The sequence below is a fragment of the Achroia grisella genome, unplaced genomic scaffold, assembly GCF_030625045.1.
Source record: "Achroia grisella isolate CSIRO2021 unplaced genomic scaffold, CSIRO_AGI_Agris_v1 utg241, whole genome shotgun sequence".
NCBI lineage: Eukaryota > Metazoa > Arthropoda > Insecta > Lepidoptera > Pyralidae > Achroia > Achroia grisella.
The window spans coordinates 1,650,752-1,722,840 of record NW_026712734.1 but is presented as its reverse complement, the minus strand read 5'-3'; the positions used below and the strand labels follow the sequence as shown (position 1 = coordinate 1,722,840).

Genomic DNA, 72,089 nt, shown 5'->3' with positions numbered 1-72,089 from the left:
TGTTCATAGAATATATTTATTCGACATGTGTACGTATCACAGTTTATGCGTTATTTATTACATTAACATTAGTTTTTAAATAAAATTGTACATAGTGGATGGAGGATGGATGGATTATACGTAGCAAACAGTAATAAAAGGTTCTTTGAACTCTGAACTGAATGAAAGTAGAATAGGAGGTTAAATTAATAATAGAATGGGAATAAACTGCATAGAAATCAGGATTAATTTTGAGGAATGGAGCACAAATCATACTGCTTTGTCCTAAATGAATGAAATATCAAGATGATGCAGCATTATGGCAATCTGGGTTACCTCTATTGTACAAAGTAATTTGATATATTTAGTTGCGATTACCTTGAATCCCGAAGGCTTTCAAGCCATTGTAACTGACGTGTTTTTAGGCTGCTTGTTAGTAAACTTAGAAGTTTGGGTCCTTTAATAGTAGAGGTCTACACGATCATCACTTAAGGACTTGTAGAAATTCATAACAATGCCTTCTTTCTAAATAAATAAATATTATGTTATTACAAAATAAGAGCTCACATGTACAACAGGCTAAATTATTAGAATTACCATTGGGTGAAATTAATTATACCTCTAAGTTGCACGTTATCCTGTTTAACTATTCATATTTCCAGGAGCCCTACGGGAAGGCTTATTATTTATATACTCATTTTATAAATGAAAAAAATTAATTAATATACATAAACTAACCTACTGCATAACCTATTATAGTCGTACCAATCTAGCAAGTTTAATTCATTATTTTAGTCATAAAATTATATTCTGCGATTTATTCCTTATACAAAAATACGAGTATTTCACTACGTGCCCACTGGCATGTTAATTTAATAGACAAAATGGTGTATTAGATTTAAGTCCTTATAACAATAGCCACAGAATTGAAATTCTCATGAAGTGTATTTATTGTAGGTAACCATACGTGGATCATTTCCCTAGATATTTTATTACTTAAACGTTGTCCTTGTCCCTTCGGATCCACTCTGTGTGCTAATGGAAAAGATGTAATCACAAACTTTCACGATTTTACAAAAGTTACCGTCCGACATTTCAACAATATTAAAGCAACAAAAATATTCCTTATCACATTTCAAGCTACAAGTGAAACAAGTTTTCTTGTTTAATATTTAATTATATCGCGTTGACAAAAATATGCTGTTGAAATATTATGATTTGAAATTGAAATTTTACATACAATAACCATTAATTTTCACTATTACGGGTATACCCCATAACTGACGAAGTTTCTCAAGACATACTCTATATATATAAATATAAGGTCTATTTTTGAATTGATATACCTATTATATATAGACCTGTATAGTACGCTAATATAATGATGAATATAATGAAATTATAATTAAGAATTAATCACAAAATTCATAACCATGAGACATACTCGTATTTACCTAAATAATATTTATTATTATTTAGCTTTAGTTTCACGCAAAAGACTAAAAACAACGGCAATATTTGACCAATGTTGGATGTAGGTAACATATAGGTGGATACACTATATAAAATTGGCTCCAATTTTTTCACACACAAGACAATTTAAGAAGCAATCCGGAGCGCTTTCTTCGTTTCCCCGATATTACTTCTAATTGAGTATTGTTGTATAGGTAACTTTAACCAAATTCAAATTGGATGAGAAATCACCATTACATGATCATAATAATACTAGCACAGTAGAGTTACCTATGCAAAGGTTTATATATATATGTTCTCCCTCTGGCTACTTTTATAATAGCTTATTCTTATAGGAAAGTATAACTTAAATACACGACGAGGCTCCGGGTAAAGAATAGTTATGATAAACTTTTAAAAAAAAACCTCTTAAAGATGCCAGAATTCACAAACTTTATTTCCTGAACAAACATTTTTAAAATTTGCGACTTCTCCGTAACTTCTTGTTCTCAATTTTCAAGGACGAGCGTGACGTACTTACTACACGCATATATATTTACTGACACTTCTAAAATAACTAAGTATTTATGTATACGACTTAGTATTATGTTTTAGGAGTGCATGTCATTATATTTCGGTATTGTATGTATATGCATACTGTAATGATGGAATGTGGTCTATTTCCAGCTAATATAATATATATAACCACATTCTGGCAATATATAAATGGAAATTGTCGCCTCTTGATGTTTCAGTATAATACATAGGGAATATGGAAAATTTCTGTCCCAGTAAATAATGTCAATGCAAAGCAATAATAGTATGGTATCTAAACCAAATTATTTATAAATAAAAGGATGAACATAATTTCTACCTTCGTGGTAGAAATTATAAATATACGGCACAAAGAATAAATACGTAATACTATATTAGTGTAGACTAACAGTATTAATATATTATTAGACAGGTTGAAAATTTCGTTAGTTTGTACACATACTACCTACCTAATAAAAATAATTTTATATTTCTAAGGAATATTATTCTATATGTCTCTAGAATAACAACCATTATAATAAAATTCAGAACATAATGCTATAAAATTTTGCTTTAAACCAATAGCACTTACCTAAGCCAAGATAATATTTACGTCAACATAAAAGACTTGTAGTTCATATAAATGTTATATCGTCTTGGCCTTTTGTTCGGGTGGTCATTTCACTGTAGCTGCGCTCGTGCATCACGGAGAAAATGTAATTTAGAATGTTGCCGGCACAGCTGAAAACCAGTCGTTAATAAACGCAACCCTGACAGGTATTAAACGTCTAGTCTAATTAAAAAAAGGCTAGAGGTTTCGTAGCCGAATTCAGTCTGAGATATACTATTGTATTGGTAATAATGTTCAAGAAATAGTTTCACAGATACATAAAGGCTTTGTTGTAAGTATAAGTGCTGTATGTAATCGTAAGCTAGTACTAGCTATCGTTAGCTAGTAAAGCTAATCGTAGCTAGTTAGAAAAGTTATAAAACTGATATACTTTCACCAAGAAACAAAGTGAACATCCGAAAAAATAATTTTAGCTTTTCGTATTGAGTTACTCACATGATCGCTCTTTGTATGAAGGTTGTAAAAATTATTTTCAATTATTTATTCTCTTTGTTTCTTTCTTTTCTTCATTTTCTCTTCATTCTTCCAATGTTGGTTAGTTTCATGAATAATACTGACTTTCAACTAAATATATCCTTCTAAACTAAATCTGTATACAATTAGACAACAAAACTTGAGCATAGAGTTGATAGAGTTTTAGCTATCAAAATAATATTGATTTATAATTTTCAATTAATTTTCCAAGAATTCTATATCAGGCAATATTTGCGAGAGCGAATAAATATTTCATACCCTAAAACGTCTAACAAATACGTTTATAATGCCATAAAGATGAGAGAAACTAGTAAAAACTTCATTAAATTAATATAGATACTATAGTAGTCTCATGAAAACTGTTAACTGTAAATAGTCAATATTAGTTTAGGAAACATGGACTAAGTTTTCAATATTTCACAAGGATGGGTACTCATTAATTATATGTCTTGGTTCTTAGTAATAAAAGAATACAAATTTTTGAAGTCATTCATGTGTACTACATAGATGAAGAAATAGACCACTTGACTTGACTTGAAACGAAGCAAATTTAGTTCTTTAAGTTTTCCTGCAAATGTTAGAAGATCGATGAGAAAATTTAACATTGAACAGAAAGTTGTAAATATATATTTAATTTGGTATTATCATTTATTTGGCCTTTTGACGGCCTCCATGCTCTGGCTATTTAGCATACCATTATACTTTCAATGGTCACGGTTTCGATTCCTCGCACGCTATAAACATTTGTATGTAGATGAAGAGTATGATTATTTGAGTCGGTCGGGGAGTCTCATATGTATATTATGTACGTATTTAAAAAAAAATGTATTTAAGTATTAATATTATTATGGGTAACTGACCCTCAGCACAATCGCACAATCTTAACTTGGGACTAGATTAATAAAGTAGTATATGTGTCTCTGTATAGCTCAAATTATTCAATGACAATATATGAATAATTTTCAAAACAGAGCATTTTTTAAAAAGCCATTTTAACTTTCAGACAGGCCGTCTCAGTTTAGCACGAATATATCAATCAATTCATAAAAGTAAGGTCTTTTATGAATTGATTGATATATCCAAATTATAAACCTAAACCTTCCTTAGAAATCCCTTTCATATTGGTGTACAAAAACGACATAAAAATCCAATCAGTAATGTTGGAGATTGTCATGAACATTAGATACAGATCAGTATATAGAACAGATTATAGAATAAAGTACCTAAAACATATTTTCAACTTATAAGTAAAATTCTATCATAGTTTTGTCTCACAACGAATAAAGTACCTATCTTCTCGTTGAAATGTTAACAGCTATTTTCCAACATTTATCATGTAAAGCGGATTAACTACTCAAAAACGTCGTCAGCTTTAGGGTTGTCATCTAATTTTTTATGCAGATTGACTTCAGGAAGTTTTCATAACGTAGCTCAGATTTAACTAACTTTACAGTTGCAAGGCATATTTAAATTGCTCCTTCAATTTTATGATTTGAGTTCTCCTTAGACTTCGACGTCTTATAATATTAGAAAGGATTAATTCCGTCATATATATCTTTTACACAAGTAAGGATATATTTACCAGATGGCTTTAAGGTATAACTTGAGCTAGGATATTTTGTTAACGTTGAATTAAAGGGAGCGAAGTAATGAGATGTAGATACAGTAGACTACGGGTAGTAGTAGGTAGATATTACAGGTACATATAATGTCATAAAATCATTACCAAATACATTTTTATTTTACCATATAACTACAATAGCATTTGCTAGGAATAATTAGGCTTAGTACAAAGTCGTCTGGGCGGGACATTTCAGCAACAAGCTTATTTTGTAAATGTGTTTTACACTGACCTTAATCTTCTGGAATGTTAAAGCATTTGAAAATATCGAGCATCATATGATTCCGTGGTACTGTACATCTATATAGCGACCACTTATCATCTAATGGCTTGTTTGTTTATCTGTTTAGATTAATAAAAACGTGAATGAATGTATATTCTGTTTTTACGTACAATCTATGCCTTAATATTTTTCTATTCTTTATTTTATATTTAGGTAAAAACTATTAAAATAAAATAATATATCAGAATAATTTTTTTTTTTCATGTTAATTAAGAATTTTATTTATTCTATTTTAATAAAAAATGTAGGAACAGCCTCATTGAAAACAATATAACAAAAATCGGCTGTAGTTAATGAACTGCCTTCAGTCTTATTCTTTTAATAATAACAGTGTTATTTGTTATTTAAATATAAAATCCATATTACAAACATATTTCGATCATACTACATTGAATAAATTACTTTGTTTGCAGCAATTTTTTGAGATTCAACTTCGGCTATAAAATCTAAGCGACTTAAATTTAAAAGTTACTTCTTTTATTTTGTCGGATATTAAAACTTTCTCGAATGCCACAGGAGACGCATTGTGAATACCAATCATTCGTGCCACTGCTTTGGATTGATTTATTATATAAAACAATTTTTTAGGTTATAAATACTTATGACATTTCCACACGTTTCTACCATTTGTAATAAAATTTAATGTTATCATCATTTATGATTATACAACATTTTAATTGCTCTAATTGCAAAGTGAGAAAGAATAGGGACTTTACATTCATTCGTTTTTATCATATTACTTATCATTATTTAGTATTATTTTTTAATTATTAACGTAACTGTAACGAAGTAATATTTCCTCAACTTCGAACTGATGTACATGTTTATGATTATTGTATAATCTATTGCACAAATGTAAACATTCAGTAGAATTTATTGAATTAAAACTGTGTATCAATATGAACGAACAAATAAGTAATAAATAATAATATAATATCTAATAAATAATAAAGAAGTAAGTGGGAAAACAGACAATATGACAACAGTGACTTTGCTTTATACTCTTAGAAGTGGATAATATAATATTATCAAGTTACCAGTTCATGATTAAACGTCATTCGTACTGTTTTTGTCAATCAGCTCTGACATTGTGAGGATGCAAATAAATAAAGACAGATATATTAATTTATCTAATAAATCAAACATAATACGACACCTACAAAATGTGTATCAATGATATCGTATCGACAACTCTCATTATCACGAAAATAATTGGGAGCCAATACCGGAAATAAACTCAATCAGTTACAATAATCATCAAGACGTGCACAGAACTTTCAAATATATTGCGTAATATTCAAGCAAATAAAACAATCGAATTCTGAACTGTTTCTTAATTCGATTATTTGAATATTATTCCGCAACAGAATAACTATAACGTAAGATAAATAAATATTCCTTCCATGACGATAATGAGGTAAATCAATAGACAGGATTAATAACGTCTAAATTTCTCAATTAATATTCAATTAAACAATTTTAAAGTTGTTGTAGTAATAAGAAAAAAAGACTAGGTAAACGGAGAAAATATATTAATATAGACTACTGACAATTAGAAATAGAATGGGGAATTGAAGTATCAAAAACAAGAATGTAATATAAATGAACTATAAATTCAAATGCACATTAAGAATATAAAATACATATCTGATTAGCCAGTTACAACAAAAGTATTCAAATACATCATCAACATCATCATCTGCCAACTTCAGTCTACTGCTGGGCTAACGATCACCATCGACATCTTAATAAAAAAAACTATTGTTTAAAGTAACATTTTAAGTCATAAAACAATAAATAATTCAGCGAGACTTAACTTCAATCTTTTTAAGCAAACAATTCATCATACATAAGCTCCTGCTAGAGCCACAAAAGCGGAATCAGGCCACAAAAATAATTTTAGAGTTACTTGCTCTAAGCCACGAGCCGAGGCTATTTTTGTGGATTGTCTGATTGAATCTGAAAATATACATTGGGTTTATTGCGCATCTGGGATTATGGTCCCTTTTTATAATAATAATATAATAAAGTACGAAGTTTGTTTGTTTATGTATCTGAAATTGAAAAGGAAATTGGAAAGAAACTCATGAGTAAAGTATAATTCTTTTATCGGTATATTGAAAAGTTGATGGTTATATATGAAATGAGTGTCAATACATCAAATGGTTTGTTGTTATCACATACACATATACATATAATATAAAGTGTAATTGATTGTTGCTAAATTAAGCACAGCATAACCTAATTGACTAATTTAGGTTAATATTTTATATTACTTAATATAGAAAATGTACAAACATTTTCAGGGTCAAAATTCAAAGTTTAGAATATCCAATGACTCACACCCTCGAAAATCTTAAATGAAACTTTTGCAATATAATTACATATTTACATAATTAGTAGCTTGTCTACCTGTTTTTTTTTTCTGTTTCTTCTTGTTGTTACATAATGGTAGTAAGTAAGTAAGTAGTTGGTCTTAGACCACTGTTAGCATGCATTATAGTACAGAGTATGCATATTTTTTTTGTTGCATTATACCACCGTTGCGGGCGTAGCAGCTACATAAGCGTATTTTGTTATCCGCATAAATACACGTATTCATGAATATGTTTGTTTGTACTGGTCTGGATATTTTACACGTATATTACATATTTATTCATAAAAAAATGTATTTTGGTATTTACATCAGTTCTCTAGTACCCATTACAAGCTCTGCTTAACCTGGGACTAAAAGACGCTCTATGGATTGTCCAGGATTATTATTACTATTATTCTTTATTATTACTATTACCATATTATTAATAATAAAGTAATGATATATCTTGTTTGAGTTGTAGGGATGCTTCATTTATTTTTGTCGTTTGATTATCGTCAAAAGATCTGAAGAATAGAATAGAATAGAATAGAAATAATCTTTATTCAAATAAATTCATTACAAGCACTTTTGAATAGTCATATTTTGATTCTACCACTCATTCGGAATGCAGATTCATCACAAGAAGAATGAGCAAGAAACTTGTGTGTTGCTCTTTTTAATAGATGTTTTTTTTTATATAAATAATTACAGTATAACAAGTAAGAGGCGTGCGTAATCAACATAGAAGTCGCTACGCACTCATTATTAATGTAATCAGATAATATTGTCAGTGCTATAGATTTAAAGTTTTTCTATAAAAACATTATTATCGTTAACGGATTCTTCAATTTTATAGTAAGCTTGAAGCTCCTACACATATATAAATACGCGGGCATTGTCTGTCACAACCTTTAGTTTGATGTTTGTACCAGAAAAGATTGGCTCGTCTCGAAGAATATCCCAACAGAATACTATGTATTACAAAAAGTACACCATACTTTTCTACTATAGTAATATTTTAGTTAAAGTCAATAAAATAACACATCGATGCATGTATTCTTTTAAGAATACAAGATAACTATAAGAATAAACATACATATTGTATAAAATGTACTCAAAAGCAATGTTTATTTAATCGAATCGCTCGCTGTAACCACTCTTTATTTTCAGAAGAAATATTATCTTTGTTATATGTTGCCATATGCAATTCACTGGAAAATCAAATTTAAGGTAATTTAATGTTTTGTTCCACAGAAATAAATTTCAGTATTTGCAATATAATAGAACTTGTTATAGTAAAATTACGTAAATTTAAAATTAATAATTTAAAAGAGCTTTATGTCTTATTTCGTATTTGTACAAGCATTATATAATATTTTATAACTTTATAATACAAATTATTCAAAGAGTAAATAATAGGTATTTTTCCGATTATGTAAAAAGGTCCAAATGTACATTTAGACCATTTTCTCTAGATAAGGAAAACAAAAAATGACATCTATATCAAACAGTAAGGCAATTCCTAATCCAAAGAAATTCATGTCCAGCACGTCCAGTAGTGGGACATAAAATAGCGGTTACAAGAAATAAAATATCTGGTTATAAAAATAAGACATAGATTCGAAATACAAGTGAAATGAAATTAATAGATAGGGTTCAATAATTTATAGCTTTATGTAGGTACAATCTCATAAGTAGGAAAGATTACGCATAGGCACAAATATACAATGAAATAAAATATTATGTAGTATCTTCAAACAGATATTATTAGAATAATATCAATTTAATCCTTATTATGATGTTTACTAAATCTAAAACTATTTATATTACAATACTCTGATTAGTGATCAAGTGATTAGTGATCCTTAGTAATAATAATGTTCCGGACAATTCACATTCACCGGCGCCATCTAGTCCCAAGCTAATCAGAGCTTGTGTTATAGATACTAGACAACTGATACAAATATACAGTTTATAGTAAATACATGTATAATATACTTAGAAAACACCGAGACCAAGATAAACAAACATTAGTATGAACAGAAATATTTGTATCTTGCGAGTATTCGAACTCACGACCATCGGAAATAAAGCGCTCGGCCAAACCGCTACACCACCGAGGCCATACCTTATTCCTAAGAGAGTTATAAATTAATAATCACAAAAAATTAAGAAGTAAATAAATTGCCATTTAAGTTTTTGCGTACACCACAAACAGATTACATACTGTTTGCCTTTTAATCACGACCTATATTATGACCCTTATTATTTTGATGAATTTATATTATATAAAAATATGGATGATTATAAGGACAGAATGGGCTACGAGACTAATGATTTGGCAAGAGTGCATAATAGGAAGACTGCACAAGGACATGAATGGAAGTTAAAAACATTAGGCCTACCCTAAGTGACATGGGATAAGGAAAAGGAAACGATAATAACATTTTACTTTATAAATATTCTGAAGTTTCCCTAAGCAATTAAAAAATAATAAAAAAACATAAAACCAATTTAAGGAAGTGAATCATGGCAACACTGACACCGTGAGATGAAATCTAATTTGCGGGGCAATCGAAACGTCGGCGTTGGCAGCGGAGATGTGATATTTTCATTACAAACGAATGAACAGCTTCTGCGCCTACGTGTTGGTATTTGAACTTATTTGAACATCGTGTAACTTCTTAGAATGTAGGTAGTAATTTTCGTAATGGCAATAGAAAATACTGCTACGTATATTCAAGTACATATTTAAAGATGTGCTCAATATATAAACAAGATATATTTTGTTATCCGGCCAATATTGTAAATATAAAAGTGTCTTTTTATACCACAGTAGTGGTAATTAATAGTTTGTTACTTGACTTAACTTTTAAATTACAGATGAAAACATAGTAGCATCCTAATTAAGAATATAAGGAACCGAACAATTTATATAAGTTATTTTATGAAAATTGTTTTTTCCTTCTTAGTTTTTATTGTCTCTCTCGTAAAGAACTAGGTGAGAATATGATAAAGCAATATCGGGATGTTCTTTATACCTACATTACAAAATTATGAAATATGTTCAAATCATCTGAGGTACGATACAATATACCTACAGTTAATTGTTGAAACTAATTCCTGTTTATCATTTTCTTATGTTTTGTTTTTATTTTAGTACTTACATGATTGTTAATTATACTCTTTATTTTATAGCTTGGTGTATTTACTTTGTCTTTAGTCCAAAGGGATTAATTTTAGGTAGACTCCACTCAATCTGGTAATCGGAGCAGCGCTATGTTACTCAGCACCGGTGGGAACAATTTTTATTAGGAAACACATTTTTTGTAATAATATTAATAAATTATTTATATTATTATGAATAATTACAATTGCGAAATGTTTCGTTTATATTAACAAGTATCTTTTTAAATCTTTATTTTTTTTTTGTAATGTGCAATTATTCAATCTCCAGTTCAGAGTTCAGTCAAGTATTTTATAATCAATCTAAGTTGGTGATTGTATTAATATCAGTGATATATTTTTTAAATACCACCAACGTAGATTTAATTATAAAATACTTGTCAGTCTGAAGTAATATAAATTCTAGGTTTCGATTGACGTGAAAAATTTCAACGCGTTTGTGTACGAGTATTCATCCGTATCTCCATTAGATATTTAGACAATATTATGCAAATATCAATTTAAAAAGTTGAGGCCGTATTCAGTTTGTTGTTGTGTAACATAAGTTTACTTTGGTTTTTACATTGGTTTGAGATTCTGTTCCATTTTATAAGTCAATTAAAAAGTAGAATTAAGAAATGATATTAAATCAAATCAAATTAAGTATGTATTCTTAATATGCATTAGACACAAATAATACAGTCCAAATGTATGTTTCACCTTGTTAAATTTATTTAAAAAAGAAGATTATAAATAGTTATCAAGGAAAAAGTAGCGGATTATCTGCAGAGGAGACTTGTACAAGTTATGAGCTCACATGAGTAGGGAACATGCCCCTAGTTTACGAGTATTATGACAAATAAACTTTGCATTTACGGCTCTGGGTCCAGCATTATTAAAGATATAACTGACGAAAGTCTTTTGCATACAAAATTTCTCTTATACTTGTCTATGTGCACTTTGTATATAAGGGAAGAACATTCAGCTTCAAATAAAAAGGGATAATGTTTTCTTTTGTAAAGTAAATAGCTAAATTAACACCTTCTATATGCCTAATCGAATACCTAGATCCAATTATATCAAGTAAATAAAGGTAAAAAAGTCAGTCGTTAGTGTCGTGTCGTATCAACAATGAAAGATTTTGATAGAAGATTGTTGAAAGTGACAAGGGCTCCACCTACAAGAGCGCGGTCTTAAAATTATTAATATATAATAATAATATCGCAGGACAATTCACATTAAACGTAAAAAAACGTCAAAGTCTCAAGCTAAGCAGAATTTATTTTATGGGTACAATAACTAATTTATTTAAATAGATATATTGATTGTAAATACATACATAATATTAATAGAAAACACCCAAGCCGATACAAACAGTCTTTCTCTTGAATACAAATGTTTTTACGGAGCGAGAAATTGAATCCATGACCATCGGAAGTAAGACAGTATACTAAAACGCTAGACCACTAATGCCTATAAATATGATAAGACAAATGCGATAAATTAAAGTATATTTATTATGTATCAATTATAAAAATATTAAATTAAAATGTACGATTTCAATATTCTCTATAATTAATTTTATAAAGTAAAAATTTATATTTTAAGAGTCTAAATATCATCAAGTGAACGTACTTATATAAATAATATTGAAGAAATTGAACGCTATAAATAAATTAATTCAGTAAATATTTAAAATTGTCTATTTTATGATACATTTTAAAACCTACAGACTATAAAGTGTTTTGATTTGAAATTCTTCACAGAAGTTTCACATATGACGTGGGCATTGACTATGAAAGGTTTTCTCTAAATTCCCATAGGAACGGAAAATAAAGGGTTCAGTAGGGTCGAAACTGCGGTGATTCCTTCTAGTATATTTGTAAGTTATCAAGACTGATTGACTTGGATTTCGCCTTTTATATTTCAGGCAGCCTCGGGTTGAATATTCATAAATATTTCTCCCGAACACTTCATAGGGATATACAAGATCCCTGTGAAGAATATTTGTAAAAGATATATCTACTTGTAGTAACCGATAGATCATGTACAATTCTTCTATACGCTCTTCGATAAACATATATGTTATTTATATAATTAGGAGGTATAATATTACTTGGAACAAAATTAACGCAGTCATTAATGTCTTACATTTACATTTAGTTTAGAATTAAGTATTGATTTGATATGTTATTTGAAATATTTTTAAGGTACTTTAGAGATAATTATTTTTCTTTCCTAAAATTTCATCAGATCGTTGCAAACTAACTCTTACAAGATTTGCATAACAGTATGTGTGGTATATGTATGGTAAATATGTTTTTACTGATCATACACAGAAAAAATAGTTTTCGCCAATAACTGAGACAAAATTGAGAGAATTATTTCGTTACCAAATATCATTATCAATAAAGCAACTTTAGCAAGCATCACACAACTAGGATTTACTCGTAAACAGACTATAAAATATAAAGATAATATAAATGGGTTAAAAATTAGTACTTTAAAAATTTAATTCAAATTATTTACTTCGGTATAACTGAAGTAAATAATTTGAATTAAATTTTAAAAGCAATAAGTATAATAAAAAATATTATTTTAATCAAGTTCACCACGTTTGGCTTGAATATAGTCATTACAACTACCTTGTGTAACATAATTCTGAATTCTTGAGGAACCCTGTGTTGTATACAAAATTATGCAAGTAATATCAACAGTCTTCGAAGCTTCTAATTATGTTGTGTATGTTAATTAACAAGAAATATGTAACTGCCTCTGCAAAAGTACTTTGCTTAATGCATCGTTCAGTCTTTGTAAAGTTCAAGTAGAGTTGTGGCTTCAGTGTTTAATAGGTAGGCAACTTTCCACTTAAGAGGCCAACAGTATAATTTAAACTTAGACTAGTTAGATGACTTTGATTTGTTTTATACATTGTTCCTAAAACGTGTCTCAACTCTATTATAGCGAGAAAATGAAGTATCAAGAAAAATATTAATGTAATACAAAACGTTACGAAATTTATCAAACCAAAAATAATTTCACAAATGGCTTATACGGGAAAACAATCAGAAGTTCATAAAATTAAATATAATTCTAATTGAAAACCTCCTTCTTTTTCTTGAACCTACTGTGGATGTTTTTATTATACAGAAATTGAAATATTAATCGTAAAATGTAATAAAGAGTTTAGAGACGTCTTTAAATTGTGTAATGCTAAAAATAGAAAGCATTTTAAACGTCAAGGCGCGAATAACTTTCATGTCAGATTTCATTTTGTATGCAAACAAAATTAACAGTTCAAAAGGCTCTCATTTACCAGCGGGTCACCACGAACCCTCAGCTCATTTTTTATGTAGATTGCGTCGAAGAAAAGTTTCACAATATCAGTCTGCGACGAGAGGGTCCTACAACACTCCATTGGGACCTTTGCCGTATTAAATTTGGCTCTGTTCTGTCTACAATTCGAATACGGTACAAGATGCTACAATGTCACGAAGTATATATGGTACATGGGCTGTTCATTGCGCATGACCGGACTTTATATGGAGCGTGAAGGATAAATAAACCGCTTGATACGAACTCGCAGAATTTTTAGTAGTTTCACGTTCACGGGATGTAATCAAAAATTTACGGATCAAGACATGTAAATAAGTAACTTATCACATGCTTATTCGTACAACGTACCGTCAATGTTTAACGAGCTTTACGCGTTTTGTGTACTAAATAAGGCAAATAATAATAAATTACATTTATGGTGTAAAAATACGAGTATATTTATGACTACTACGATCTAACTTCGCATAGGTACCTCCTTCTTTATATAAGCACACTACTTATGAACCGTATTAAGATAATAAAAAAATTGAGAAATCTGTGTTAAAATTCTCCATTTTAGTTGATACATTTTAATAATAAGTATACTCAAAAATATGAGTGACTAAAAATTTGATTTATTGGACATCAAAGTCTTGTAAACATGAAAATAACTAGGAATGGTATACGTTGGAATTGCATACATTTTGCATTTGCTATTATGGTCTATAATCATTTTAGAATTTTATTTAATTATTGTTCCCAAGTTTTTATCATTAGGAGCACCTTTTAGTGCTGTGAATGCTCTTTAACAATATTCTCTTCACGAGTATACTGCCTAAGCCATAGAATGATTGTATTTTCGATCTGTTCTACAAGAAAGGACTTTGAAGAACAGGCGACCAATAGCGCTCCTCAGCCAAGTCTGCAGAGTATTCTCTCGAATTCTCACTTCGATAATGACAAGGAAGCTAGATGATTACCAATTCTCAGAGCAGTCGGAATTCAGAAGTCTATAATACGATGGGTCATTTATTCACATAGCGGTAAGTGAAACATAAAATAAGAGAATTATGAGTTTGCGTTAGAGTCTATAGAATATTTGGCTGTGTTCGACACCCTCCAGCAAAATCAAATAGACTATAGAGAAAAGCCGTCAAAGAGAAAGAAATCAGCAACCACGACTATGCGAACAGAAACGATGAAGCCAAGTTCGAATTAAATAGACCCGTGACAACAAGGTGCTTTCGCCTAAACTCTTTATAATGATATAGAAGATATATTCATAATACTGGATTGGACAGGAATGGCCCCTAAAACATCTAAGTTTAAAAAAAAAACTATCAAGACTTAGCGGAAATACTCCGCAGCCAGTAAAATTAATTAGGAAACTAATTTAGGCGATATAAATGAGTAATTAACTACTATATGAATATATTACAATCCTCACTTTAACGAGAGTAGCAATTTATGGGAGATAATACTGTTCAATAATAGATTACAGTTAATGCTTTCAATTATGGTAAATCATCAGCTTATTTGAATTATCTAATAGTCACATAATCACTAACACAAATAAGCGCCCATTTTGCAAGATTCATGACACAAACACTACTATATTATTTACCTAATTTTACCTAGGTTGACAACTCAACAAAAACATACTTAGCCATTAGCAGGGGCGGACAATATGCATTACTCCGCGGCAGGATTTCGCATTTCCATCTTATTGTTGGTGTTCTCGTTTGGATGCAAATATTTTATAGTTCAAGCCCGAGCGAGCCGTCCCGCATTTTAGTTTCTTTCGCTTCCTGTAATTTGCTTTTGGTTTTTTTATTCCCTTTTTTATTTCGCTTATTCCAATTTGAAATGAAATGTGTTTAAAACCTCGTATATTTCCGTCTCATTCCAATTTTTAGTGCAGCTTTGATTTCGTGTATAAATATTCAGTTAGTTCATTGAATAGAATTGATACTTAATCTTGCGTTGGAGAATCTAGCGACGGTAGTTAAACAAAATTCTAACAGCTACCGACAATAACAATGCTGTACCCCAGTCAGCTTCTGACTACACCTAGTGTAACCTAGTCAAAACTTCTATAGAGAATATCTTATTTTCCGTAACATTTCTTAATTACAATTTCCATTCTGTTCTTCCATTCTGATAATAAAATGTAACTATAACAATAATACATTAACATGTTCTGTAACATACGTATGAAGTATTTAATAATTAAGAACTGGTTGCTCTTCCCGAATGTTAATGGCTGAATGCTGATTTTATTGACGTGACCCGGACGTAAATAAGTAATGAGGATGAAAGTAACTTATTATATTCTCCACTCCAAATAATGCTTACATGTAGGAACAATAAACAAATGTTGCAAGTTAAAAGGGTTACACTTTCAGTTTTAATAAATTAATAAGGATTACTTTATTTTTGTTTTAAGACAATGAAAACACTGTACCTACTACATCAACAAACTCGTAAACAAATCTATTTCATTATTTGTAGACATTAATTAAGTGAATAATTATTGAAAGAACGTAATTAGCATTAAACTGGGATTTTCAGAAATTATTTCATTTCAATTTTAATTATTCACTTCTCTCTCCCATTTCATAATGACCCCGTAATTACGAATTGATAATATAAATAAGACTAATAGTTTATTAAATTTGTACAAGACCTGTTAATTTATTATAGTAATCATTAATAAAGTGTAACTGTATGAATAAAAAAGGAATCCTGACAGAAACACATAATTGATTAGATAGCATTATAGTATTATAATAGCTAACCATACATAATCTATTAATCATTCCATACACGTCAACTGAAATATAAGGAAAACTATGTCTTAGATAAACTGATTTTGTCATATACTTTGGTCAAAATACGGAAGCGATAAAATGATCACAATAATAACTAAATTGCATAATATCTAATCATATATATATATAAATTACGTGTCACGTTTTTTGTTCTCGATGGACGCCTACTACGCCTGACTACTGAACCGATTGCAAATTTGATTTGCATATTGTGTGCAATTTGATCCACCTTGAAAGATAGGATAGGTTGGATCTCGATTTATAGTTACAATATTATTTTATTCAAGAACTTTAGCCACAGCAAAGCGTGGTCGGATGTGCTAGTTAAATATTTTTTTTAATTAATAATATGTAATTAGAATAGAAAATAAGCTGATAGCCCATCTGATGGTAAGTAATAACCGTAGCCCGTGTAAAATGAAAAGTGGCAAGGTCTGAACGTCTAATTATAAGATCCCAAGCAAACTGCTTGGTAGGTATGATGAGATATGTTGAAGAGAATAGAATAAAATATTATTAACTCATCGATATAACAATAATAACTAAAACATACAAACAACAATTTACATACATTACAAAACAGAGTCAATATGGACCACAATTCAGCATAATGCTGGAAACGTAGTTTCCAGCGCTGAATTCAAAGTACGGACGCTCACGAATTAATATTTTAAAAATTATGTTAGTGAAATTACAGTGTACAGAGGCATGACTTTTTAATCCATCGTTAATACGGGCATTACATAATTAAGTGATATAGGGGTGATGTTCGTGTATATATGTATATAGGTGATGATTATTACTTATCATCAGGTCATCCATAAATAGTAACTGTTTATTTATCCAGAGCCGTCTGTTAAAATTAGTAGTTGCACTTTGTTACCGTAGTGGTAACAAACATTCTCACAATATTGTAGAGTATTTTTTTTATTAAATTGTTAATTAATTTAATCTTAATATTGTACAGACAAACGGATACTTGCCATTCGTATCTAAAATATTAAGTAATTTTCGTATTGATCCTCTAAAAATACCAAATTTTTTTGTACACCATACCAAAGGTACGATTGAAATCAAAGCTCATCTAAACTGCCTTGAAGTTAGCGGTCAGTTAAAATGGTTTTACTACTACTGCACTTCGCTTGCCTGAGATCTAAAATACTTTTCTTTGAGTATACGACATCCATTACGGAAGTAAAGTAACTATTGCTTGCTTCAGGGACATATTCTAGTTGAAATGTTTATTTAAGTGTCTACTCGGATACTTGTAAGGCACCAGGTAATATAAGAAAACTATATTAAAATTTTTAATGTATTTATTTTATGTAGTGTGAATAATAGATAAGTACTATGTATTTTTTATGGATTCATGATCTTTCTAATCTATCATATTCAAATTCAAATTCAAAATATCTTTATTCATGTAAGTCTATTACAGACTCTTATGATATGTCAAATCTACCGTCAGTTCGGAATGATTTCGAGATGAGAAGATAGACATATTATCAACATATTGTCATACAATTTAAGATCCATGCTAAAATTCTACATCTGTAAAGGAACATAGGAAAATAGTTACTTTCAATTTAGGTTAATTAAATTATTATATCTGTATATATTATATCCTACTATCAATATAGTGCTATAGTGATTTAGTTCTAAGGATATTTGGACGTAAACCTATATAGATAATAAATAAAGTCTTTGAAATCTGTTAAATTTTGACGAAATTTATAAGATTTTTACAAAAGTATTGTATAGAGAGGAGTTCAATTTCTTCACGGTGTTGATACGTTTTCGTACAACAGTACCATGACCAGTACTGTATTACCAGTTTACAATATTGGAGGTTAATAGATACCAACCGAATTTATACTCATTTTATTAGTTGTTAATAAAATAATAAAAAAATATGGTGAAGCTTAAAAAAATACTGCTATATATTTTTTTAATTCAGACTGCAAAATATTTAACCTTTACGTTGTGCTATAAACACAAAAGAAAATCAAATTAATGTTATAAACTCACTCAAGCTTTATCGAGTGTAGACATTCTCGAAAATGAGTAGTACTTCATAACCTGTGAGTGCTCATGTAGGTACTATGTTTATTATTATGTCAAGCATAACTTTAAATGTTGGATATTGTGTGCCGGTTTTCTCATATTACACGCCAAGATACATTTGCATGCATAATAGATTTGCCTCCAAGCTTCCAATGTGGGATCTGGAGCGAAAAGAATGAGCTTGTCGTGTTAAGAGTATTTTTACCTACCTACTTGTGATACAACAAGTGTTGAAGTGTTGGTAACTGTTCGGTTTTTCTTCCTATATCGGATGTCAATATCTTTAAAGTTGCGTCCATAACCATTTCAATTTATCTACGTAGAGTTATTAGTAGATACATACTACGTAGTGTTGCATACATTATTGAATGATAGAATATAGCCTATGTTATAAAATTACAAGTGGATGTTATTTTTTTGTTAACTGGTATCCCATACCAGCTAATGGTTAGCCTATAAATGGCAACTGTCTGCTATATTATACGGACATCAAGTTGTCACGTGATGCCTTATATGTTGCCAATCTATAGAACTTACGTTGGCTTTACATACAGTGTTGTAATAAAATCGTGTTATGTATTTTCACAGAATCTAAATTATACACGTTGTATATATTACCATACATATCGAGTTTTAAAAAATAGCTTTTACAATTTTTATCTGTTTATTTGTGTAAACTCAGAAACAGTATAATAGAGATTTCAATATGGTTTTCATTGATATTTTATAGCATGTATTTAGTATTTGTTTCATTTCAAGTTGAGACATAAAATAGTTATATTTTATCTTGTTAATAGGGACAGTAACATGTATGTTATTCAGAAAGTCAAGGCTTGTATTAAATTTCAAAGTAAAAAACATATACAAATCTATAGACAGGTACATATATATATAGACAGGTATATATATATATATTAACATATATATGCATGTAATACTTCGACACGACTCAATTTGGAAATATCTGTTCCACAATGATTTGACTTTTTCATTTGCAATATAAAACCTCTTCGGCGATACCTCATTTGAAGGGATCTAAAGATTATTTTTTTCATTTCGACCGTGATGAAACTGACAGACAACACGACAAAATTATAAGGTTTCCGACTTAAACATTTTTTTGCTTTGTAGATATTTTATACATTTTCTACTCTATCTCTATAAGAAATTAATTTACTTATGACTTGCTGCGTAAATGATAAAACTACAATACAAAATAATTTTGGTCATTTCGAATTAAGGATGATTAGATCTAAATACAATTTCCTATAAATTAACAAATTTGGTACCTTAATGTGGATTTTTAATATTTTTTACTCTTAAAATATCATGACACTAATAGTAGTAAGACATATTTTAGTATTTTTTATCCAACATATAATTGTTTATAAGAAGAAATAAGTTTTCTATTTAACTAACTATATTTTTCTATGTATGTTGTTTGTACATAAATAAATTATCAAAACCGTTTCTATTATCGCGTAATAGATTCAGTAGAAAAATGTAGTCAAAGTGCGACCCCATTCGTTATTAAATTCGGTTGAAAATTTATTTAATCAAACTCACATCACCTTTATGTCATTTCCCACATACAAAATCATGCTCAATTCACTTCAAAAAGTATGCGCCTCGTCGTTGTTTCCCCTCCATTATTTTCATGGTAATAGAATTGTACACGGTATTTTTAGGAACATTAAATTAAATCTACTGTGACGTTGTTGTGTTGATTATATTAAATTTATTATTTGGCCCCTACGTATGAGTACGACCCTTTTTATTTCGTCGCCTCTGCGATGACTTGATAGAAATCTAGTATAGGAAATCGTTGACAGGCCGCCAGTAGTCTAAGGGCTTGTGTGCTTCATTATTATCCTACTATTCATATAGTTGAATGTTCAATGGCATTAATATAGTATTGTATTTTTTAATACTATATGGAACTTTAAATTAAATAAGTTTAGTTCTCACCAACGTTAACTGTATATGATTTGTGTATATTTGTCCACGACTTTGCCTTGATTTCAGTTCTAAATTAGACAATTTAACAGGTATAATAATATTCTTCTTTTATGTAAAGTTACTATAGTATAGAGAGGTTAAATTATTAAGAATAAATATTACCTCTCTATTAAATGTCTAAAAAATAATTTATATGCGACTGAAATTAATAACAATATAAATATAACACTAGTGTACCTGCATTAAAAAGAAATGAATACAAAATTACTTATCCCGAATTAAAAATATTTTTTTATATTAAAAATACGAAAATCGAGTTTTAATATTATAATATATATGAATATAAATATCTGTAGGATCCAACCTAACATTTACATATTGTGTTATTTCGAAAGAATATTGTGACATTGTTGTTAGATATTCTACATCTCGAGTTTACATAATTCTGAACAATAAAAAGATATTAGCTCCATGCTTATCTGGAGACAAGCCAGGGGAACACTGCGGCTTTTTGTACACGCAACAAATTTGCTACGCAAAGTATACTCCGTTTTAATTTAGCCATTTTGGCACGTCCCAGCGGAACTGCGGATCATTTGTATTAGAAATACGGGTAATGTGATCCGAGAGGTGACGACTAAATTATACAACGACACCCCACAAAACGTTAGTCGTTTACGACATTATAACTTGTGCAATGGATTATACAACCCTTTAGTAAACATACCCTGTTTATTCAAAGAAATATTTGCGGCGTATGAATATATTAAACATCATTTAAGCTGAAATATTCGCACAATTTTCGAAGTATCAAGTATCAGAACCTTGACATTTATCTTTATCGGGTTGGTTATGTTATGATATAAATTATGCCATATTTTAAAACAGACAACTTTACTTATTGTGTCTTTAAAAAAAATTATCAGTGTATTAAAAAAATAACTTTGAATCGTATTGATTACGTTCGCTTTTAACTTTAGATCAGTTAATTTTAAATGTTTCTTTATCAACATATGATATCCGACTGTTAAGCATAGGCCTCTCCTATCTTTTTCGCTACAGCGCGGTTCATAGGCCCGTAGGTGCCTTAGTTTTTCAAGGGTGGTTACTATATCATCGGACTATTTGGATGATGGCCTACACCTATTTTGGCCTCAATGTGTCCCTACGATAGGACGAATTTACTCCATCTTCCATTGTATAGGCGGCTTGAAATTTGAATTAAATAAGTAGAATGTAATATTTAAGTAAGTCTTAATTTCTTTAGTTAATAATTAAGGACTAAAAACTCAACAAATTTAAATACAAGTGACTGTAATTACTAGTATTCAGCAATCTAAGGCGAAATTCTGCCTCATTCAGGGATTATAGTGTTCATTTAGTTAAATTTATTTTAAAAAGTACAAATTAATTTTTAAGTAGTACAAATTTTAGTATAAATATTTTAGCAATTAAAATTCTAACATTTTAGAGAAATATGGAGATACACGGTACCTACACGTTGGAATAATAACATTATTTTTTTTATTCGTATTTCCATTTAGATGTTAATTTTATTGTTCCTAATTAAGAAGCAGACACATTTATAAACTTGGGTCACAGTATTATTATTTTGTTTCTTTTTCTGTTGAAAAAATTTATATCACACTTTAACATATTATGTACCTACAGGATATGAGTAGTGATATCTATTTAAGTCTTCTGGGATGAAAATACATGAGTGGTATCACGGGTGTCAAATTATCGCTCATCATCTTGGGCTATCAGTTTGTTTGCGGTTCCATTTACATGAAATCAATTAATTTTCTACTAATTTATATATATATAGGTTATATCTGTAAATAGAACATGCAAGTATACACATAGCCAGCTCTCAGGATAGCGCTGATCATAATTATTAGAAAGTTCCAAGTCGTTCAACGAGCTATAGAGAAAACTATGCCCGGAATTTCGCTGTGTGCTAGAATCCCTAATAAGGATATGCGCAAAGGACTAATAACCGTTATACTTATAAAAGATCAAAACTGAAGCGAGTGTTGTTAGAATGTTTTACAGAAATAAGTCTACTTGCCTAAATCTACCCAAAAAATGAATGGACACTTAACAAAACTATATACCAGCCACTTGGCTTACCTGGTGATAATATTCTCCTCTTATGAAGTTAGTATCTCTGCAGTGAGAGGGTATGCCACATATCACTGCGATGTTCTTCCTATACTTTATACTTATACACTTAGAACTCAAAGACCATAAATGCTACTTGTTTGTGTGTGTTTCTTTATTGATTCTTTGTTACATTGGCTATCTATTTCTATAACTCACCTTTATAGGTCATTATGCATAGATCCATCTCATATTTCCATAATATAAACAAAAAGTTAGGATACTTCATTTTAAACTAGCTGACTCTTGCGGTTCTACAGTTACGGTATTATTATTGTTCAATCATATATATATTGAACATAATGTTATGTGTTACCACTTTCCATCAGGTGGGATTGTTTGTCATTCTAATTACTTAAGAAAAAATATACTTATGAAATACATATTTAATACTAGCTATGCCCGCGGTTTCAACCGCACTAAATTTCAATGTAAAATCTAGCCTATGTATTATTCTGATGCATAATCTATATTACTGTAAAATTTCATCAAAATCCGTTCAGTAGTTTATGCGCTTTTTTAATTTTTCAGAGTAACAAACATTCATACTTACACACTTTTGTGTTTATAATATTATTAAGATTATGATTATAATATCGGCAAGTAACATGGATTGTTTTTCACACATGAAGCGCCGTGGGATTCGGCTAGTTACGAATATTATTAAATATAACTTTGTATAGTTACTCTACTGATATGATCAGATTAGATCCTTTAGATTATCGGGAGGCCTCGATAATATAATATAATTACAGGATATAATTGACTTACTGCAAATCCTCTCCAGCGATATACTTACAAATTCGTGTGAATATGGAATCTAGTGCCAAGGGTTAAGGTCTATAACAGGCAGGTGATACCCTTATTGTTTCAGGCATCAGTAGGCTATGGCAGCCGTTTACCATCAGATGGCCGTATGCTTGACTGACATCATTATGATATAAAAAAATAACACTAACTATACAAAGGATTTAACGCTTTTTTAAGATAATAGATAATCTACAGAGCTTAAGTGCGTCGTGGACTATAGGTTTGCTACCCTAACGTACAAGAAAAGTTGTGAACTTAAAAATGGCAGCCACATAAATTGTATATTTCTAACTCACTCGCTCTCCAATGAAGGAAACATCGATTTCAAAACAAAAAATAATCCAATAGACTGCGGTAGAGGCTCCTACCATATAGCATTCAAATACATCCAGCGACATGTGGGCATGTCAATTGTTTTATTCACCACAACATCGACAGTTGATAATACCTCCGACTATTTGGGATGACATCCTTGACGATGTGTTTGTTTTGTTGTAGATGGCCAACATCCGTCTCCAGAAAAATATAACTTCATGTAAAATAATAATAAAATCCTTTTAGCCATTTAATTATTAAAAGTCACTATAAGCAGAGCTTGTGTTATGGGTACTAGACATCATCATTTGAGGTCGGCGTAATATGTTTTTCTCTTCCATTCATCCCTGTTCGCAGTCATTTTGTTATTTACTTCCTTTCTTATCATATCATCTTTCATACAGTCCATTCATCTCTTTTTCGGCCTTTCTCTTCCCTTATAACCATCCTATTCATATGTAACACCTTGTTATGGGTACTAGACAACTAATAAGAATACTTAGATATATATCTTTTTTGTAAATATATATATAATATACATAGAAAACACCCAGACCGATGCAAACATACTTATGAATACAAAAAATTGTACTGTTCGAGGAATTGAACCCGTGACCATCGGAAGAAAAATTGTGTCTTTTATCGCTACACCACGGTGGTGTAAGAAATAGATTCGAACAGTTCTCGTTTTGATAATATTTTTAACTATATTCACGTAACATCTTTGCCGATTTCAATTATTCTTATTTTTACCTACATTAACGAGACCGTTAATGTAAGTTACACTACATACCTACGAGTATGTACTACTATGACTACTGAGTTGCAAGGTAAATATATAAATTAATAGATTGTTATCACCTAATTTTTAAATGTAATTAGAATCCATAACCAATTCCAGTTTACTTTAATAATGCTTTAGCAAAGTTGAATGTTATTTTTGAGAGAAATTTTATATTACAATTTCATATCACTTAGAAGGTCTCTAAAACTTTTTAAGTTACCTCAAGAGCAAGCACTTTAGATCTCTCGTTGTACACAATTTAAGACTTACCTTAATTACCTGTTACAAACAATAATCTTTTATATAAACCCAAAGGTTTATATAGAAGATTTCTAAAATAATTATTCCTCAGTTAAATTTTAAAAATTTCAATTCTACAAGTTACTACGTGCTAAGTTTATTGGTTGGATGACTAGGCATTTTTTATAAATAATATTTGAACACAGGTGGATACCAGTTCTAAAGGTATACTTTGATGGGAAACTAGTGAAGGATGATGGAATAAACATGAAATCAAGTCACAGAGGCCATCGTGGCGAACTCAGCAGCAATTATCCACGACGGTTTCGTGAGCGGACCGCGTGAAGGTCAACTTTACGTGATAAATTATTATCAACGGGTTATTTTTTCGAAAGCGTATCTTGTATTTAAATAAATAAAAAAACACTGATCACATCTAGTCCCACGGTAAGCAGGGCTTGTGTTATGAGTATTAATGAACTGATACAAAAACTTAGTTTTTTTTCTAAATACATACATAATATACATAGAAAATACCTAAATCGATATAAACAATCACACGCATGAATACACAAATTTTTGCACCGTGCGAGGGATCGAACCCGCGACCATCGTAAGTAAAGCACACCGCTGAAGCACTGAGGCCGTCGATTTAATATTTATTTTGACACCGACAAACCAGCGTCCACACGGCATGTCAACCTGTAGTTGATACGAACACTTGATCAACAGCTTATTTCTACTGCAGAACAAAGACTTCATCCGCTAATGAATGATGCCAGTTTGATTTGCACTCATTACAAATACATAAATCATATTAAGTACTAGGAACTCATGAACAATGACGGTTATCACTTTGACTACGGTTTTGTAAAATTATAACGGAACTCTGAGCTCTAATTTGGGGAAATCCCGGAAAAGGGTAAAATGAACCGCTGCGTGTACTGATTTAGTAAACGAAAAATGTATGTTTATAGTTTTAATTTTTGAGGTAGCGTATTTTTTTTTTGTTTATATTAGATGATTGACAACAACAATTGGGATATGGGGGAAGGGATTGTTAGTAAAGGGTAACAGTAATACAGTTGCTAACAATTTACCACGTTTCCAGGGAGGTCCCCCCTTAGGTCGACCTCCACGTGGTCCCCTAGAAATCGTCATGGTTAATTTACCACGATGGGTAATTGGCTTAATTTCATGCTCATGTCTTTCACTAGTGCCCCGCCAGCGTATACCATTAACGCAGCCGGGTACATGATTCTATTATCATCCATTAAAAAAAGAAAACACTATTGGAATATCGCAAAAAAAGAAAAAAAACTACATTGTGGTCAATTTGTGATATGCAAGTAGCCTATCACAAATTAAAAATAATATCACAAGTTAAACACCTAATTATTCATTAATGCTAAGAAATAACATTATTAAGATACTTGCATTTTTCATTCTTTCACACAAAAAAAAATTACGGATACGGTCAACAAGTAGCCCAACTTCCCCGTACCAGGCGAACAGGAATTGTAATAACTAATGCGCAATATTTCTTTCTTCAGTCGCTTTCTATGTTATTGTATAATGACCCCTAGTGTTGGGATACGTTTATTTTGAAGTAACATTAAATTAGTTAAAGAAAAAAATAATAATTTAATATTGTTTAAAGTATTATATTTGATCAGAAAATATGCATAAAGGGTTTTAAATAACTAACTGTATCCGATCCCTTTGGCTTGATATACCCTTTCCGTTACACCCTGTATATCTAGTAACCTCACAGCCATGATATCATCCTTTATTTCGAAATACGGCATATAACTTGTTAACAATGATACTGTCAAATACCTACCCGCCCATTAAGGTGATGGCAAATATAATGTTGACAACAAAAACATAATTTCCTTCGTCTTCAATTAAGTGAAAGAATCAGTGTTATTAGAAACCAGATAACTAACATGTGGACCCAACAACCTGAAACATTCAAACCCAAGGCAAAGAAGCAATTCGTTTCGGTCCAATTTCGCCCTATTTTTCTCGATGGATCCCATTTGAAGCCCTGTGGTTACCACATCACTATATTACTGAAGTAAAGTTAGACGGGATCATGAAAAACCTCTTTTTGGAGTAACAAAGTATGCCTCTAACAAAATAAATTAAACAGAAATTTGTTTAAAATATCGTGTCTAGACGTATGTCGGTCTATTCGTATAGCTTCGTTTCCTATTATTGCGCTTTGCTGTTTATAGTTCAATCATTAAAACTTTGTGAATTACATATTCATGTTTGGTTTAGCGTATGGTTCTCTTTTATTGGAATATTTTTATATATTTATATTGGTTGTTGCTTCTGATAAAGAGTTACTGTATACCATAACTTTGTCTTTATTATTATATGCAAAAAAATACTACAGTTCATATTTGGTAGAGTCGATATATCTCGTACATCTTTCAACTTTGTTGTTTTGTATGATTTGGGCTAAATTGGCGAAATACGCATGACGCGAAATATAGAAATATAAAAAGAGCAGTTACACAGAAATGAATCCATACAATGGTATTTCTCAATAACTTTATTTACGTATTCCATTTAAAATTTACAATAAATACAATACAAAGAAAACAGAAACAAAACATCAATTTTGTGTCACTGTACAATATATTTAAAAGATGATGTCGTGCAAAGAATTGACATTATCTTAAGTGAAAACACAGCCATAGATTAATGCCTAATAATTCATCTATCAGTAATTTATATTACAAATAACTAATTAACGTTCAGAAGATCTACAAAAGTGATATAATAAAAAAACATAATATTTTTGTTTATATTACAATTATAGTTTTATTTTTCAAGAATTTATTGTGAAGGCAGGTTTAGATAATAATTCCAATAAAACAGAAAAAATAAATTATCTGATTACTATTGCATTAAATTGAGTTTAATTTATCTGAGTTAAGGAAATTTGGAATACCTACAATATTATAATTAATAAACTACTTACGGTCTTTTTAATAACAACAATATGATTATTCTGGTAGTGTGTTATAGAATTTCTGTTCCCAAATACCGTTTTTGATGCTTACATAATTAATATTTGCAGTTTTCAAATAAGAAATAATTTTATTGTAGTTAATAATCTAAACCTGACTTCACACCTATATATGGAACAACTCTATATATTATTTTTTATATGTCCTTACTTTATACAATTTCTAATATTTTAGAATGTACAAAAAATAATAAATCCTTCACGATACATAATTATGAGGTTCCTTAGGTAATTTTTGTTTCGGGATTTTATACATAATTATGTAATTTTGTTCTATAGTTACAATAAATTTCTTTGTTACATTTGTGGTAGGTACACGAAATGTATGCCAATCGTTATTATCTACACTTACACTAATATCACCAGATAAACTTCAAACCCATCCTCATAAGCTCATGAATATTGATATTTCATTAAGAGTCCACGTTACTGCTATTAATAACACTGTACTTGCAGTTATGTTTATACCTGTAACATAAACACATGTGAAATTATAAATTATATCTAAATAATAGAAACTTATATATATAAACTTAATATTTATTTATCATTTCATTCTAAAACTGTACTTAATAAACTAAACGTACGTAACTAACTGTACGTAAACTCATTCTGCACCCGCATATCTTTATATGCGTATGTATTGATGGTTATAAAACAACAATAATGAATAAAGAATCTATACGATGAGGTAACACCAAGCGCATACCCATTATTATTAATAATAATAATAATAAAAAGGAAACGATCTATTAGATGATTAATAAAATAGTAGTTGGCGTATTAATTTTAACAAATTTAATTATTGTCCCTTTTAAATAAGTTAAGCAACCTGTTAAAATGTCGGTCTTGAGTACTGTACTCAATAATACAAAACTTTGTGTGAATATGTAGCTATACAAAAATCGCTTGTTGAATATTTCTTTCGAATACCGTATATACATTACAATATTTAACCACAGTTCCTAAAAAATTACAAAAATTCCATTCTTCGCTGCTATGATGTAGCAGATGGGTGAATTCAAGGTAACTTTTTGACAAAATATGCGATATACCTCTAACATGTATAATATAATATGTTTGACATTACAGTACTTTCAGGAGACATAAAATAAATTCCGAAAAAAGGATTTTGTCGTCTTTCTTCTTTCATATTTATCTCGTTATTTGCATGTCTGCAATTTTGGATATAAAAGTAATATAAGAAGACTAAATAGGAAATTCACGTAGAATTAATTAAATATTATTCGTAAAAAGATCTGAAATGTATTGTATTTTGCAAAAGAACTAACAACTGGTTTTCAGTGCAATGACTTGTGACAAAACTCATAAAAATATATACATATATTGAAAACACTTGTTATATAACTTCTATGAAGCGGCTTGCCCAATTTTTATAACATGTTTGGTGTATAAAATGTTTAGCATATGCCTTACATGTTTGTCAAGCCAGATAATAGATTGTAGGCAATTTTTTATATGCCTATGTGATGAGACAAATTTATATGGCAAAACAACGTTTGCCGCGTCAACAATAGTAGAGTCAATGTACAGATTTAAAGATATTTTTGGTAATCATTCAATTAATATATGAAAAAGTATAAGTGAAGAATAGTGAAGGTATAAAGACATTTTCGAATACAAATGCGAAAACAACGTACAACCTCTAAAATTTCCGAGAGGAAATCTTTTAATGTGTTTGCATGTGACAACAAACACCATGGTCCTAATTATGTCTCCTGATTGTTTGTCGGGTGCAAAAGTTAATTTTCATAAATATTAAACGTCATCGCTCATTGGGGGAGAATTTCGTCAAGATTATAAATTCTATTATGCTAAGCACTTTGTACTTTTTCATGTAATCACATGTTTATTATGTGAGTATTAAACTTAATGAGTAATTTAAATGAGTCGTTTGATTTCCATAAAACTAATTTCAAATACGAATGGTTGTAAAGTATAAATTTTAGTATATTAATGCTAATGATATTTGGAATTCGTATTTATAAATACGAAAATTTGTTCTATTACTTATGACAATGTAAAATAAATTAATATGAATTATGGAGAAAGAAAATGTAAAGCCGTATACATGTAATTCTTTCTGATATATGCCCATATTATGTAACAGCCTTTGAAAAGTTACTGTATTTTTTGTTTAAATTACGAAAGAATTATAATTAGTCGTTCCATGTGTAACGGGCGTTTCCTCTATTACTAGTACTATTGGTAGTATTATTACCTCTATTATTAGAAACATATTTCGATAACTGTGTCTGAGAGTGCACAGTGATGATTGTGGCCGTGTCTCGAACTACAGGAGGTTCGACCAACAGTATGGATTCGCAGCGTATCCTCAACGCGCCGCTAACTGTAGTCGGAACCCGTAGCCTCAGCACTCGCCAGGACATACGAAGACCACCAGGCTGAACTGCACTCAGCTCCGTCCTCTGCCAAGCTTCGGGCTGTAATAATATTACTATTGAATAAATACTGTCAGCAATATTTTAGATAATTCAATTATTATTATTATTATGTTTATAATAATAATTGAATTATCTATATCTGGGAATAAAAGCGTTGTGACCGTGCGTGTGTGTTTGTAAATTGGGGTAGTAAACCGTTAGGTTATAGCGATAGTTCAAAATTGCCTCTCTCTCTGTATTTCTTACTAGCTCTCAATCCGAGAAATAAATGGGCATATTCACCACAACATTATTAATCGTCAATTCCTCTAACTATCCCATCTGGGTTAACAGTCGTATATATATATATATTATTATACTGGATATGGATACGGATGCGGATATGAAATTATTTCGGATTATCCGTTAGTTTCGGATAATTTCGGTTATAGATATTAAAGGAATTTCAAAAGTGAAATACAAATAGCTAATAAAATGGTTTCATAACGTGTCTCAATTATGCTCCGCCCCTATCCGATATTATCCGAATCTTTTATTTCGGATTCGGTTACGGTTGCGAATATTTTTTTATATCGGATATATCCGATAGTTTCGGTTACGGTTACGGAGCTCCCTAATATCCCTGCAAATAAGCATGCGGACATACCAATGGTAAACGGTTCCTGTAGCTACACGAGGTGTCACGTGCGCATTGCCTCTGTGTAATTGTTTATGATTGCGACATATTACTGGTGCCCTCAGACTAAAGTCAGGAGTTGGCCTTCACCCACTTTATAAGTCCTTTCGCGGATTTGCAGACCCATCTGCACTCGCTCTCTATCGTTCAGTGAAGCTTATAATATTATATTAATTTGAAAATAATATTATAAGCTTCAATATTATAATATTATATTAATTTGAAAAAAAATGGCTCAACAACGCTCGCCAGAAATTTCATATTCCTTGCAGGTAACAAATTCTAATACCTTGTGTATCTAATGATTTATGGATTAAAAAAAATTCTTTTTTCTATATTTTTAATAGAAGTACATCGTCCGAAACATTAATTTCTACTAAAAGCATAATATACATTTATTAATTATAAAATAATTTCTGAAACATAATTTGTTAAACGTGTTGATGTCTGTTTCTTAATTATTAATTAATACCAAGACCGTTGGTGTCGTGTCTTCTCTGAATCGCTTTGGTAACCTACAGAGCAATAAATCAGTCAAGACTTCCAGTTACTAAGCAACGTAGTGTATTGGCAATGAAGGATGTATCCCAACAATATGTACTATCGTAGTACCTTGAAGCCTTTTTGGCTTGAAAAAGAGCCTCTAAGGACTACAACCGCTGCAATGGCAAGCCGAATAAAAATGTATATACTTATTTATTCGTTTCCTATTTCAGTATTGTTTAAATTGAAGTAACAAGTAGTTCTTTCAGATGTAAATAAAATTGTTTATACTAATAATAAATCAAATCTATTCGTATTAATAATCTATATGGAATAAATAATGAAGAATATATATGAATAACCTTTTATCTTTTTCCTAAAGATAAAGTTTACTGATATATATTATTTAAAACTATGCCATTTACAATACGAGTACATATATGGTGAGTTTTTTATTAATAGCCCAATCGAATTAGATTCGATACATAACTAGTTTTACCGAAATTCATTTTCAAATCATTTATCGAAGTTTTGGAACAGACGAATGCTTTTCATTTTCCATTGAACTATAGAAGCTTTATAACAATCAAGCTACAAAACAATAGTAACAATCATTGTGATTTTATACCTGTCCGAGTTCTTTTATTCCGCAATAAATATAAATTTTAGAGTAATTTTAAAAGGCCATTGGAACAAATAGAAAAATACACTCATTTACGTTAACCCTGTTTTTCCTTTGATAAAAGTACAGGATCTGAATTAAATTTAAAACGGTGAAATGTATTTCTATTGACCTAATTGGAATTTCAAACGAAAAGTAGAAGGGTCAGCGGTTTTAGACCCCACGATTGGTTTTTTATAAGCAAAAGAAAATGAAACTTTGTTTTCCTCATTTTGTCCGAAGAAGGAAAACAATTCACCCGTGCTTGCGTAAATAGCGTTAATTATTATTTTAATATGAAATTATTTCATGAACTTACGTGTAATTCATTGCTAAATAATAAACATAACATAATATATATCTATTAGTACTTCTGTATATCTTCATATCAAATACATTTTCATTTTTTGTTTCATTGAGTCTTTCAGATTCCCTTTAATCCTCCTTGACTATATTCTTTCCCTTTTGCACTTTCTTTTCTTTATTCCTTTATTTTGAACTAGTTTTGTTAATCATCTTTGATAAACAAATTCAATGTAGTCTTTGTAGCTAAACTGTTATTTATCACAGACAGTAAGATGCATTTTGTTACAATGTTATAAAATACAACAAAATATCCAAATTAAAGTAGCATAAAAGTCGAAACGAGGTCCTTCATTAAAATATTTTGGTAATAATGTGGTGTATTACAATTACATTATTACCATTTAGTACCATCACTGGGTAACTAGGTAGATTAGGCATCTAATTATTACGTAAGCGATGGGATATAGCACTGGATATATTAACTACATTGTTGATTCTGTTCTTGAATGTGCTGCAAAGGCATTATGACAAATAAGTTTTCTTACTTTCATGCAGATCCGAGTAATGCCTAATTAGGCATAAATATTTTAAGGTGTGCTTCAGAGAATAAAGGAGGGCATTTTGGCCAAATATACCGGGTGTTTTAAAAGGCCATTAGCGAAGATTTAAAGAGTAGCTTGACTGCTTTAAGTCGCTTTTACAATGAGCTTACTAATGGTTAGCTGCGCAAAAGTATATGTACTATGCAACACATTGTAAGATTTAAGTAGAATTTATTTTGCATTGTACTAAATTGTCCGTAAATAGTACATAAATACATATATATTTACTTTTAACCTATGAATTAAGTGTATTTATGTGTATTGTTGTATCTTTTTATAGAAGATTCTGAATAGTACTTTATGCTTTTTTATTTTATGCTTGGATATTTACATTATTTATTATTTTTATATGTGTACATGCATATAGATTAGTCTGAACTGTTGCATATTTGTAATAAATGTGAAAGACAATAACAAAAACGATTACAAATGGGAGAAATTAACAAAATAAAATTATTAACAGATTAATTCCAACTAGATTGGACCGTAGAATAAAAAAAATATAACAAACTGACCTATGACTACATAAGTGGCTATAATCGACTGTATAAATAAAAGCCATCGAAGTCTGATTAATTAGAATGTTTGTTATTTTATTATTCTTACGTATATTTATTATCCTATAAATATAAGAATGTGAACATTTACAACGATTTTAGATTTTTGGATATCTGTCACTGTCAAACGGTTCAAGAGATTTCGACAGCTTTGAATTATCTATATACGAGTATAATAGGTATATACATTTTTTAAATATAGAGAACCTAGACTTACATATACATATATTTTAAGTATAAAGGTACTGAATTGCAGAGATTTTTTCTGTTGCCTCCGAAAATTTAATGGATTTAAATTATTCTTTTTACTAACAACTGGATTCGCTTTACAATTTGCATTATATTTTTTTCCATGTGTCTATTAAAATATACCTATTTGTGAAATAAAAAGCACATCTTATTCGCATTTATTTAATGTATAACTGATTACAAAAAAGTTTCAATTTGGGAATATTTATATTATTCTATATGTGTACATAAATTATTACGGAGAAAATTCAATTTATCTACAAGAAAGCTTCAGGCGATCCTCCAGGTTCTTGCTAGATTAAAAATTACACTTATAAAATTAGCTTCTCTAGATGCAGCATTCTAGGAAAAGACCTCGAGCTATATTGCACTCGTTTCGTTGGAAGTACACAATCTTATTAAAAGTATGTTCTATTGAAACTGTAATTATTCTATTTGTACCTACATGAAGAATCCACTTTCCTCATCAGCCTCTGTCACCTATTTCAGCCACCATATACTAAGGGTCGCTAAAAAGATAGAAATTAGAGGATAAGAGGCATAAATTCTAAGTTCTCTGGAATGAGAACCTGTGAGTTCTATCGCAGGCGTCACATGGTTACATGATATCCGTAGTGATGCTCATGTATATAGAGAATTACCAATGACATAAAAAAATATTTTTGTTCTCTTTGAAATAAGAAATTAAAATAATATGGTTTTTCATCATCATTTTTAAATGTATTATATAATATATATCAGAATTTCTTAAATTTATTAACTGAACCACTATCTCAATATTATTCTATATCTCATTATTATTTCTGTGCTAAAGATTTCATTTGTTTAATCATAAAATTAATACCACTAGATGATAGATTTAATCTGTATAGTTATACAGATAAAATGTTTTAAGTATGTGATAATATATTCGCGAGCAACCAAATCGACTCAAGCGCTACCTCTACATTCAAATATTGTGCTAAATAAAAGAACATTTGAATAAAAATATCATGTCATTTGAATTTTAGTAACGGTCATCTTGTTCAGAAGTACAACGGTGGCGGCTGGTTGTTGTTCTCTGAGTGAATGCTCCAGTCTCTTGATATCGACTGTATACTCGGGATACAGCAGAGTGACTCTAGTGAAGCTAGGAAGCGACTACTCGCTGACTGAATCCTTATTGCAATAAGGCAACAACTTGAGCGGCTCCTTAAGATGTGGTATTCATGGTTTCTTGAAAACAATGAATGCAGGTTGTGGAGATCGAGTATCGGTCAACTGTTGATAAGCGACTGATAAGGGTTGAAGGGTCATGGGGGTTTTTATAGGGGTACAGGGTAACGCAACTCGCAGGTGGCGTAGTGAGTAATTTGTCCCATACGTCTTAATTGTGCAAATGAACATGTTAGTAATTGTTTTATTTCATGACGTTGATGTATTTTTAAAGCTTAGGTTTCAAGCTTTCAAATGACATATTATTTTTATTTAAATGTTAAACACTTTTTTTTAAATAAATTTAAATCTAGTGTACATATTTTGTACACTAGATTTACTTTAGAGTGAATATATTCAAAATAACATCTATTAGGCAAATAGTTATAGTACAGTTGGAAGCCAACCAATAATTATCTTAAAAAAAGTAGGTATAAGAATTCCAATTAGTTGCCCTACGTCTATTTTATAAAATTTACTGATAATAAATTTATAAAATAACAGTCGACTTCTATGAATAGTTTACATAAATCCATATGTTAAAATAATAACTAGAGAATAATTGGTAAATATAATTATGGTAATTATTTAACCACTTATTATAATAATTGGATACATTTATTAGCATAAAAAGCAAATCGATTCGTAGTGGGATATAAAAATATTGTTATATTAGTTTCTACACCTATTTAGTTTCTCAACCTGTTGCGCGTATTAAATCACGCACATATATATTTCTATAATTTTCATTGAAATTTCAATCTGATCCAAGTATTGAATATGAAAAATTTCAAGAAAATAAATTATATTTTTTATACGTTATTTAAAAAAAATAGAGTACCTAAATGTAAAGTAAGGCCACCCCATAGCAAAGAATGTTATCTGCTGAAGTTTGTCTCGTTTGCTGTGGGTCCTTGTCAAAACTTTGAAGGGGAGCGTGTTTCTACATAAAGTTATAAAACAAAATATGGAGATAAGATAGGTACAATAAACAGTGAAGACTTATAGGTATAGAATGGTACACAATAAAATTAGAACTGAAAATATACAGGAAATAACTGGTTTAAAAAATGTATATTATATATAGCTACATATATAATATACATTTGATTTAAACCTAATAAATACGAGAGCAGAAAAAGTCTACAGATTGTTTTACGAATAGTAATGCCATATGTACGTCTTTACTAACGGTATGCACTGACTGACTGGCTCACCAGTGGAAGATAAAGTCAGTTCAATAAACGAATCGTCAGAAATTCTACGTTGAGAATCTCTTTTAATACTATCTATTCACAATTTTATTTGTATTCTCTAAACAAAAAAATAAAACAAAATTATGCATATCACCACCTTACGGCGTCTACTGCTACTATACAATATTTATTCTATCACAAATTGTTCTACAAGATTCGGTTAGTTGGGGTTATGTCTAGTTTTGTAATTTATTGATCTGCCAATCTCTTCATTAATCAATAGGTACGATTATTTTTTAAGTATTTCTACCTGTCATCTAGTACTCATATCTTGTGTTATGGGTACTACTTAGCTTGGGACATAATGGCGCCGTGTGAATTGTGATAAGTGTGAAATTTGATAATATAAAACGAAATGATGACAGTATAAAATAAAAATGACAGTATTAAACTGTAAAACACTCATAAAACACAGCCACGTATTCTGTGTCATTTTGTCAAGTCTACTTGTTTATAAATTTATTTTTCCGAGAAACAATTATAATGTAAAAGTAAAGAGTTGCTTAAAGTTGTTAATCATAAAATAGAAGTAAGCGTAGACTTTACTCCTTCATTTTGCAGTCGCTTTAGAAACAACCGACAGTTGAGTCGTTTAGTAACTCAATTACTCTGACGAGGTTATCCCAATACGACCCGTGAAAATATAAGCCCTTATAAATGTAATTATCGTTAGTTATAATATTACTAAAACGGTGTTAAATAAACATATTAACATAAATTTAGTTCATTAAAGGTTGACTGAACTGATAATGCAGAAGATATGATCCAGTCAACCATATTACACAAGAACACACTGCACTTCATGAAAATGAATGTTAGTGACTCATAGAACATAGTAGATACTGTAATGGCTCCTTAGGAGTCCTCATAAATACTCTCATATTTAAAATTGGAACGTAAATTTGAAAAAAATCTCTTCAATACAAAATACTATGAGATTAAAAGGTTTAGGCAAACATTTTAGCTGATTATATATATGTAACTATATAAGTTTATTGAAACATTTATTAAAATTTTCATTAAGTGCTAAATACTCGCAATGAAAACGACTCCTAAAAACAAAAAGAGTACTAGTAGATATTAGCGCAATTGGAATATTCCCAACTGACCTTTTGTAGCTCGTTGTCGATATACCAATTTATATCCGACGGCGGCAATGAATAGTCCGATGAACAATTCAGGAATATCTGCTCGCCAGGCTTCAGCACCTTTGGGGCTCCACTTATAACTGGATCCAGATCCGGCATCGCTGGGGGCAAAGCGAATTTGAATACATCAAGCAGTCCTACGAAAGTTTGCCGAGTTCCTAGTTGAATTACAGAGGGTGATAATGACAAAGACTTGTCTCTAATGGGAATTACTAAAGTGTTGGAAATGTAAGCGAGTAAATTGTTTTAGACTGTAATCAAAATATATTTGCAAGTAGTTGAATATATTTTAAAAATAAGATAATAAATATTATATTACTGTTATTTAATATTAAAGATAAAGTAAATGTTAAAGGTTCATTATATTTTTAATACTGATATTTTCAACACCAATACTGATAATTTACTACTACTGCTATAATATTATACTAACAACCAAATGTATGATTAAAAATTATGTAAATCCCATATTCATGAGATTTAGAATTCGTATGCTTATTTGAAAAAAAGAAGAAAGAAAGAAAATAGTTTATTTGGCACATAACAATAATAAAATTAAGGTTTAAAATTTTAAATTACATATTTAATTATATAAATATTTAAAGACAATGTGTGTTTCTAAAATATTTGTAGATATATGCGTATATGAAAATCGTATTTCTATATATTTAATTACATCAACTAATATCAAAAAATCTTTAAAAAATGTTATTTCTATTCACTTCCGATTCAGAGGATCAGTAAGTAAATAATATTTCTATAGATCAAAAATTCTTTAAATCGGTATTTTTAGTTTTTTCATTACCATGAATTAACTCATTTCTCATTATAATAATAGTATAAATTTATTTCGTATGTAAATTTACTATCATGTATATCGATATTCAATTTTTTCAATTCAATTCAATATTTTATTACAATATACATATATAGCAAATATACATATATTATGATGGTAAATATCCCGTTTATATACATAATGTGCACAATTCTACATAAATAGTGTACAAAGCTCACCAACAACAGTCATGTGCTTGGTTTGCCTCGCTATCTGGAACTTTGGACCCTCTGTAGAGACTTCACAAGTATATGCGGCCCTCGTCGCTACAGGAGGTGGCATAACTTTCACCATACACGAATCTATTTGACACTCCCCTCCTTGCACCATGATGTCCGTTACGTTGAACAGTCGTATAGGTGGCTGAAAAAACCTTCATATTTTAAATTTAGAACACAGAAAGCAATTTAAGTTTATGTAATTATAGAAGGAGTAGATACCACCGACTTGTCTTAGTCCTCAGAATTAGCTAAGCACGCATGTATCCTGTACTGTGTAATTTTTACTCATTTACGCTTTAATGGATCTTTTATTCGAACTATAATAATAAAAGTGCCAACTAAATGCACCAAATGAGAATACAAATTTATTATTATATATTTCTAGTAGGTAGGCATTAATAATTTTATATTAGGAAAATCACCTTCATTTGTTATATACTACTCATTAAACACATATTTATACTTGAGATGTTAAAACGACAGTTCCAAACTTAAATGTGATGCGCTGTTCTGCTTATTTAAGCTTCACGAAGGCCTGCGGCGGTTTGACGTATAAACATTTGTATTCTGGGTACAAATTATCTAGGTGGCCGTCACGAACAAAATTCGTACCTATGTATATATACAGCAATCATAATTAGTACATTGAGTTATTACCTTCTGAGAGGGATTATATCTAAATATTTCATTCATATCCCTGTACCACTTGACAGAATGTAATTTCTGATCGTCCATTTGAAAATGGCAGCTTAGGACCGCGGGTCTCCGCGGATCTGCATATAACGGCACCTTCAATTGGGTAATCTCGTGTGCTGAGGTTATAGCTGTTGAACAAAAAAAACAAAACTTATTATTGCGTTTTGTTACAATTAGGTAAATAGAAGATGCGGTGCATTTTAAAAGGAGCTTCTTTAAAAATACATTGTATGGCTACTTCTTAATAAATTTTAGTTATTTGTATCTTATATAGAAATACTTAATTATTTAGAACATCGTTGTTTGTTGATTACTACTGATTACTCAGTTTACACCGAAAGGTGCCAGTTCAAATCTGCCTATTTCTAAAAAACTTCAAGTGGCAAATTTATTTATATTTACTCATGAAAATAACCACGATAAGCAAAGTGATCTATAAGTCAGCAGTACCGCCCGGTAAGCACTACCAAATTAGATTTGAATGTACCCAGCGAAACTCCCAGTTGTTTTTACAATGAAAAAGTGTTGCTTTTACAATGACGTCGACGATTGACAACGTCTTTGACTAACATATTTGGGATAATAGCTTTGAAGATGAATTTTATATAATCTTAACATTATACTATATGTATATTAAACCGTGTACCTATATTGAAGTAATAAATACAATGGGTAATCTAATGACCTCTGTAAATAAGATATCAAATGAACATGTTTCTATTGTATGTTATGAAAGTGTAATAAAATAACCCATATTAGGTATATCAATAATGTGTAGTTATACACGTAATAGTCGTTATGTTTATGATGTAGAGAATAGGTATATAGAGTGTTGTTTCTTAATGGCATAGGGGACAAATGAGTTGGCTGCTCACTTCATGTAAGAAACCCTATCATAAGCACACGCCAGCCACATCTAAGCAAATGTAGGTGATTTCACAATCTTTTAAGAATAAGCTCTTTTTTTGATGGTTTCAATATCGTATCGCTTGGGAAATACCATTGCAGGAATGTTATTCCACAATATGGTTGGGCTTGATAAAAAGCATCTGGATAAACAAATCTGATATATGCGGTAGAAAATACACAGAGATACAATGGCACTCCGCAAAGCCAATAAGGTCGAGTCTGTCACAAAGACATTGATTACCAATGATTCTGGTTGCACGGTTCTGAATGCGGTCAAGTAGAAGTAACTACAGTACAAGTTTACTATTAGCAGGACCATATGTTTGTTTATGGCCATTTGGAGAGAAAATTTGACAGTAAAATTTAAATAAACTTGAACTTTTGAATTTGAACAATTTCAACAACCCAGCCATATACATAATTTACTTCTTCATCTTGTTATACTTTTCCTAATATATTATAGTATTTTGTTACATTGTAGATATTATAATAATTTCTATTGGGAATCTCTTTTAATGTTATCTCAGGTATACAAAGTTTCCTACAACTTTCTTTACAATTATGAGCGTATTGTTCCTTTTAGTGGAATTTTGGTCAGTCTGACCTGTTAATATTTTCTTTTTCCTACGAAATAATATATATTTATTAATTCCTACTAGCTCATACATATTGGGTTAGCTTTTTTATAAAAGATATATTCGTGATAATCCACCTTCACGTATTTTAAATAGATTTGATCAGCTGTTCGTATTTGTAATAATAATAATATTAATAAGTCATATTTGTATATTATATAAGTAGCATAACCATCCCTTATTTACTTAAAAAATATAAAAAATAACTTTTAGTATCTTAATACACTTTTTAAGTTTTGGAGTAGCTATAAACTGTTATAAATTATTATTAAAAGGTAATATGTACCAAGTAAACAAGCCAAAGGTAGGGACAAATATTTGAGGAAGCGGGAACTCGGTCCCTTTAAGTATACAATTAATTTGTCTACAGTTCAAACAACATTTATGGAATAAACCTATTCATTTACATATGTCTAGAGCAAAATGTTAAATTCATTTGCATATTTAATTTTAATTGACATAATCGGTATTCATTTCTACATTTGTAGTCAATATTTGTATTTTATTAATTTAATAGTACAAGATATAAACATTTTCTCCAAATCTTATAGACCAGCGTGGTTATAGTTGGCCGAGTCCTATTCTTGTGATGCATCAGGGAGGTGTTTTTTTAAGTAATTGGAATTGTAACCATCTAACCCATGTGCCACGATGGTAAGTGGTAACCGTCGCCTGAACATGAACATCACCACGTTAATATTATACAGTCGTGATACCACTCATTCTCATATATCATAATGATAAATTCATATTAGTGTATTGTAATGATGTTGATTAATTACTCGAGAATAAGAACATGTTTGATAATTAAATGTTACAACTCGAAGACTGTCATTTTAATTCAAAGTCTCTAAGTACATTATATACCACTTTGTTACTGTTTGGTGTATTAATTATTTAATTAGCATCAAAGTTCATGGAGAGTTATTAATATAATAATCTTTGAATGTTGTAATGAAGTTCACGGAAACTCTAAGCATTAAATAAATATCTATAAAACAGGCTTGTGAATGGAACAACTGTCTGGAAGTTTCAAACTTGGATGATAAGTTTACTCGTCTATTGTATATTATGGTGATTTCAAGTTAATTACTTCAACTCTAATGATGACTAGAATTATAATTTAAATTATAAAATCAATAATAAAACACTTATGTTTTGTGTAAATGTATATCAGTTCACAATAGTTTTATTGAGAAGGATATGCTAATAAGTCGTCTAGTTGGGTATCTCAGTTTCACCTCTATCAGCCGTCAAGCAGTTTGGTTTGTAAACTGTGTATTAATTGAAGTTGAAATGAGATAAAGTAGTGAAATTACAGGATAATTCGACATTGCATATTAATCCTCCGGTATTACAGTGCAAGTATGTCGCGGACATCAAATACTGTGTAGTTTTGTGATGGTGTGTAGTTTTGGATAGGCCGCTACTTAGAATCAGATCGGCCGTCAGGTGTTTTTTTGTTTGCTATGTACTGCTATAATAATATTTTTACTATCATTAATAGGTTTTGTATAATCAAAAGCTGTATCTAGTTTAGTAGCCACATTTAATTTAGATAACAATTGAGTTAGGTAGCTTAGTCGTATATCATAAAGTCCTGATTTGAAACTAATGAGATCATAGCCACCAAGTTAGCAAACTGAAGGTTTTGTTATTGTTCTTTAATATAATGACGAAACTAAAATGCACGAGCAATTTATTAAACAACTACACTTTTTTTATTGCAAGCTCAACCCAAACTTTCCTCGCAATTTTTAAGTACATATTATGTATAATTCTGTATATACTTTCAAATATATATATTAAATTGCAGAATTAGAAACTAAAGAAATATAATTATGTACATCATTATTAATATTATTATTATTTAAAACAAATATAACAACAAACGTATTTTAAGGAAAGCAATTTTATAGTAGGTAATATTTTAAAAAACCACAAAGTGTATAATATAATATACTTACCAGAACACATTTTAAAGGGTTATTTTCTCTAATATTCTTATATAATTTATTCCTGAAACGGAAATTCCAGTCCATTTACTCTACTTTAGCACTTTGGTTCGGCGGAGGGAAAGAAATGCTTTTAATAAAAGTAATTTTGGAACAAATTTACTCGATTTGCCTCGGATAAAGGTTGAATAATAATTATGGAGCGTTCCACTGAGTAATTTGCTTAAGTTGCTTTGCTATGAACGCTGAGAAAATCGGGAAAACGCGCTGCCCATCAGCTATTTAAAACATCGAAAGTTCGATACAAGAATGAACCTTCGTTGTTGAATATTCATGTTGATGGCTTCGTTAGTTCCTATAACGTTATTATCGATAGGATAATAATTTTAATACGTTAGGAATTTAAATTGGAATATTAAGCCCGTTATTTAGAACTGTTATTATATAAAAAAAAATAAGAAAACCTTTTATTATTTAAGATTCTTGGAATGGCAAATAATTTGACGAGAGATCTTGAATTCTACTTCTGGATTAATCTTAATAGGTTTCATTTTTTTATTAAATATAAAGTATTATCTCAATTGTCTAGTACCAATATCATAAGCTCGGAACTGGATGGCATTGCGTCAAGTATTCAGGATTATTATATTTTTATAATAAATTTCATTATTTTGTGCTTTAAAAAACAAAGTAATTTTGCAGTTTTGTTTAAAAATCGTTATTTAATTTATTTATTTAAGTTTAATCTGATCTTCCTGCAAAAAAATTAACAGAAAGTAATAACTCCACCTATAAATTAATACTCGTGAGATACATATTTTTGCTGGAATAAGTAGGTGTATAATTTATAATTGTATTCCACGAACCTGATGACCTGTTTCGTTGTGACGTCAAACGGTTTCACAGAGGGCAGGACTGAATTCCCCCGTAAACACTTGCGTGTATAGCTATCCTACAATGCCTCCAGAGAATATACAGATAATTGAAATACTGTGTACATAGTATTTCAGAACATACTTTTACGGTAAAATATCTACATGTTTGGTGTTCGCTATGTACTACTAAAATAATATTTTTTATAAAAAGAACTACTTACATACAAATATTGAAGAATTATCACTAACTAGTTTTGTAGATGTACGATAAAAAATTCAACTTTAATACAGAAATTGATTATGAGATATGTATACATATATTTTGTGGTTATTGATGTTATCAATGTCTTAGCCAAGAATAATTTTGATGATTCTTTCTGTAACCTATATAAGCTAAGAATTTTCTTCAACAATAAGTAACTATAGAGATGAAAAGGGAGGAAAATAGTTCAATAACAAAAATATACTTCTAACTTTTTAAAATCACGAGCTCTATTAAATAAAAATTTACATATTATGAAGATTTTGTACCAAGTCAAACACAATTATTAATCAAGTAATTGACAAAAATATTTTAACTAATTTAAAACAGACTATCCCAAAGTTTTATCTAACTATACATGGTAAGCTAATTAATAATGAACCAAATAGAAAATGCGTCTCCAGGTGTCGGTCACTTGCAGACGACAATATTAATATGTCATTTTTTAATGCTTCCATAATACATTCCCAGTACAATACCCAACCCAATTACGAGTATTTAGTAATATCTAAATGACATATACCCACCTACATATACATGTTAGATTAGTACTTATAACTAAACGAAAACATGACACAACGACCTATTATAACGAAGGCGTTAAGTTGTAAATAACTTCAGCATTAACCCAATTAGGTATGTGGACGCTTTACACATTTACATAGGATTATTATGACCAGTAAATATGCATGCATGATATATAAACTTATTTTAAAAGATTTATGAATGAAAGTGAAGTAGAATATAAAAAAACAGGTAGCTAAGTACTAAGTATATCAGTTAACTAAGTTACTAAGTTTTTTTTATTTAGTTACGCGGGTATGTACATAGACTCCATGCCCTTTTTTGCGTTTTATTTATTTAGTCTATTTATTATTTTCGTTCTTCGTTTTGCTTGCTCCGCGAAAATATGTGTTATGGCTTTCCGCAATTTATCAACTAATATTAGTTAATTCTTATTTTGAATGATTAATGTATTAGTTGAAAAAATAACGGATTTTATCTTCACTGTAAAAAATATGACTGCAATACAGTCATATTTTTTGCTGATTGATTTTAGAAACTGAAACTATCTTTAAATTGTATATTACGTATTTTAGTATACTTGAAAACGAACTTAGGTATATCGTGTTTATTTAAATTTTTCTTCTGTGTTATGGTCTCACTCTAACTTTATATAATTCTTAGCACTACTAATAAGATAAACGTCTAGATTATGAAATCAATTATGATTAAGTAGACCATCATTTTGTATATCATTTATATGCAAATGCTGATTTACAGATAAAATGTGGAATAATATATTTACAGATTTTCTATGCTACCAATAATTCTTAATTTAATTTATTACACTATCATTATTTGCATTGACCAACTCTTGTTAAACGTAATATTATTATTATTTAGTACGTAAATTTATTTGGAATAGAGAAACACGACGTCGTAATCTATATGAAGTGGGTACTCAAGTGGAATCAAGTGGGATAACCATTTAAATATTAAGAACAAAGCACATTGCCTACTTGTAAAATTATAAGATGGTTGATGAAATTAATAATTGACGTACTTAGATGTATTAGCTGATGTAAAATTTATATATATGACCCTAGGATAACATACGTGCGTTAACAGATCTTAGTGTACTAGACTACTATAATAATTACTTAAATTTCTGTGTAAAAACTGTAATTTCTTTGTAAGATACATTCTATATTAAATGCAAACAATCAAACACATAACTACAAATCGTTGTATTGTGCGAGAAATCGATGTAATACGATGTACTAAACTGCCTAGGTCGTCAATTTTATACATACAGGTAAGTATATAGTTATTTTTACACTCACATTTTTTTATTTATATAATATTCATATAAAAAAATGAGTGTATATAACATAAAATAGGTATTATTATGATATTGTAACATTTAATTTGACTGAATTAAAAATAAGATGTATTTTGCTTGAGAAAAAGAAATTAAATTACAGGACATTTAGGCACTACATCATAGTCCTCCTACAACGCATGCGTGGTATCACCGCCACATGATAAATTGATGTCTGTCATGCTGTTCATGTATATAGACGATGGTTACTATCAAGTGGGGAATTAGCATGTTAGCCATTCGAGTTATAAAATATATATAGGTGTATAAATATTTTCTTCTACACTTATGTATATCGACAGGGAAATCGCTGCTATAATATATGTACTTTTTGTCATAATAAACATCTTGTAAAAAGTATCCAGCAGTGGAACGCTAATTAAACAATAAAAACGTACACAGTAACTGTGATTCAATAAAGCTACAACTATAATAAACCCTTTATAGCTAAACAACAAAATTATAAAATAAAATGGGAAATAAGAATATACACGACTATCACATAGCAACTGAGGCGAGAAAATATTGAGGCACCTATTGTGATATTCTCTGTCGCATCTTACAATTATCTTTATGGAGATCGTTGAAAACTTTCAACTTAGTATAGCTCTGCTGAGCATAAAATGGTCGGACAACGGACGCCGGACACTATCACAACAATATCCAATATCTTATGGCCATATACACAATCATAATGTTATACAATATAGACTGACAATGTAGATATTATACTATCACATTTTATTATACAGAGTCAAGTGAAAAGCTTGTTTTAATATGATGCTAGAGTATTTCTCAAATATGAAAGCATTGTGGGGATCATATAATACATTATTATCTCTTAGATTTTGCTTTTCTTCATCACTATCTAAGTTTCCTCTTCGCTCAATACCCTTAATCTTATCTTAAGCTATACGTCTCCGAATAATTTTTGAGCTATGTCACGGGTCAATTACCACTTCAGTTGATTAATCTTTTGCCCACATAAGATAATCTGGCTCTACTACGAAACTCCTAATTTCGGATTCTATCACGAAGCAAAACTCCGAGTATAACGTTATCCGAAGATCATATATTTACACCCTAAGCATTTATTATTAAAAAACTTGTTTATTTGTTACATACAATAAATATTTATGGAATGATTTCTTACAATACATTAATAAACGTAATAAGGAAAGAAAATGCGGATGGACACTGAATACCTTAATCATTGTGGTATGATTTTATTATTTTTTCCTATATCATTAAGCATTTCGATTTTCCCTGAGGAAACTTGTATTCCTATCTATTTATGCTTGAATGGAGCTTTCAGTTGTGTACCACACAAATATGTAGAATACTGCGTAGGTATATAATAATATAAGAATTCATTCGTAAATAATAATAGTATTTTGTATAGATAACACCCATCTATCGAGAACTTTGGTGGCGTAGATGTACCTTTGGATAGCTGATTTCCGAATCATAATGTTTTTTTTTATTTATGTGTATCTTTTTGTATTCGTAATAGTCTTAGGTTTTTAGCTTACATGTAGAAAACATATGGATGAATAGTTTGTGTGATATATGATATATATGAAAGGAAACAAGTTTCGATATAAAGACCGATAGGTATCAGTGGAAAATAATGACCTATTATAATGGCAATGATGATGACATAAAAAATTTATTTATACAAATTTTACCACATTTGTAGCCTATGTATTACTCTTATGTATAAAGTATATCACTGTATAGCTTCATAAAAATCTGTTCAGTAGTTTTTGTATGACAGAGTAACAAACATCCACCCATTTATCCATCCACACTCTCAAACTTTCACGTTTATAATATTAATAAGATATTTATCAGTTCACTCACCGTAAAAACTAATTAATTTGAGACTAGTTAACGCAATATGAAATATTCAAAATTAATTGTTAATATTATACATCGGTATATTGTACTGAATTATTAATTATTATAATTTAATATACCTACCCGTTTAAAACGAAAATGGTAGTTGGAAAAGTTGTACGAATATCGAATTATTTTATCTAAAATTTAATCGAACGTAAACTTTGTTCACGGTAAATGGTTACACATGTTTTTATAGTGCTCAATGAAATTTTATGCTGTTACGTAAAGAGCAAGTGGATACCTCGTATCAACCGTGTACAAATACCCACATGAATACTGAATATTTAGTGTTATTTTCTTTAATCCAGAATATACATATATACACATACAGTCACAGTAAACACGTCTGTATTTTTTAAGCAACGAGACTATTGTTAGTAAATGGGATGAGTAGGTTATTGTTACCAATGGCACAGATAACATATACCAATGGACTCTATTAAGTCGACCTTCATTCGATCGTCTTTGGAAACCATCGTAGTTAATTTCTGCTGAATTCGCCTCCATGGCCTGTCTGACCCAGCTTCATACTGGTCTTATCATGCACACTATGTGTTACACATTGCCCTACCAGCGCATACCATTAGCGTATAAAATTCGCGCAAAGTATTCCCAAATTAAGTAACTCAAAGGATTTACATATTAGTCAAACTATGGACGTACTTAATTTCTTTTTAATTAATTATTAAAAAGAAATTAAGTATAGACAGTTTTTCTATGTAGGTATGCTATAAAATTACAAAGAAAGGTATTCATAAATAGAAAACGTTTATACATTCATGGATATCAAACTTTCAACATTGGAAGTAAGGCACTATATGACCTCTAAACCATAGAGGTCGCTAATAAATAATGTACAGTAACAGATGTCCATTAATAATAACGTTAATTAGGTTAACACCATTATATATGTAGTATTAACAGCCAAATTCGAATTAATTAATAATGTACGATAGCAAATGTTCGTTAATAATAAATTTAATTAGGATAACGTCGTTTACTCATTCTCTTCTAGGTTTCAGATTGTTTATGTACATGTTTACATCATTAATTCAAACATTCGTTTAGGATAGATAGATTACTGAAAAACATACAGACAAACTGTTTTGTCAGTTCTGTATCTGTATGTATATTACAGAAAACATTGTACATATGCAGTGGCATATATATTTTATATACAGTAATATGTAAACAGAAAAATACTTTAAGGGCATTATGTTTTCAGACATAGGATTTCATAAATAGAATTTAGAGGTGAACATTGGCCTTTAAATATTATTACTGAACTAGAAAAGATTTTTTGAAACATTGTAATTATACCAAAATTCAAATTTATCTTTATAAATTGATCTAGATTTAAACTTTTATATTTAAGGTATATAATATCTTTATGCGGCTTTAATACCTAGGGTATTCAGTATTTATATATGAATAAATAATATTAAGCATACTAAAGCCTATGTGTTTTTTATTAGATAATTGTCACTATTTCAAAAACTACACATACTTAACTGTAACTTGCCTACAGTAGATATGCAACTAAATATTAGTAGCGATAAGAATAAAATTAATACACAATTATTAATAATATATATTACACATATGTAGTTTCAGGAACCGACTTACGTATGAACAAAAAGATAGCATTGTCGCCAGACCTGGCTTATAGCCAGCCAGTTCGCCACCTATCATTGCCATTCTTGTCCTTCGGTCGCTCTAGCTGCCGCAAATGTCTCAAGGATGTATGCTAGATAATAAATTGTTCTAGAATGATAGCATTTTCCTCTACGAAGGATTCTATGGACGTTAGCTATAATTATATTGAATGATGGATTAATTAAATAATACACCACTGACTCTGCTAATAAATAAAGCTTTTATTTGATATAAAGTATACGTAATATAATTATTACAGAAATTAATGGATTTGTTTATTCAATAGTTAATTACATTACTTTATAAATAAAAATATGAAAAACATTTATAATTTTAATATAATTATTACAATAATATATTTTTGTGAAACTTTCATTCATAAGACATTTTTGTAAGATTGTAAATCTTTGAAATTAAAATTTTTACTTATACGTACTCGTACCTATATAAGTTGTTAAAAATGTAATTAAAAAATATTTTCAGTAGTAGTAATCCTAATCCTAAATAAATGGGATAAGGAAGGAGCAGATGATGATGATAGTAATCTGATATTATTTAACAGTAAATAAACGTAAAACAAAACTAAAATACTGAACCAACATTTCAATTTTAATTCGAAACATTACTATCAACTGTGAATTGGCGAATATATCGCTTAACACAAATTCATACAATCCAATTGTCGTTGTTGTTGTTGATTTTTGAATTCGGTTTAAAAGCACCACAAGCATTTACTTTGTATAAAAATAAATTAAAACTATAGTAGTACAGTGCATCGATTAATGGAACTTTTACAAACAGTACGAACGTTGATGTTTTTCCGTAAAGTGAAATTCACTTTTCGTCCAATACACTATATTTACGTTACTCTCTGTTTATTCTACCTGCAAGGCTCGGTTCTAATTCAATAAAACTGTGGCAAGTTGGAGCATTCAAAGCTGGCAGCGTACATGTGTTCCATTCATTTGCTAGGTTGGAAACCTTTCCTATAAGCCATGTGGATCCTACTGTCCTATCACAGATAAGTCTAACTTTGACCAAACGAGATCCAAAGGCCAAATGTTATTGGTTCACTCATTACGCTAATGAAATTGGTTTGAAATACAGTTTTCATTTATTTACTTTTATTTTGTAAGTTTACAGATAATACGTCGAAATTTGAACAAAAAATCTTTTATTAGATTGAACAAGGAGGTAGATAACTTTTCAATATACGGAAATAAATCTGCAGAATTTGTTCCATTTTCTATTCTATTCCATTTTAAATTGATTACAATATACTTTTTTATATCCCCGTTATTAATAAGTAATGGCAATAATTAAATATATATCATTGTTTTTTTATAGATATCAGTATGAGTATTCTATGGATATCACTATAGTTCAATTACAGAAATACTATAGGTACATATTTCGTATTTCTGTGAAAAATGTTTTTCATAGGGTGTTTAACTAAACTTAGCTTTTATTCGCAATAATATTGAAACAATATTGGAGTAAATGTTTCATAAAATATATTTAAAAAATATTATATGACTTTCATATTTCGGGATTGAATATTATAGACGTTTATAAGGTTAGAGGCCGTTGGCATTCTGTTATCTCATTTTTACTCATTCTCTGCCTACGCAGTATAATACACCTAAAGACTGACATGTAGCTTTGTACTTACCTACATAAATAATAGATACGTTTAAAAATATTTTTAAAGGGCATACAAGAATCTCATATATTTATATCATAAAATAAATACATTGAAATTTTATATTACTGAATCAAAACTGCTACTATGAGCTGCAGACGACCTCGTATAAGGTGAAATATGTAAGTGTTGTTTGACCTATTATTTTTAACATCATACGGATTACTTAGGCTTTGAATTTTTGGAGCCAGGCAATAATTATACCATTATAAAGATAATAATATGAATTATACGTGATGCTACATATACTGGGTCATTGATCTTAAGCTTGTTTACTATTTTAAGTGTCATAAAACTGTTTTAAAACGAATCAACAAATCAATATAATTTTGTAGATATGTATTTTATTTAACATTTCAGTAAACAATCTGATGGCCTGACGTAGTAGCAATCGTCGTCTATACATGATAGATGATCACTGAAACATTTGAGACAAACCTGCTTTTACAACACAGACTTTGTACAAAGCCTGTATGCAGTTTCGTTTCTATTTTTAATTACTATGCACGACGTACTTACTTATTTACTTACGTTATAGTTAACTAATCGGAACCACTTCGGCATTAATTCAGCTATATTTATATATGCTTAAATAAAATCTCCTTAATCTGATTTTGAATTAATATCATAGCTACCAGATGCTGTAGATTAATTTTCTTTGAAGTACAAATATAGTTCATAACATAGTCACTGGAGACATTAGCTAACCTGACTATTAATTTTGGGTAATTACGAGAATATAGGTTTAATAGTTTAGATGCTGGTAGTACTTGGCTACAACCCAAATTAGTAATAGCTAACCTCTCATTAAGTACGCATGTTTTAATAGCTATTATGATAATATTATTATGCTAATTGCAATGGAGCCCTCATATTCTAGTGAAAAAACTGTTTCATAATAATTTTATAACGTTAAATTTAATGTATTAATTTAATTCTCTCTACATAATAGCGTAATATATTTTTAACACTTAAAAGTAAAATAATCTTAAATAAAATTATTGGTGAGTTTACAATACACGTAAGAAACTTGTGTTTCTTTTGATAAATGTTTCCACATTTAATATGACTAATGTTTGTATTATATTCGTTGTACTCTGGTTGACTGGGAAAAAATTCTAACTTAATTACAGGCATTAAATAATGAAAGTGAAAGAAATAACTGCGCAAATCATTAATACAATACATACAGTAACAATAACAATAACTCAACTTCATACCTCTATAAGTAGATCACTATCCATTGGTGATATCATCATCATAATAAAACTAAAATAAAAAATAAAGTATCTATAGTATATGCCTCTAGAAATACATTTTTAATAAATTAACTAGCTATCTGTCTCTTTGATTTATTCGGCTTTTCTGTATTATAACATGAATGCATATATATCATCCTCCTGAATCACTCTACCTATTGCTGAATACTGCACTAAAATCCATTGTATTATTTAAAGCATATAAGCATAAAAGTCAGCGAAAAGTTTGTTTTGTGCTACATATATAAAGAATAAAGAGTAATAAAAGTAGTAAGTAGAATATTGAAAATATTCACTCATTAAATATACATTCTATTTCATTCCTTTATATATTGGTTATATATATAGGTTTTTCATCTTTAACCCATTTTATCATATATGCTGTTGACATTATAATATAATGAAATTGAAAATTGTAAAGAAGATGTTATTAGAATAAATACTACGATTATACTTAAACAGTTAAAATCAAATTTTATTTCAACAAGTTTCAATGCACGGCAATGATAGGTTATTACTCATGTCTTTATAGTCTAGTCTTACTTGCGATATTGATTAACTGGGCTATTGAAATATAATAAAAATGAACATAATAAAAATAAACAAATTTATATGGTGAATAGATCAGTTATTTATGACGAAGATGTACAATTATTTTAATGAAATTATAATATCAAATTTGAATCTATTTTTCTAGAGTAAAGAGATTTATTCAACAAAACTGTCTTCTAAGCATTTTCTTATCCGTTGATCATGGTCATTTGTATAAAAGCGACAGAATAGACAAAAAGCCGATTAAGGGGATTCAAATATCCTATTAATTCTACTCCAAGTATTTAACGGGCTCGGCCTATATTGATGAACAGAAGCAAGCAGTTATTGTCTTTATAGTTCGTTCCTCTTATATTTAACAATTTATACCATACTTCATAGTTACGCAGTATGGAACAAGTTATTGCTATAATTATTTTTCTGTAGTAAATTAGATTCTGTTTCTTTTTTCTAAAAAAATATATAATATTACCATGTAAGTGATTGTACTATAATGTGCCGCTTACTAACTTCTCAGTTTGCCTTATGGTTGACTGGTAGAGAACGCCCTTAGGTGTTAAGTTCGCCATTTATATATTGTATTTGTACTTTAAACTTTAGATAATTAAACAACTAATGTAATACAGTAAAATAATTATGTACCTATATGTAGCAAGATAGTCTTTATCTTATTTACATATGATCGTAACGAGATGAAAACTATCTCTCTATTCGTCTATTTATGTGTTAATGTTTGGACTCAAATAGGGCTAGACGAATTGTCATGAAATTTTCACATAACATATTGGCAAAATTGGCAAAATAAGTTAAGAAAAATGCCGCCACAATGAGCGTTAATTAATTTTATTAAATTTTCACTATGTCATCTACCAACATATCTGGATTTCTTAATTAATTCATTAATCAATATAATAAATGCTTTATATACTATTATCGTTTCATTAACATCATAAAATGGCGTCCTACAAATGTACACGAGTAAAAAGTGGCAGACACAACTAGTTATCTATATAAATTTATTACGTATAATTCTGCTTTTATTTTTTTCAGTTTGGGATTTTTCAAGCAGAGAATAAAATATATATGTAAAGTCTAAATAATCCTATGCAAAATCTTATGATATGTGGTGTGACCTTAAAATTTTACATACATGTAGTATTCTGGGTAAGGACATAGATATATTATTATTATTTCACTTAAATAAATAAATCTTAATACTATATAAACAGTTATCTACTATAATACTATGATGATATAGAAGCATTGCTGTATTTCGTTTTAAATATTATTTTGATATTAGTTGATTAAGATAATGTTCTAAACTACTTCATAAATAAGTATATATGAAAAAGTTAATAAATTTATTCATGTTTTAGTATTATACCAGTTTGAAAGTAATAGAAAACTTTTGAACTGTAAAAACACAGGAAAGGAGACCTTTATATATATTTTTTTGTAAGTTATTTTACTTATGTATAATAAATAGTATGGGAACCTCACGAATATAATGTTCGACATAAATCAACCAGAAAGCTTTCGTCAAAACAGAACGGGATGAATTGAAGCTTCGCTACAAAAGAATATTTTTACTTACTGGTTTCCTCGAAGTCTGTCGTTGTCAGAAAAATTACATCGTAATAAAATAAAAAATCATACAAATACCTATACATAAACAAGTACAAAGCTCATGTCTATTTATATCAATCTACATTTAATAATAGGTAGTAGATAAACATTTATTATGGATATGCATTAACATATTGTTTAAAGACATGAAAAGTTTCCAAATAAAATACTCAAGTTATTGTATGAACTCTGGTATAACAGGCGTAAAATATTCTCCGTTACCCCAAATGGTCTTGCTAACAAATCTTACTTAAGTGAAATTCTATATTTTGAAGCATTGGTAATTTCTTCAACTTGATTAATAAAATAGATTAATTTTACTTTTATGTGTAAAAGTAAAATTCACTTAAATAAGTGGCGAATGTGCCAGGAATTTTTCATGATTGTCAGGGTGGACCACATGAAGATCGACCTGACGTGATACTTTTGGGTCACAGTTAGCTATTAATTATAATTTACCCTCTCCCGCTAGCTAAGTGTTCTAATCTATTCGATTCCTTTCACTGAAGATACGGAATACCAGTATTATAAAACGCTCATTCGCCCACATTGTACTTACAGTTCCATTAGTGAAAATTGACGATTCCTATGCAGTGCTCGCCTCGAGCGTCGACCACCGGTGTATACATAATAGGCATCAATAACGGTATTTTACAAGGGCGAAAGTAATTATACCGGCCAAATGGACGGGATGATCATGAAGGGTTTCCAATGGTATTTATTAACGTAATTAACAAAATAGTTGGAAGTAATGGCTTTATTAATTACGATCTGAATTGTCTTGGTTTTGAGAATCTCTTATTGATCGAATGACGCTCACATTTTACTCCATTTTTTGTTATATCTACTAGGTTCCAGAAGAATCTGTGTGCTCCAGCATCATCATCGGTTTTTGTAAAGCTCCCTTACATTATATTTTTTGTGATACTCGTGATTATATATTGATAAAATGTTTAAAATGTTTTCAAGTCTATATATATTCTATATAGACTTCAAATGAACATTATTGCTGTTTAAAGAAAGGTAGGTACTTCAATTTTAATTTTTTTTAGTTACAGTACTCTCCGTCTCCGTCTTTAAAGCATTATTTACATTGACATGCAGACACATTACAATTATTTAATATGTCTAGATCTTAAAGGTAAAAGTTATTACCAGAATATTGATCAGAATTACATAATATATGTAGAAAGGAAGTATATTATCTAACTTAGAGTATAATTTTAAGAACATAAATAGTTTGGATATAATTCATAGGTTTTGTTAAAAGCTACTATGATTTAACAAACAGATAAAGATTTTTGACCACGACCTGAAATAATTATTGAAATTGAGAGAGGTCACATTGAATTCATTATAATTGAATACAGATAAAATTGTTCAAACAAACTGCATTTCATGATACCTATTCAAGTGTATCATATAGTTGACATCGTTTTACAGTTTTTTAATTACATTTAGTGCTATTAAATAAATAACGATTAATTTCATTACCGCGACTTAAAATTATAGGCAATTATGATTTTAAAGCTGATAATGCTATTGCCCAATTATATTTATATTATCGTTAATGTATAATCCCGTAGGTTTCGAATTTGTAAGCTACTTGTATAAATTCCGCAAATTACCTAATTGTTTAAACTTCCAAATGCTTTAAATTAATTTAATATAAATCATTTAAATATACTATTTATTTACTTAGGTTTATGTGCACCTATCATTACTGCCATAGACCCAATAGCATAGCGGTAGATCAATGAATATGAAGTAGGTAGGTAGTGCTACCCACTTCATATTCATTGATCTAACCTAATCATAATCTTCTTTATCATTTAAAACAATACTCATACTGTCTCATATACATTCACTATTAGTGAATGTATATAATCCATATTCTACTTTCTTCCTTACTAATTGAGGTATATACACTACATATACCCTAAAATATCTACGTCAAGTAACAAATGTAATTTATACAGTACAAGAGAAAATTGGTACCTATAGCACAGGTGTAATATCTAGTTTAGGTTATCAGGGTCCGCCTATTCTATTACGCAACTTTTTCCCATTTCATGCTCATTTTTTTAATATTGTAATTTGTGATATATACGAATAAATATACAATGCTATTGAGAAGTCATATACACGAATAAATGTATTCTTTTTGCTACTTGATTAAAAGTGCCCAGTGTGAGTGTCATTAGTGCTTTGTTTAATAAGTTAGTTTTGCAGCGAGGTACTACTGGGGCCTTTGTCGCATCTCAGATAGGTACCCTGATGTTACATTAATTTACATATGTATTTTTAACACCAACACTAAATAAAAAATATTGAACGGTTGATGTTAGAACAGCTTAATATATTTTTAATCGGTACGTTGTATACAAGGAAATTACTTGCATTTGTATTAAGGTACGTTAACTTTATTGAGTTACAAAGTCAATCCATCACATACACATAGATGATTTTCTCGATTTACTTATTCTTGAACAGACTTATGAACATTATGGAATAAAGAAGCACATATTGTTCTGACAAATCCATATAAATGTTGGCGCGTACGTAATAATCTTCCGCCGATTCTTATTAATATTAATGTTAAGGGAATGTTTCTACTTCTCAAAAAATTGGGGAAGAAAGTTAGAAAGTCAATCCAATTCTATTTTATTCTACGTGAAGATGATGAATGCTGACAACAACAACTATAGTAATTAACAATAAATATCTGTAAGTAATTCTGTCTCACTTATTTCCGTCGTTACGCATACTATTTTCTAAGATATGTGTGAGAGATATGGCACTGAAATTACACACTAGTAGTTGTTTCACTAGTAAGGTACCCTAGGATTGGTAATATATATCTGTAGTTCAAATTCAAATACAAGATATGATAGTCTATTACAGTCTACCGTCAATTCGGAGTGAATTCGAGAGGAGAAGAATTGACAAGAAACTAAATATTGAAATAAATATTGTACATGTTTACAATAATACAGATTCATATAAGTTCAAATTTGAGTAAAAGTTAAAATAATAAATATAGAGTGACTACCAGCATATGCTATTGTAAAAACAAAAAAAATAACCAGTGTTCATAGTGCTGTTCATGTATCGTTATATAGCGTACAGTTGCCACTTTCCCTCTCTCTAATGGGTTGTAAATCTATTTACCAGTTATATAAAAATATACGTAGATCAGTCCTTATTTCCAATTAATCATAACTAGAAAATACTTTGTAATAATTTTATTAAAAAGATATGATTTATTAGTATTCTGGTATTATCAATAAATAAAATAATATAATATATATAAAAAAATACTAATATTATGGTAATATCAATAATAAAATTTATTCATCTGAAAGGTAATGGGCCTGACCCAATCGCTCCTTATTTTGCATAATATTGCATAACCCCTCATCTTATATGTTTATAAAGGGATTACCGTACACAATATTTATCTTGATTTCACAAATATAGAATATACGATTTAGGAATTTATTTACATTATTTTTCTGGTTACTTTAGTTGTTTATTATTTATTCGTTTTCCTTTCGAGATATTAAAAATGGTTTTTCTTATGACCATATTTTTTATGATATGTAACTAAGGATATATTATGTGCAGGAATGTTATTCAAACAGGAAATTTAAAACATTTTAAACATAACAAGATTATCTATAACCATCAAATAACTGTTCCATTTGATGCAATCATGTTGCAACAGCTGTTAATGATGTAGTTATTTTTTTATATAATCCGACTGGGAAACAACGGCCCACTTATTAGTAAGCGACTATATACATGTACAGTAGTACACAACAAAAAAATATATCATTTGGTGCCCGTAATATTATACATAACTTGTAAATCCAGGAGATGTCATGCTTGGTATCTTATAATTTCACTGCCTAGACTGAGGTATTAACGCAGATGCCTTTATACAAAGTCTACTTTAATATAATTTTATATTATTTACTTCAATATTACCATTATCTAAGTTAATAATAATTAATACCATCACTAATGAAATTATACACGAACATTATGGTGTAAAATTACTGTAATAATAATTACTCGAGTACTATAGTAGTAATTACTCGAGTGCCACAGACAATATAATATGTTGCATAGATACCTACACACAAGTCCGTTAATATCCAATTTGTAAGTTTTATATAAGGAAATCGTTACATTTATATTAAGAGATAACTTTATATTTAGAACAGAATATATCAAATAAGTAATACAACCACAAAACTCATAAAAGGCAGTCAATTTTACTACACACAAATATTCTACATTTAAAAAAGATAAACGGTTGTCATTAAAATCAGACGGAGCACACGAAAATTCTTTCATGTCTATTCAGGCGTCGGATTCGAAGCAGTTTGAATGGTGCAGTAGTGAAAATAATCGCCGTAGTAAAGCACAATCGTTGACTGGAAGTATGCCAAGCCGCCGGAACGGGGAGATGTCCTGTTACGGTTGAATGCCATTAACAATTTTCCATAGAGCCTCCAACGGTGCGGACTCTGTCGGGACCATGGTTATAAAATTTCAAATGGTTTAATTAACACGTTTTATAAGTATATAAAGTTACGTTATTAAATCTTCCTTAAATTTATGTTCTGTTTTACAATTATGTTTCAAATGTTCTGGTGTCTAATTCTGGTGTTTAATTAATATTTTTTAAATTCGCACTATTATTAGCTGAAGACATTTATTATTCATAATTTTTATTATAATGTAACAAATGAACTTATTGAAAATATGTCAAAATCAAAAAACAACTTATGAACAAAATATCCGGACTGAAATCTCAAATAATTCACATAGTATTCTTTATTAGAAACTTTTTGTAGCAATCATTCGTTGTACCTTTAGTATAACAATTAAATAATTGATGATGTTGCTCAAAATTATGGTATGTATACTCAATAAAGGTATTTTTAACAAATCAGTTTCTTCTCACTTTACAAGTTCACGCGTATAGTACAAAGCAAATAGAAACCTTATTGAATACACTTTATTCAAAATAAAAATAATCACAAGTCCCACCATCATGATCGTGCTACAAATTGAAAATACAATATAGCAAGTTAAGGGCGTTTAATTAATACAAACCCTATTTTAATTTTCTATTATACAATGGATCTATTCATAGAAGCAATATTGTAGCATCGTAAAGACATACCTACAGTAACAATAGGTTCCATTTTAACACTGACACAATAAATAAACAACTCGTTTATTTTGAAGATCATCTGCGCCGTAAATATTAAACACGGAATGGTTTTTAATGAATAAACAAATTTTCATTCTTAATTAATTCTTAATTCATTCAAGCTCGAAGTTAAGGGCTATGTTTTAATTACTTTTCTGTAAACAATACTGACAACAAACATGTACGGAATAACACAATATTTATTATATAGTAAATCGGTTGTATTCATTTGCCATGTCTCTACGCAAAGTATACGTATGAAACAATGGTTGGACGTAAGCCAGCCATCTCACGTAGTCGGGAAACGACAAACTTCCTTTAATTTCACCGACAATTGACAAAATTTCAAAGGAAAATTAATTTTAAGATGTTAACAAACTCAACAACGAATGCTGTTTCGAATTTCAGGCTTTGAAGGTATTAAAATACCACGCCTCTGTAATTGGGTCTACAAGAACCCTCTTATAACATCTAATCCTACTCAAACCGAACATTTGCGTAGAGGAAAACCCGTGACAAATTTTCTGATATTTCTCCCGAAGTTTTCTTTGTTGAGCGTAACCTTATTAATCATACGCGTCAATATTGAAAGGACAAAGTTTCGTTCTTTCCTGCCATATACAGTAAATACATTATGTCAGTTTTGACACCGTGTATGTGTAAAATATTTTGTTTTATGTTCACATACATTAAGTAAGTAAATGTTTGTGTATTATGAAAAGTACTTCCATAAAACTTTTCTTTAGAATAGCATTCTTATCGCTTATCATAAAACTATAGATATGTAATTGTTATATCGGTCTTTTTTATGTAATACAATCTTTTTAAAGTAACAACTAACTATTCAATAAGTAAAGTTGATGAATTCTAGCATTTCTATTGAGTCAGTTATCAAAAAGCCTTTAGTATTATACACTGACATTTGTCGTGGCCGGTATCTATCTGTTCATATATATTACGAGTATATTAAATAAAGGTATAATAGATATTTACCGACAGAACAAGAGTAAGAAATAAATTTAGTGCAGAAAGCGCAAGACAGGATGAAGTTATATTCGAAATAGTCATCACTACTGAAGACATTTTAATCCCGTAACTAGGAAACTAATACAGCAATTTAAATGTTTTCAACTTTAGTGAAAGTAGGTCAATTTATTTACATTTTAATGTTTAAAAAGTAAATGTCGATAATTTATTAGATAGGGTTATATTATATATACTGGGTAATGCCAGTAACAAGTGATTTAATGAAATTCCACAGTACTCAAGTAACCGATAATATCTTTTAATCGCTTTTTTATAAATGAAAATATGGAATTCTTAAGAAAAAATTCATGCTGAAATATTCACAATAGAAATTATTTCTCAGTTTTGATCTCACAGTGCTTTTACCAAGAAGTCACTTTTATGAACATTATTGCAGTCGCAAATTATTCCAAATATGTATTATATCAGTTTTAATCTTACACTATACTAGTTCTATCTTGGTAATAGAATTATATTCTAATTCACTCCAACCAAGTATAAATTATGAAACACGACGGTACTGCTTTCGTAGCTTATAGTCAGCATGTATGTACCTACTCTCCTAACCGACGAGCTTGCACTTAAGTGTTGATGTGCAGCAATACTTGTATATTTCTATATATGAAGACAGACGAGAATCTTTATTGACTACTCACAATATAAGTCACATATCACAATATTAAGCTAGATCATTTACTTAATTGAATGTAAATGTTATTCTATGACAGCCTCGGTGGTTTAGCGGTATAGTTCACCGCTTTTCTTCCGATGGTCGCGGGTTCAATTCCTCGTATGATACAAACATTTGCATTCAGAAATATGATTGTTTGTATCGGTATAGTTGTTTTCTATCTACATTATGTATGATTTACAAAAAAATATATATAAATATTTAGCATATTTATATCATATATCTAGTACCCATAACATAAGCTCTGCTTACCGTGGGACTAAATGGTGATATGCTACTTGTCCAGGGTTATTAGAATTTTTGCAAACTTTTTAGTAAATTCCTGATCAATGTATACTTAGTGTAATTTTTATTTTTTATTTTGTTTTGTTATCACACCTATTATATAAACAAACATAAAAGTAAACTAGAAATTTTACTTTCATTTTTATTTAATAGTAAAGCTAGTTTTGTCCATGATTCCGTACGCTTTGTAAACGCAGATTTACACTCTAATTACGCCATTTCAATCCAAGTATATTGGATTGGATTATATGTCAAAATTCATGACGGCTAGCTGCAACGTTAAAGCACTAAGAAAGATCAAAGAAATATACAACTTAACTCGCTTTCATATTTATAATAGTAATAAAGATTATTCACATAAATTATTCGTCCCACCATTTTGAATGTCCGAGGTAGCAAATAAAATAAGATGTTGGAATTTTCTTTACCAAAAGTTAAGCAGTTACTGCCACCTGTTTCTTAAATAATTGGTATGTGGCACATTCCAGGTTGACGCAAAAAGAAAACAAGTACTCACTCTTGTTGTATATTTTTTACTACATATTATAAAACAAAATCCGCTGTAGACTGTATATTTACGGTAGTCTCAAAAACTACCGAATCTTATCTTTTATGCATTGCATTTGCATTGTGACGTATTATTTATTGTACCTATTTCCACCACTCCACAATTCCTCTCAGTAACTCAAAGGTTGACTGGAAGAAATCCCTCTTTTGGAATAAGTCCGCCATTGTAGACATTTTTTTTAAGTCAATTGTGTCCTTTTATTTATAATATAAAGTATTACAAACAAACAAACTTCTGAATGGATTTTTCCTCTATCATCAAAATGCTTTCTAAGAAAGCTTTATGTGTATAATTCATTAAAGTTTTGTGAAAATTCACTGAAATAACCGTGTGACGTGGGAGCTACGAGCTACGCTACGTATTAAATTCAGATATTGCAGCTGTCAAAGATCCCAACAACCACAATAGATTCATGAGCAAATCTTAGTATTAATCTGTTCTGTTTAATAAAGATTTTGATGTTGTCCAAATTATAAACCCGTTTTAATCGTCCTTTTCTTTATACTTAACTGATAATTCTATTTTTATTTTATATAAACTTATTTATATTCGACAATATACTTCTTTTTAAAAATTATTCTCAAAACATCTTAAAATATACTATTTTAAAAATTCCAATTATAATTTTTCAAAAGAAGGTGATTTCAAGATTAAATCAGAATAGACCATGAAAAAAGAACTCGGAGAAAAGAATTTTGTATACTTATAACTCTATGCTTGGGTTCATACGCATAGAAATAGAGGTTTTCACAGTGCACTTTCTCACAAAGTATTGGTGACGTAAGGACGTTACAAATACTTAATCTTATTGGTATCATCATTAAGGAAGGATACTACTTTCTATTAGATGAGCCTATTTTTTTTATATGAGCATATTTTTTGCTATTACGATTACCTACAGATTAAAAAAGAAAAGTATTACACTGATTTGTGCAAACCAAATAAAAAAAATACTGTCAATGCTAAAAAACGTACCTATATATTTTTTCTGTTATCCTATTTTTTATATCCGTCGTGAATAACATTTCCCTTTTCAAGCACTTTACGAGTACATTAGCTACTCGTAAATTAACATGACACTTCATTCATTATGTTTTATGTCTCTCCGTGTCCTGAATTTCCGTACCTTTTTTATCAATTGGTAAAGGCAATATTTTCGCATTGTGATGGAATAATAATATGTCACCTCTCCTTTTCATCTCCAGGATGATACGAGAGTCTTGGGACATAAAGCTTATTAATATCAGGATAGAGTAAGAATAATTTCAGAAAAAAAAGATATAAAAAAATAACAAAAACCGTCTTTCTAAGGGGGTAGGGGGGGGGGGGATCCCCCCTCCCGTTTGGAGCTTTAACGGTTTAAGAAGTGGATGCCGATGAATTTATACCAGTTAAAACAACGATGATATTCCTTCTTTACGCCATAGGTAGTAATAAATAGTCTATTTTGTAAATCGTCTATAGTATCATCTTTGTGTACAGATCCTTCATTATACACTTGTTATACAGTACTTAATTATTTTATAAAAACTTTATTTACCTAACTTTATTTAAGAGATTTATATAATTGACTTAACTTAAACTTAATGCTAAAATACTTCTGTACTTGTTATCCTTTGGGATGTTCGGTAAATCACGTAATATACGTTACACTATAATCATGACCCTTTATAATCTAATGATTGAAAATAACAAAATGCCGCGGTGAAAATAGTCCTAATATAAACAGAGCTCTTAATATAATATTCATTACGACGTAATAACTTCTATATCTGCCTTGCTTCATAAGTAAGTTTGTCTACCGATTCAAACAGAACTAGTCTATCAAATATTAATAGTTTCTGTTTCCAAGATGACGAAAATAGGCACATGACCATTATCTGACTATATAATTGATTTTTTGTTATAAAAGATACTTTTTGTTAACTTATTTCTTGTAGTCTTCTTATTAATTATGTTCAAACTTGACATAATAATATTCGTAATTTCCAAATTGATTTTATTGTGTAAAATTTTTTAATTAAATATGTAACATTAAAAAATGCAATCAATAAACCAAAAGAACTATATTATTTCATAATTTCTTAGTCGAATGAATTAATGTTATATATTAACTCGTTTCATACAAGCAGGCTACTTGACCTTCAAAATTTTGTACAATTTCACTCTATTAAATAAATATCTTTCTATAATAACATTTGTATTGAAAACTATGTATTATGCAATTATACTAATTGCTACATGATCGTTTCTAAGTTATCACAATGTTACATTTCTGATAACATGACCTTATCAGGACACAAAATAATCCTTGAGACATCCGTAGGGACGTCCTCTTCCGTGTTGGATTTGAATAAACTTTGCATAACATAAACAAATAGAATGGTAAAAACAAGTTCTTGACAACAGTAACATCGTAATCATTTCCTTACCGTTATTCCATTCTTGATGATTACAATCACGTACTTAATACAATACTCGATTAAATCAAAAATAAGAATAAATTGGAATAAATCTTTAAAGTTAAAACCTCAGAATGTAAACCTATGTTAAACCAATGTAAACCTATATTTATCGCAAATAAATTTGATTTGATTTGATTTAGAGTGGATTTTCCAACATTTGAATTTTCTTATTTCAGCCATTATTGTATTAGGCGTGCGATGTATAAGAAAACATACTGTGTCCCATGGGTAGGGACAGTATGTTTTCTTTTTCCATTGATCCCTTTTAAATCTAACATATTATGACATTAATACAGTAACCTCGCCCAGTACCCAATTTAATATTTTAGTTGAATATATTCATGCGACATTTCAGACTAAACAGATTAATGGTCTTACCCAAATCACATTCACCTAAATCACATTTTTTTAGATTATATTTACATAGTTAGGTAAAACGATAGAATTATATAAAATATTAATTATTTACTGTTTTGATCGAAACTAGGTTTTATATCCAAAATTGTTATTAAACACCCCTTCAGCTAAAGTCAAAGGACTGTTTTAATTGAATACGATGTGTTAGATTTTGATGGTTTCTAAATATTTGATTTTATTAATTTATGTTTTAAAGTTATGGTTCCTTCTTATTTTTCATATTGAATCTAAAATTCTACTCATAACATTTTAACCCTAAATTCGAAAATGTATCAAAACTTTTTTCGAATTTGAACTGAAACTTTGTTAGATGCTGTAAAGTGCTGTATGGGACACAGTTACCTAGATACATCAATATAATAATTACAATTAATAAATAAATGTCATTTTTATTTAAATATTTCTGAATATTTTTTTTATATTATCAATACCAACCTGTCCACAAAAAAACATGATCACATTTATCATTAATATTAATAGTATCCCTATTTAATGAGATGAAAAATAAATTCATAAACGAACTAAACGCTTACCGCTTTCATTAAACGCACTCTAGATTCTAACCACGTTTTAATTAGAGCAGTATCGTCGGTATTAGTACGGAATTTCAATTGAATCCATACTAAGATGAATTCCATTCTAGTCCTGGTGTCGCCAACGGCCCATGAACTTTGACATTCCGAAGGCGCGGGCACAATTTATTTTCCATTGAATTCATAACACTTCAGTGTATAAAAATAATTCCTCCAAAATCATCGTCTTATTCAGTAGTAGGTATATTTTTTTTTACTTACAAAGAAAAGAAGTTGTCTTTTGTAGAATATAGAATATTTTGTTCCAAAAAGGAAATGGGCGATAATATTTTTATGATATTTAGAAAAAAATGTGGAGTGGATTCTGATTTATGGAATAAGTTTAAAATTTACAGAATTAATATTTATTATAATATGCTGAGCCAATCACACACGTTGCCTAGTACATTTACGCTCACATTTACTCATGTACCTAAAGCCAAAATAATATCTCTATAGTTGGTAAAACTATAAAAAAGCATTTTAAATGCTTCTAGGTGTATCAAATTATCTCTAGAAATAAGTTATTTTTAGTATACTAGGAATTGATTAAGTCATTTTATACAGTGTTGTTGGATGTAACTAACAATAATAATTTAAATTAAATAGTTATAACGACACCTAATAACATGAAAAGCAAAATTAATAAAAAATTAAAATTAATAGAAACAACACACTCTATTAGATGATCATGATTCAAAGTCTAGTTTAGTATAATGGCCACTATTTGTGACATTGGTTACATAGTTATAAAAAAAGTCAGGTAAAACATGTAAATAATTTTACAACATTTTAAACTACTCGGAAATAGTTCATACGATAAAGGACTTGTTCAAAGTTCACTTCGTAACTTCGATATTTCGAACCATGTGACTTAAAGTAACTTTTTCAGTTTCTTGACTTTAGTGGACATTTTGAGTTACATATCGAATGTCTTTAATCATGTTGTGTTTGTTGTCATTTGTTTTCAAGATTTACTATTTCATCATTATATACCTAAAGCGTATCTGATAAAAGAAAATCTTACTGTTAACTGTAATTAAATAGTATTTGATATTAAGATTAATATTTAACATTGTTAGAATTGTCTTCACTTTTTGTCATGAAGTCTCTTAGTATTTTTATGTTATGGTAGTTGAAGTACTTTCAATTAAAATTCACTAATCGTCAGTGTGTATCCATATCGGATACGTAATCCGTCACGGTAAATTTTTGCGATACACCTAAATGTCATTTTAGCGGATCGATAAATTAAATTAAATATTTCTTTCATTATTTATTTAAAATTAATACCTAAAATAATTTATTTTCAATTCTCACAATTGCTGAATTCAAAAACCAAAAATATAAAATAAGCAATAATTCGTAATACTAAATACACGTATAAAAACCAAAACATATATCGATCATTCAAGTACATTCTTATATAATAATAAAAATAAAGTGATCAGTATAAGTATGAAAATAAATGTCACAAATAGTGAATTTCGAAATAAATATTGAAATACTTAGTATATCGTTATATTGCTAGTCATAAACGAGGCAAATTAATAATTATTAATTCAGAAATCTTTAGAATTACTTCTTACAAAATTGATTAACTAAGCGGCAGCCCTACGCTGCATCTAAAATGTTGTTAATCCCGTCTCGTGCATTAATGATTGAAAACTATTACCGGAGGGTCTCGTACGAGGGAAATCCCCACAATCTCGATGGATGGATAAGGTTGTTTACTGGCACTTAGTGTTTAATTAGGTAGCAATAATGTAATAAGTTACAAGTTTATTTAAATAGTTTATCTGTTGATGGTGTTACATTATCTAAACTTCTTTATTATTTATGTACCAACTCAATAATATAAAGTATACAAAGTGTACACTAATTTGGAGCTCCGTTTTATCACATTCATTATTATTCTAACACGATATTTAAACATGTTTACAAAAAAAACTATTTTTAAACTACCTTAATTTGTACAAATTAAAGGCATTTATTACTAATCTATTTTATAAAATCTACTTACCACACAACGTGATTAGTGATATAAACTTCATTTTTATGCTTTCGTAGCTGTGCATAGTAATTTACACAAATTTTGGTTCAATTTCACATGCACCGCAAGTAGTATGAACAGAACGAAAAATGTAGTCACATTATAAAGGTTTAGCTGCACAAAATAAATAGCGTCCACTGCTGATAACATTTGTAACATTATATAACATTTTTAAATTTAAAAAGAAAAATATTAAACAAATAAATTAAATTTCGAATTACGACGACCGTTGTTTACAAGTCACCTCGCGCGTTTGTATCGTGTTCCATATTTGAATGGCGCGCTCGGGCGGAGCGTGCTAACCGCGTAAAGCCCGTCCGCGGAATGTCCTTGGTTTTCCCGCTAGGGTAAAGTCATGCGCACTACAAACTCACCCTTAAGGGTCCTTAAGTGGATTAAGTTTTTAAACTTTGACAATTGATAAAATGAGATCGAGTTTGTTAAAGATGAAATCGTTAAGTGAAAAGTTGCAAATGAAAGGATCCTTATTGTTAATATCTTACAATTTAATTTTATGCTTTATAACGTCAACTCCAGATGTAGTTAAGTATTTGAAATTTACGTCGCGTAAATTTAACACAGTACAAAATGTACAGAAAATAGTGTGCTCGACTGTGATATTAATAATTATTCATTTCGGTAATATAAATTGGAAGCGACATTGGTCAGAAAGAGCAATCTGGAGACGTCAATTTTTCATTTCGTATTACAAAATTGAACGTCAAACCCATGTCACTCTTCCGCTTTGCATATTGAATTTTTTATGACAGATAAGAATTTAATCGTGAATTCAGAAATTAAAGAATACTTCTTTTATTCAATTGGATTGAAGTTCAAGTCATAAAATATTGAAAATGATGCAAATGTGACAAAATATATTCTTAAGACAAATTTTTTATAATATTACTTTATTCGTTATTGTTTCTAGATATTGAGTATGATAATAAGAAGATCAGTCAGACACTCAGTTTTAAAATAATAATTTGAAACATGAGTTTAACTACTGTCGTGAAAATTAAAACGTTGTATTACCATACACGGTTTAAGCTATTATATTACCCAACATTCCAGAGATACAGAGAGACACACTTTTAAGTATTTGTATTGATTTAAATTTAATATCATAAATCATTGCTATTTATCTTCTTTTTTACAACATTTGTTTTATTGATCTCTTGCTACTATCTAATACAATACTAGTTTCCAATTATTAAATACTAGCTAACAATTTTATTGCAATAGAGAAAGATGTGACATGCAAGTAAATATCTTTGTACATATATATATACAAATGTATACGTTAGGAGATAATAGTTGTTGTGTAAACACACAACAACTATTATCTCCTAATAAGGTATATATTTAAGATAACATGTACATTTTACTAAATGGAAAAATATTCCTCTAAAATACTAAACATCGCTATACGAACAGTGCCACGGGCGTCGCCAACATCATCTAAAACTATTGTCATAAAAGATACCGAGTATATATGTGTACACAATACTATCATAATATTATTCATCGTTTTCAACGCCTCTTGTGATGTCATGCAAAATAGGAACCAATATAACTGAGTGGGGAACATTATCAAACTAAAATATTTTCATCACATGTCGAACAAACAATACTGTAATATATTTGTACGAGATGAGGTTTTGAACTTGGTGATAAACATCCGACCAAAAGCGAAAGTAATCTATTCCCCATACATCACACTTTGCGCCCTACGGCCTCGTAAACCCTCACCTACTTTACACGGCTACATAATGCCGAAATTTCATATGTGTCAAATAAAAGAAAGTTAGTACTTTGACCTCCTATCCGGAATAGAAGCGATTTATTCGCAGAGGATGGGAAAGGACCTTCCAAGAGGATTTAGACCATAACTATTTCTAGTTCTAGACAAGGTGTCGTAAAATATTATAGTCTTGAATGTCAAGTACCTACGCTCGCATATTTATGAAAGGCTATTTGGAATGTAATATATAAGACTAATTTATCATTTACATCCTTCACAAATAACCAGTAATATATATCAGTTATAGTAGAACTACGTATACATACTATCTACCTACTTATTATTATTACGATATACAGCTGTAGCGAACTCCTTGATAAGTTTCTATACTATTTTTAAATTTTATAATAATATTCTTTGACGTATTCTTTATTGTTACTTTCTATTACATATCGCTGTAATATTAGTCACATTTTATTTTATCTCCATATTTTCCTTATTAAAACCCTCAGCAACTCTTACTCCTCAGACACATTAGACACCTCGGCTTCACATCGGAACCACTTTTTAAGAAATTGTAACTTGAATAAATCAATACTCGCATAAATGTATTCTAATTAATACACTATTGATTATTTTATATAGTTATCTTACATTCTCTGCTAGAAATCCTACAAGACTATAATAAAAAATATATAATGAGTATGTATGTTGGCAAAGTTTAAGTATAACAAAATTTTTGGGTAACTAACATACCGTGTTACTGTGAATACTGCATGCTTTTACATCGCCATTAATAGTTTAACAGCAGGTTGGGGTCAAAAAACAGAATTCGTGCAGTTTTCCGACCTTTTAATTTTCCCAAATTTCCCTTTGAAGTAAGGGTTACGAACTATTTACATTTTAAAATAAAAAGGGAATAGTCAGGATTTCATACGATAGCAACGAAATCTTTAGCCGAAATTGAAACCACACATACATTCACAAACCTCGCAGTGTTATTTTATTGACCATCAAACTGTCCGTACGTATACGATCCAAATAATAGTATTGGCTTCGCACAAAAAGTCGTTGACGCGACTATAGTATCCCACTTTGACACTTTTCCCCCACTTTGCTGTCAAAAGATGACGCCATAAATTTATATGTTATTGATCATAGTAAAGTTTTGGCTCGAGGTGTTATATGTTATTGATCCTATTGAAGTTATGTTCTAGTAAAGTTTGTATACAAGTTATTGGCAAAGTAGTACCAGGTGTATGACATTTGGCGTTTGCGTTCTTTGTGATCTAATATTGCTTATATTCCTAATGAATAATTCCTTATGATACATTTTTTTGTGATGGATACATCCACTAAATGAGAGTTTCTAGAAAATTCCTCGTGAATGGAAAATAATGTAAAGTATTGCGATGCAGTGAAGATATAATAACTTATGATTATGTTCAACGATAATAATTGTATTTAATTATTTAATTAAATATTTGTAAAATTTTTATTTGCTTTTATTTATATTGCTAATTATAATTATATTGCTATTAGACTAAATACGGTTGTTCCTTAGAAAGACCGGCTATTTCAGACTGCAGAAAAAAAAATGTTATAAGGGGAAGGGACAGTTAGGTCATTGGTGAAGTCTACATATATCCAATAATGAAAAGATAGAAAAGAATTGACACACATTTAATACAAACAATAAAATTATTCATATTAGACCCAGGATTTTGTACAAAATCGTGTGCGCTGGTACCTCAGCTTCAACTATTTCAGCAGTAAATTATTTTGTAAGTCGTTTTCCAGTTGAAAGGTTTCCTCCTATTTCAGCTGCCAAGCAGCTTGCTTTATGTGTTTCGATTAAAGTATGAGATAAGGAAATGAAATTACAGGGTATGGGAGACATGTTATATTTGTTCTCCAGAATAACAAACGCATGGTACCATAGATGTCATTTGGTTACAAAGTAAAATTACAGTTTACTTATGCATGCCCAACTTAGTCCTCTGAAATAGCAATACGTGAGAGGTACTAAGGGTGTCATGTTGTGACGATGTCCATGATGCGACGACATATAGACGACGGTTATCACTTACCATCAGATGGATTGTTAGCTTATTTACCATTCCAGTTATATTAAAAAATGACTGATTAAAGATTTTAATTAGATTAGACATACTACGAAATTTAACTGCGAGTCACCCAGACCTCAAAGAACAATACATTAATTTTCAACAACTGAAATAGTTCGCTGTTTTGTAGTTCAGATGTATACAGTGACATAACAATCAGTAAAGATGTTGTGATCGATGTGATTAAGTGTTCATTGATGCACGTTCATGATTTTCAACTCTATAAGCGCATTGAGTATTAATCACAGATCGTTTATTTGTCTCACTGGTATTAAATGAATGATGTGTAAACTCTACAAATGAAATCTTTATATTCTTCCCATGAGAAATGTTGGACCAAAATAGCACTTTACGTAGCTTCAGCTATT

General features: G+C 29.6%; 1 protein-coding gene across 1 annotated transcript; it reads right to left on the bottom strand.

Annotated features, from left to right (window-relative positions):
* Window positions 1–27,430: 27,430 nt before the first annotated feature.
* LOC131842575 (uncharacterized) lies at window positions 27,431–68,164 on the bottom strand. Its single transcript, XM_059191151.1, has 6 exons — window positions 67,825–68,164; window positions 39,294–39,460; window positions 38,595–38,778; window positions 37,539–37,678; window positions 30,262–30,484; window positions 27,431–28,487 (listed from the first exon to the last, which is right to left on the bottom strand). The coding sequence occupies exons 1-6, from the start codon at window positions 67,877–67,879 to the stop codon at window positions 28,405–28,407; spliced, it is 852 nt and encodes a 283-aa protein (XP_059047134.1). The 5' UTR covers window positions 67,880–68,164; the 3' UTR covers window positions 27,431–28,404.
* Window positions 68,165–72,089: the final 3,925 nt, after the last annotated feature.

What these genes read in the sequence shown, in the direction of transcription:
- LOC131842575 (XM_059191151.1), bottom strand. Translation starts at nt 67,879, where the DNA reads ATGCACAGCTACGAAAGCATAAAAATGAAGTTTATATCACTAATCACG. An exon ending in ATCACTAATCACGTTGTGTG is followed by an intron (nt 39,461 to 67,824) that starts GTAAGTAGATTT and finishes TTTGTTCAACAG; the next exon opens with CTATAACCTCAGCACACGAG. An exon ending in TCGACAACGAGCTACAAAAG is followed by an intron (nt 30,485 to 37,538) that starts GTCAGTTGGGAA and finishes ATATTATTACAG; the next exon opens with CCCGAAGCTTGGCAGAGGAC.